Source organism: Triticum aestivum, chromosome 7A (genome assembly GCF_018294505.1).
Source record: "Triticum aestivum cultivar Chinese Spring chromosome 7A, IWGSC CS RefSeq v2.1, whole genome shotgun sequence".
Taxonomy (NCBI): Eukaryota; Viridiplantae; Streptophyta; class Magnoliopsida; order Poales; family Poaceae; genus Triticum; species Triticum aestivum.
Genome location: NC_057812.1, coordinates 338,038,356 through 338,110,444, shown reverse-complemented (window position 1 = coordinate 338,110,444; position 72,089 = coordinate 338,038,356). Strand labels below are relative to the sequence as shown.

The 72,089-nt window shown below is 46.2% G+C and overlaps 1 pseudogene; it reads left to right on the top strand.

Annotated features, from left to right (window-relative positions):
- The first annotated feature begins 17,373 nt into the window (after positions 1–17,373).
- On the top strand, positions 17,374–31,337 carry LOC123153328 (uncharacterized; annotated as a pseudogene).
- Positions 31,338–72,089: the final 40,752 nt, after the last annotated feature.

The following is a 72,089-nucleotide window of genomic DNA, read 5'->3' as shown; positions in this document are numbered from 1 at the left end:
ATCCGTCAATTTATAAGTTGTTCTTACCTTTTCCATCAACTTCGTGCAACGCACGGGCATCTTGCTAGAAACACTAGAACATGTCGGACCGCGTGTGACCAAAATGATGATGCGCCAACCAAGCTACTACGTACCCTACTTATCTGGCGGAAATAGCCCCGCCCTAGCGTTTCCAAATGTTATTTCTATCTACGGATCATGCCAAGGAGAAGAACCAAAATGTTACAATTTATACATGTTTCTCTACTCCTACTCCTATAAAAGACTCAGTTGGTGATGGTGGTGTGTCTGCCATCCGTCGTTTCTGACCATTAGATCTGCATCTAACGGCTATGAGGTAAGTTGTGGCATTTTTGCAACAATAGCCCACTTCTCTGCTCCAATTTGCAGAAAACCCCTTATTATCATGAAAGCAACCACATCCCTCCCTCACCTCATCAAAACAACCTGAGAAATATATTTTGAGTGAAAAGTACTCCCTCCGTTCCTAAATATTTGTCTTTCTAGATATTTCAATAAGTGCCTACATACGGAGCAAAATGAGTGAATCTACACTTCTAAATATGTCTATATAATCCGTATGTGATAGTCCATTTGAAATCTCTAAAAAGATAAATATTTAGGAACAGAGGGAGTAATATATTAGGAGTATATCAAAACAAGAGTGATTTGTTTCAAGTTTGTGAACAAGTACTACTATTCTACTACTTTGGATCCGTCGCAACGCACAGGCACATTGCTAGTAAAAGGAAAAGGCCTGCCGCATTCGCGTCGCACTCCCCCCACACATGCCCGAGAATCGGGAGTACTCCACGGCCCGTCCGGCACGACACTTAGCTTAGGGAAGGCGTGTTGCCTAGCATTTTCACTTTCATGTGGGACCGCCATTGAGCAAATCGACTATTGGCAAACCGCACTCCGCCCACCGCCGGGTTGGAAAACATAAATGAGGGGAAGATCTAGCTGTAGCATGGAAGCCAAGAAATTTGGTGTCAGATGGGGCTCGTTGATAGAGTAGGAGCATTCCGTACTACTCTACTCCTACTAGTACCAAGTTTGTAGTACTATACAACTAGTACTACCACTATACAACTAGTAGGTACATGCACAACACATCATCGTAGGAACAAAAAATGGGAAGATCTTGTTTTGGGTGATTTATCTTTTTTTCAGTCAATGTAGTACTCCCTCCGTTCCATAATGTAGTGTCTATAGATTTTTTGAGGAGTCAAACTTAACAAACTTTGACCAAGTTTGTAGAGAAAAATATTTATATTTACAATACCAAAAAATATATAATGTGAAACTACATCTTATGATGAATCTAGTGATATATGTTTCGCACACTAGATGTAAATATTTTTCTCCACAAACTTGATCAAAGTTTGTGAGGTTTGACTTTTGAAAAAACCTATAGGCACTACATTATGGAACAGAGGGAGTATGAATAATATGATGTGGGGGGCACCCATGAAGCTTATGTGGCTTGGTTGCATGGCTACGAAAGGTTAGAGAAAATTAAATAGATAATGTGGTTAGAGTGCACTCCACTAAACATATATACTTTGGATCCATTGCAATGGGCCGGCACATCTATATCTATACCTCCTATATATTGTGTGAATAACTTTGAAAGTTGGTTGTTGGATGAAGCCAATCCGACGGTACAAAGATGGCAAATCCGAGCACTACTGGTCGTTGGATATCATCTACATTCCACCATATTCTGCCACATGTAGAATCTAGAAGACTCCATGGTTGAACTTCATTCATGACTAACTTTGCCACAACTAAGCTTAGGGAAAGTGTGTCTGCCACAAAAAATGTGGCTAACAAAATGGCCACCACAAGTGTGGCAAGATTTGGCAAGAAGTTGAGTCTATGACATGTGGACCATGTAGCTAGAAAAGTGTGGCAAGCCACAAGTGTAGCAATGGACCAAACACATGCCTGGTGTGTTTGGTAGGGTGTATGAAGGGTGCATGATCCCAAGAGTTCCCTTATCGACCCACTTTTGGGTGTTTGGTAGAGTGTATGGAGGGTGCATGAGTCAACACTAGATTAGCACAAATACACTAGAAGCATGCATGAAGAGAGCATACATGAAGAGGGGTGTTGAGTTGAGCATGCATGAAGAGGGAACAACTATGCTGAGACAAGAACGCAACCAAACACACTTGTGGCACACCTAAGCTTAGGCATGGCAACCTTAGGCTGCAAACAAAACTATAACTTTGAAAGTTGGTCGTTGGATGAAGCCAATCCGATGGTACAAAGATGGCAAATCCGAGCACTACTGGCCATTGGATATCATCTACATTCCACCAGATTTTGCCACATGTAGAATCTAGAAGACTCCACATGTAGAAGCATAATGCACAAACCACCAGAATCTCATGCGTGCAATGCACGTGTACCTTACTAGTAGTTGGTAGTAGTAAGAAACAAATTCCGGGTTTGGCACGAGCTCGTACTACGGGAGCACCACAAGGCGTGCCGCAGGAGTTACATTTCCCTCTCGGGGCCCACGGGACCGAACTCCAGTGGCTTAGTGCCCGGCCTATGAGTCAATGACATGCGGACCTTAAATGCAGCTGGCCCACATGTCATTCTCATGGTGGTGGTGTGGTTCGTGACTCACTTGTTCGAGATGAACCGGCCGGTGGTGGCGTGGCCGTGGCGAGGGTGCCATAGCTGGGCGTCGGGGCGTTACGAGCGTAGATGACCACACCGGCGGGTACTACCTATAGTACAGAAGTACTCCAGCTGAGGATTGATGCCCCGGATGAAATGTGTCACAACCGCTGGATGAAAATTCGATGGTGCGGGAGTACGGATCGGAGCACAGCAGCGGAGCAGGCAAACCGCGTCCAATCGGGTGTGGCTGTGGTAGAAAGTTGATGCTCGTCGTAGTTCAGCTAGCCCGCATGTCATGCACACAAAGGCAGAGGAGCGGTGGGGCCGAGAGGGATGAGGCGCACGTCAGGGGATGAGGATCCCCTGACATGAACAATCCTACCATTCTATCACTGACATGTGGGTCCCGCGAGTGTGGGTCCCACCAGTCAGTGAAGGAAAGGCGGGGTAAGGCAGTGATAGCCACGTCAGAGGATCCATGTCCATGTCGGGGGACATCGTGCTTACAGGTAGGGTTGGAGCGGCATCATGGGAATCGCATGTGGGTGTGGCAGTGGTAGAAACAAGAAACGTGATGGTCGTCGTGGTTCAACTTCCATGGACAAGCTGTCATGTCCGCTGACACATGTATATCAAAACTAGAGTGTTTATATTTCAAGCACATGAACAAGTATTATTCTACTACTTTGGATCCATTGCAATGCACGGGCCAGCACATTGGTAGTAGTAGTGTCTATCTCTATGTCTAGAGGCCTTCCCTCGTTCATACTTTTCTCTCACAAGATAAACTACTCATACAAATGCATCTTGATGTTCTGTGGTGACAAATCAGGGGACTTGTTTCGTATGGGACACATCCTATGATATACTCCCTCTCTCCCAGTTTATTTGTTTTGAATCTTTTCGTTTTATAAGTTTCAAATTCAAATTTAGAGGGGCAGTGGGGCCGAGAGGGGTGAGCCGCAAGTCGGGGGACGTGTGGTGTCATGGGTTCGTGCGGAGTCGTGGGAATCGCGTGTGGCTGTGGTAGAAACTTGATGCTCGCCGCATTTAAGGTGGCCCACATGTCATGCACACAAAGGAAGAGGGGTGTGATACGTCTCCAATGTATCTATAATTTTTGATTGTTCCATGCTATATTATATTCTGTTTTGGACATTATTGGGCTTTATTATTCACTTTTAGATTATTTTTGGGACTAACCTATTAACCAGAGGCCTAGCCCAGAATTGCTGTTTTTGCCTATTTCATAGTTTCGCAGAAAAAGAATATCAAACGGAGTCCGAACGGAATGAAACCTTTGGGAATGTGATTTTTGGAATGAACGTGATCCAGAGGACTTGGACCCAACGTCAATACATCAACCAGGAGGCCACGAGGTAGGGGCGCTGCCTGCCCCCTGGGCGCGTCCTCCACCCTCATGGGCCCCCTGTTGCTCCACCGATGTAATCCTTCCTCCTATATATACCTATGTACCCCCAAACTACCAGATACGGAGCCAAAACCCTAATTCCACCGCCATAACTTTCTGTATCCACGAGATCCCATCTTGGGGCCTTTTCCGGAGCTCTGTCGGAGGGGGCATCAATCACAGAGGGCTTCTACATCAACACCATAGCCCCTCCGATGAAGTGTGAGTAGTTTACCTCAGACCTTCAGGTCCATAGTTACTAGCTAGATGGCTTCTTCTCTCTTTTTGGATCTCAATACAAAGTTCTCCCCCTCTCTTGTGGAGATCTATTGGATGTAATCTTCTTTTGTGGTGTGTTTGTTGAGACTGATTGAATTGTGGGTTTATGATCAAGTTTATCTATGAACAATATTTGAATCTTCTCTGAATTCTTTTATGTATGATTGGTTATCTTTGCAAGTCTCTTCGAATTATCAGTTTGGTTTGTCCTACTAGATTGATCTTTCTTGCAATGGGAGAAGTGCTTAGCTTTGGGTTCAATCTTGCGGTGTCCTTTCCCAGTGACAGTAGGGGCAGCAAGGCACGTATTGTATTGTTGCCATCGAGGATAACAAGATGGGGTTTATATCATCTTGCATGAGTTTATCCCTCTACATCATGTCATCTTGCTTAAAGCGTTACTCTGTTCCTATGAACTTAATACTCTAGATGCATGCTGGATAGCGATCGATGTGTGGAGTAATAGTAGTAGATGGAGGCAGGAGTCGGTCTACTTGTCTCGGACGTGATGCCTATATACATGATCATACCTAGATATTCTCATAACTATGCTCAATTCTATGAATTGCTCAACAGTAATTTGTTTACCCACCGTGAATACTTATGCTATTGAGAGAAGCCACTAGTGAAACCTATGGCCCCCGGGTCTATTTTCCATCATATTAATCTTTCAACATTTAGTTATTTTTATTGTCTTTTATTTTACTTTGCATCTTTATCATAAAAAATATCAAAAAATTTATCTTATCATATCTATCGGATCTCACTCTCGTAAGTGACCGTGTAGGGATTGACAACCCCTTATCGCGTTGGTTGCCAGGATTTATTTGTTTGTGTAGGTGCGAGGGACTCGTGGGTGGCCTCCTACTGGATTGATAGCTTGGTTCTCAAAAACTGAGGGAAATACTTAAGCTACTTTGCTGCATCACCCTTTCCTCTTCAAGGGAAAACCAACGCAGTGCTCAAGAGGTAGCAAGAAGGATTTCTGGCGCCGTTGCCGGGGAGGTCTATGCAAAAGTCAACACACCAAGTACCCATCACAAACTCTTATCTCCCGCATTACATTATTTGCCATTTGCCTCTCGTTTTCCTCTCTCCCACTTCACCCTTGCCATTTTATTCGCCCTCTCTTTTCCGTTTGCCTCTTTTTGTCCGTCTCTCGTTTGCTCATGTGTTGGATTGCTTGCTTGTCACGATGGCTCAAGACAATACTAAATTGTCTGATTTTACCAATACCAACAACAATGATTTCCTTAGCACTCCGATTGCTCCTCTTACCGATACTGAATCTTGTGAAATCAATGCTGCTTTGTTGAATCTTGTCATGAAAGATCAATTCACTGGCCTTTCTAGTGAAGATGCCGCTACCCATCTAAATAACTTCGTTGATTTGTGATATGCAAAAGAAGAAAGATGTGGATAATGATATTGTTAAATTGAAACTATTTCCTTTTTCGCTTAGAGATCGTGCTAAAGCTTGGTTTTCGTCTATGCCTAAAAATAGTATTGATTCTTGGAATAAGTGCAAAGATGATTTTATCTCTAAGTACTTTCCTCCCTCTAAGATTATCTCTTTTAGAAACGATATTATGAATTTTAAGAAACTTGATCATGAACATTTTGCACAAGCTTGGGAGAGGATGAAACTAATGATACGTAATTGCCCTACGCATGATTTGAATTTGTGGATGATTATACAAAAAATTTATGCCGGATTGAATTTTGCTTCTGGAAATATTTTAGATTCGGCCGCGGGAGGCACTTTTATGGAAATCACTTTAGGAGAAGCTACTAAACTCCTAGATAATATTATGGTTAATTATTCTCAATGGCACACTGAAAGATCTGCTAATAAAAAAGTGCATGCGATAGAAGAAATTAATGTTTTGAGTGGAAAGATAGATGAACTTATGAAATTATTTGCTAATAAAAGTGTTTCTTCTGATCCTAATGATATGCCTTTGTCTACTTTGATTGAGAATAATAATGAGTCTATGGATGTGAATTTTGTTGGTAGGCATAATTTTGGTAACAACACGTATAGATGAAACTTTAATCCTAGGACGTATCCTAGTAATTCCTCTAATAATTATGGTAATTCCTACAACAATTCTTATGGAAATTTTAATAAGATGCCCTCTGATTTTGAAACTAATATTAAAGAATTTATTACTTCGCAAGAGAATTTCAATGCTTTGATTGAAGAAAAATTGCTTAAGATTGATGAGTTGGCTAGGAACATTGATAGAATTTCTCTTGATGTTGATTCTTTGAAACTTAGATCTATTCCACCTAAGCATGATATCAATGAGTCTCTCAAAGCCATGAGAATTTCCATTGATGAGTGCAAAGAAATAACCGCTAGGATGCATGCTAAGAAAGATTGCTTTATAAAAGCATGTTCTTCTAGTTTCCATGATAATAAAGATGTAGATTTAAAGTTATTGATGTGTCCCCTATTAAATCTTTGTTTTGAAATATGAATCTTGATAATGATGGGACTGAATATGATCCACCTTTACCTAGACGGCGTTCCAAAAATTCGGAGTCTTTAGATCTTGATGCTAAAATTGTTAAAAGTGGGATTGAAGAAGTCAAAACTTTAAATATTAATGAACCCACTATTTTGGATTTCAAGGAATTTAATTATGATAATTTCTCTTTGATAGATTGTATTTGCTTGTTGCAATCCGTGCTAAATTCTCCTCATGCTTATAGTCAAAATAAAGCTTTCACTAAACATATCGTTGATGCTTTGATGCAATCTTATGAAGAAAAACTTGAGTTGGAAGTTTCTATCCCTAGAAAACTTTATGATGAGTGGGAACCTACCATTGAAATTAAAATTAAAGATCGTGAATGCTATGCTTTGTGTGATTTGGGTGCTAGTGTTTCCACGATTCCAAAGACTTTGTGTCATTTGCTAGGTTTCCGTGACTTTGATGATTGCTCTTTGAACTTGCACCTTGCGGATTCCACTATTAAGAAACCTATGGGAAGAATTAATGATGTTCTTATTGTTACAAATAGGAATTATGTGCCCGTAGATTTTATTGTTCTTGACATAGATTGCAATCCTTCATGTCCAATTATTCTTGGTAGACCTTTCCTTAGAATGATTGGTGCAATTATTGTTATGAAGGAAGGGAATATTAGATTCCAATTTCCATTAAGGAAAGGCATGGAACACTTCCCTAGAAAGAAAATTAAATTAACTTATGAATCTATTATGAGAGCCACTTATGGATTGCCTACCAAAGATGGCAATACCTAGATCTATCCTTGCTTTTTATGCCTAGCTAGGGGCGTTAAACGATAGCGCTTGTTGGGAGGCAACCCAATTTTATTTTTATTCCTTGCTTTTTTGCTCCTGTTTATTAATAAATAATTTATCTAGACTCTGTTTTGGTTGTGTTTTTTGTGTTTATTTAGTGTTGTGCCAAGTAGAACCGTTGGGAAGTCTTGGGGAAAGTTTTTTTAATCTTGCTGTAAAAAACAGAAACTTTAGCGCTCACAAGAATTGCTGCCATTTTTATTTGGAAAGTGATATTTAGTTAATTATTTTTGCAGATGATTAATAGATAAATTCCTCACGTCCAGAAATTCATTTTAGAATTTGTGGGGTTCCAGATCTTGCGTTAGCTACATATTACTACAGACTGTTATGTTTTTGACAGATTCTGTTTTTTGTGTGTTGTTTGCTTATTTTAATGAATCTATGGCTAGTAAAATAGTTTATAAACCATAGAGAAGTTGGAATACCATAGGTTTAACACCAACATAAATAAAGAATGAGTTCATTACAGTACCTTCAAGTGGTGTTTTGTTTTCTTTCGCTAACGGAGCTCACGAGATTTTCTACTTTAAGTTTTGTGTTGTGAAGTGTTCAAGTTTTGGGTGACAGATTTGATGGTTTAAGGAAAAAGGAGTGGCAAGAGCCTAATCTTGGGGATGCCCATGGCACCCCAAGATAATATAAGTACACCTAAAAGCCAAATCTTGGGGATGCCCCGGAAGGCATCCCCTCCTTCGTCTACTTCCATCGGTAACTTTACTTGGAGCTATATTTTTATTCACCACATGATATGTGTTTTGCTTGGAGCATCTTGTATGATTTGAGTCTTTTCTTTTTAGTTTACCACAATCATCCTTGCTATACACACCTTTTGAGAGAGAGACACATGATTCGGAAATTATTAGAATACTCTATGTGCTTCACTTATATCTTTTGAGATATATAGTTTTTGCTCTAGTACTTCACTTATATCTTTTAGAGCATGGTGGTGGTTTTGTTTTGTAGAAACTATTATTCTCTCATGCTTCACTTATATTATTTTGATAGTCTTAAATAGCATGGTAATTTACTTAAATAATCTTAATATGCTAGGTATTCAAGACTAGTAAAAACTTTCTTATGAGTGTGTTGAATACAACGAGAAGTTTGATGCTTGATGATTGTTTTGAGACATGGAGGTAGTGATATCAAAGTTGTGCTAGTTGAGTAGTTGTGAATTTGAAAAATACTTGTGTTGAAGTTTGCAAGTCCCATAGCATGCATGTATGGTAAACGTTATGTAACAAATTTGAAACATGAGGCGTTCTTTGATTGTCCTCCTTATGAGTGGCGGTCGGGGACGAGCGATGGTCTTTTCGTACCAATCTACCCCCCTAGGAGCATGCGTGTAGTGCTTGATTTTTTATGACTTGTAGATTTTTGCAATAAGTATGTGAGTTCTTTATGACTAATGTTGAGTCCATGGATTATACGCACTCTCACCTTTCCATCATTGCTAGCCTCTTCGGCACCGTGCATTGCCCTTTCTCACATTGAGAGTTGGTGCAAACTTCGCCGGTGCATCCAAACCCCGTGATATGATACGCTCTTTCACACATAAACCTCCTTATATCTTCCTCAAAATAGATACCATACCTACCTATTATGGCATTCCCATAGCCATTCCGAGATATATTGCCATGCAACTTTCCACCGTTCCGTTTATCATGACACGTTCATCATTGTCATATTGCTTTGCATGATCATGTAGTTGACATAGTATTTGTGGGAAAGCCACCATTCATAATCCTTTCATGCATGTCACTCTTGGTTCATTTCATATCCCAGTACACCGCTGGAGGCATTCATATAGAGTCATACTTTGTTCTAGTATCGAGTTGTAAATAAATAGAAGTGTGATGATCATCATTTTCTAGAGCATTGTCCCAAGTGAGGAAAAAAAGGAGAAATGCTGTAAAAAAGAGAAGGCCCAAAAAAATGAGAGAAAAAGAGAGAAGGGAAATGTTACTATCCTTTTTACCACACTTGTGCTTCAAAGTAGCACCATAATCTTCATGATAGAGAGTCTTTTGTTTTGTCACTTCCATATACTAGTGGGAACTTTTCATTATAGAACTTGGCTTGTATATTCCAACAATGGGCTTCCTCAAATGCCCTAGGTCTTAATGAGCAAGCAAGTTGGATGCACACCCACTTAGTTTCTTTTGTTGAGCTTTCATATATTTATAGCTCTAGTGCATCCGTTGCATGGCAATCCCTACTCCTTGCATTAACATCAATTGATGGGCATCTCCATAGCTCATTGATTATCCTCGTTGATGTGAGACTTTCTCCCTTTTTGTCTTCTCCACATAACCCCCATCATTATATTCTATTCCACCCATAGTGCTATATCCATGGCTCACGCTCATGTATTGCGTGAAGGTTGAAAAAGTTTGAGATTACTAAAGTATGAAACAATTGCTTGGCTTGTCATCGGGGTTGTGCATGATGAGAGCATTCTTGTGTGACGAAAATGGAGCATGACTAAACTATAAGATTTTGTAGGGATGAACTTTCTTTGGCCATGTTATTTTGAGAGGACATAATTGCTTAGTTAGTATGCTTGAAGTATTATTTTTTTATGTCAATATTGAACTTTTATCTTGAATCTTTCGGATCTGAATATTCATACCACAATTAAGAAGAATTACATTGAAATTATGCCAAGTAGCATTCCACATCAAAAATTCTGTTTTTATCATTTACCTACTCGAGGACGAGCAGGAATTAAGCTTGGGGATGCTTGATACGTCTCCAACGTATCTATAATTTTTTATTGTTCCATGCTATATTATATTCTGTTTTGGACATTATTGGGCTTTATTATACACTTTTATATTATTTTTGGGACTAACCTATTAACCGGAGGCCTAGCCCAAAATTGTTGTTTTTTTGCCTATTTCAGAGTTTCGCAGAAAAAGAATATCAAACGGAGTCCAAATGAAATGAAACCTTCGGGAACGTGATTTTCGGAACGAACATGATCCAGAGGACTTGGACCCTATGTCAAGACATCAACCAGGAGGCCACAATGTTGGGGGGCGCGCCTACCCCCCTGGGCGCGCCCTCCACCCTCATGGGCCCCCTGTTGCTCCACCAACATAGTCCTTCATCCTATATATACCTACGTACCCCCAAACTACCAGATACGGAGCCAAAACCCTAATTCTACCGCCGTAACTTTCTGTATCCACGAGATCCCATCTTGGGGCCTTTTCCGGAGTTCCGCCGGAGGGGGCATCGATCACGGAGGGCTTCTACATCAACACCATAGCCCCTCCGATGAAGTGTGAGTAGTTTACCTCAGACCTTCGGGTCCATAGTTACTAGCTAGATGGCTTCTTCTCTCTTATTGGATCTCAATACAAAGTTCTCCCCCTCTCTTATGGAGATCTATTTGATGTAATCTTCTTTTGCGGTGTGTTTGTTGAGACCGATGAATTGTGGGTTTATGATCAAGTTTATCTATGAACAATATTTGAATCTTCTCTGATTTTTTTATGTATGATTGGTTATCTTTGCAAGTATCTTTGAATTATCAGTTTGGTTTGGCCTACTAGATTGATCTTTCTTGCAATGGGAGAAGTGCTTAGCTTTGGGTTCAATCTTGCGGTGTCCTTTCCCAGTGACAGTAGGGGCAGCAAGGCACGTATTGTATTGTTGCCATCGAGGATAACAAGATGGGGTTTATATCATATTGCATGAGTTTATCCCTCTACATCATGTCATCTTGCTTAAAGCGTTTTTTCTTTGAATGTTAAGACAGTAGGAAAGGCTCCTACTGCATGTATATATATAAATGAGCAAAAGAACAGTTACATGGTGATATTTACAATGGAGTGTGAGGGGGGGAGGGGCTACAACCAAAACACCACCCTAACTATGCTGAGGCAGACTTTGCAAGAAGGAAGAGACAACATGTCTCTTTTCACTAGGTAGTCTATATCTTATATTGCCAAAGTCTTCCTTGAATCTACTGAACCAAGAATAAATGGAGGGTGCCACATGTCTAAAATAATTATTATTGCGCTCCTTCCAAAGGCTCCAAGCGGCAGTGAGAAACACATCCATGATCATCTTGCACGGGTGTTGTATCTTTAGGTTCTCCAGCAACTGCAACCTATCCCCTTGTGCAGCCCAAGATATACATAGCAAGGTCCAACATTCCCTACTGAAGGTGCAATGAAAGAAGAGATGCTCCACCGTTTCTTTGATATGATGCCCGCAAAGTAAACAGTCAAAGTTGTTACCAATATTGTAGTGTCACCGCTTGAGCATATTCCTCGTGTTGAGCCGGTCCGAAAGTAAAAACCAGACAAAAACTTTGATTTTGGGTATGCATGTAGTCCTCCAGAGCCACTTGAAAGCCACGTGAGCCACCACGTCACGGAAAACAAACTGATAGTAGGCTGTGGTTTTGAATACGGTTGATCCCCAACAATAGGACCAAATGTCAACATGATCTTCCAAAGTCACTGTAGTCATATAATTTTCGAGGAGCTTAAGTTCGTCATGAGCTTGCAGCGAGAGTGGTAGATGAAAGGTTTCATGAAGGGCGCGGGCAGTCAAAAACCCTTGCACGGACACATCCTCATTAAGAACGTAGGAGAAAGCGTGTGGATATTGTTCTGCCAAGATGGACTGGTTCCAGTCATCTTTCCAGAATAGGGCAGAACCACCACATTTAATTTGGACCTGAGAAATGCCACGATAGACTGTCATAAGACTTGCTAGGTCACGCCACCAAAAAGAGCCACAACTATTCGAAGCATGTGGGATGGAGTCAACATAGTAGGTTTCCTAGATGAGCCGAACCCAGGGGACATCCATTCGGTTGTAAAATTTATGCAGGAATTTGAGCTAAAGCGTGTCATTTTGAATTTTAAGATCAAGGACACCCAAGCCCCCACACTTTTTGGGTCGACACACCATGTCCCAAGCAGCCAAAGAGGTATGTTTGTCACCATCAGTCGTGTGTTTGTTCCAGAGGCAGTGTCTGCGGATTTTATCGATCTGAGCAAGAATCTTTGGTGGCAATCGAAGAGTTCCCATGGGATAGATTGCCATCAAGGTGATGAGCGAGTTTACCAACGCTAACTTACCCGCGTAGGACATTAAGGACATCGCAACAGTGATTTTCCTTTCGGCTTTGTAGACGAACGACGTCAGATCGAGGACGGAGGGTCGGGTGGTGCCAAGGGGCAGACCGAGATAAGTAAAGGGCATGCTGGCCTGGGTGCATCCAAAAAGGTCGGCCATGTCATTGCACTTGCTTGATGGCGTATTAATTGACACAAGTGTGGATTTATGGAAGTTGATCTTCAAGCCAATAGAGGTGGCGTAATCTTCGAGGATTGATTTGATTCTAGCTGCTTGGTCCATGCAGGCCGGAAGGACAATAATTGTGTCGTTGGCGTACTGGATTACAGGGTATTTAGCGTCATCAGTAGGAGGGATGGGGTGTTTGATCAAGTCCTGCTGGAGCGCAACATTGATAGCACTTTGAAGTAGATCAGCAGCAAGGACGAATATTAGGGGAGACATCGGATCTCCTTGACGCACCCCACATTTGCATAGAAACTGTCGACCTGGCACCCCATTCAGTAACACAGAAGATTTGCCCGACGAAAAGATGCTCTCCATCCAAGCCAGCCATTTTGGCGGGAAGCCCATGCTCTTCAGAATTAGGAGCATGGCAGAGTGCTCGACCGTGTCAAACGCTTTCGCAAAATCAAGTTTGAGAAGAACAATCTCTCGTTTGGAGGCCTGACACTGATGAATATTTTCGAAAGCCCAGGCAAGGCAGTCATGGATCGATCTGCCACGAAGGAAACCATATTGGTTTCAGTGTACAATTCGGAGTATGATTTTTTGGAGTCTATTCGCCAAAATTTTAGTGATCAACTTCAAACAACAGTTGATAAGCGTGATCGGTCGGAAGTCATTAACACATTCAGGCGAATTAATCTTGGGGATCAGAGTGATCAAACCCGCATTAATACTTTCCAAATTAAGGCCACCTTGATGAAACTCATCACAAAGAAGATAAAAATCATTTTTAATGATTGGCCAACATGCTTTTAAGAAAGCTCCATTAAAGCTATCAGGGCCAGGGGCCCGATTGGGTGGCATTGCAGACACCACATCATCAATTTCTTTGTGAGTGAATGGAGCAATGAGACCCGAGAAATCCACATCCTCCTTCAACAAGGTTTCTAAGTTGAATTTCGTAGGCTGAGGATTTGCTTGGCCCATTCATTCTTTGAATGCTTCAAATAAAATGGACTCTTTCCCTGCATGGTCAGCGATTTCCATTCCAGCAGAGGTTTTGAGCGAGCTAATGCAGTTTCTTCTGAAGCGTTCGGTGGAAATGGTTTGGAAGAACTTGGAATTTTCGTCACCAAACTGAATCCATCTGACTATACACCTCTTTTTCCAGTAGTCTTTTTGATATTGCAGAAGCCGAAGCAAGTGATTTTTGAGAATGCGTCGAAAGTTTCTTTCTGGTGTGGTCAGAGTCCGACGATCCTCAATATTGTCAAGCTCCAAAAGAGCTTTATTGGTGTTTTCAATGGCTATTTTAAGGCGAGAGATTTTCTTGCTCCATTGTTTGAGAGCATGACGAACTGTCTTGAGCTTTTGCCTGATTTTTGCCACGCACTTATGGTTCTTATTGAATCTGATAGGTTTGTTCCAGGCATGTTCAACAACCTCCATAAACCCAGGATGAGCAAGCCAATATGTTTCGAACATGAAGAGTTTGCTTTTTGGGATTGAAGTTTGGATGACCACAGAACAAGGAGTATGGTCACAAACAGGTTTGCCTAAAGGATTCACCAGGGTGTTGGGAAATGTGGTAGTCCAATTCAACGTGGTGAAAAATCAATCGAGTTGCTCAAGGAGTGGCTGAAGCTGCATATTCGACCAAGTGTAGGCACGCCCCTTGATGGGTAATTCAGTTAGGTTTTGTTCCCGAATAAAGTCGTTGAAAGTGAACATGTCTTGGACATTTGCACCTGGTTTGTTGCGATTGTCGGGTGAGCGAATGTAATTGAAATCGCCTAGTAATAACCAATCATCAGCAGAGGGTATATTCAGATCAAAAAGCCAATTTGTGAACATGACACGATGCTCGCCCTGACAAGGGCCATATACGTTAACGAGCTTCCAACAGTGATTGATCTTGCTTAAAGCGTTACTCTGTTCTTATGAACTTAATACTCTAGATGCATGCTGGATAGTGGTCGATGTGTGGAGTAATAGTAGTAGATGCAGGCAGGAGTCGGTCTACTTGTCTCGGACGTGATGCCTATATACATGATCATACCTAGATATTCTCATAACTATGCTCAATTCTGTCAATTGCTCAACAGTAATTTTTTTACCCACCGTGAAAATACTTATGCTCTTGAGAGAAGCCACTAGTGAAACCTATGGCCCCCGGGTCTATTTTTCCATCATATTAATCTTTCAACACTTAGTTATTTTTATTGCCTTTTATTTACTTTGCATCTTTATCATAAAAATACCGAAAATATTATCTTATCATATCTATCAGATCTCACTCTCGTAAGTGACCGTGTAGGGATTGACAACCCCTTATCGCGTTGGTTGCGAGGATTTATTTGTTTGTGTAGGTGCAAGGGACTCGTGCGTGGCCTCCTACTAGATTGATACCTTGGTTCACAAAAGCTGAGGGAAATACTGACACTACTTTGCTTCATCACCCTTTCATCTTCAAGGGAAAACCAACGCAGTGCTCAATAGGAACCAGGGCGGTGCGGCCGAGAGGGGTGAGGCGCACGTCGTGGTGCCGTGGATTGGAATGGCGTCGTGGGAATCACGAGTGGCAGTGGATGAAACGTGATGGTCGCCGTAGTTGAACTTCCATGGACAAGCTGTCATGTCTATGGACACATGCATTGCATACCGATCACTGGAAGGAGTAGTAGAGAAAGCTAGGCGGATAAATAGTTCCTTATAGTCAAGCGGACCCACGCTACTACTTGTTCCAAAGACATGCACACCATCAAAATAGTCCATCTATATCAACATACATAGAGAGGGAATATTTTTTTACAAGAGAGGGAATAGTTCATCCATCCATAATGCCCTGCTGCTGGTGCAACATCTTCTTCTTCTTCTTCTTCTTCTTCTTCTTCTTCTTCTTCTTCTTCTCATTTTCTGTGGGAGACGGCTTCGCAACAAGCTCTCTGGACCTTGCAGCTATCTCGAAACTCACACGGGCATCGAGGGCAGCATATTTTATCCGCTCGTACGTCAAGGGATAATTCTCCCATCCAGACGACCTTAATGCTAGCGTCTCGTCACCCTTCTGAAGATTTGTTCCGAGCACAAATTTTGCTATGTCGAATAGGGATGGTGTCAGTTTATCACAATCTTCTACAGGAATTTTTATTCTGGTTTGTAGGTCAGCGATGCTTTTCAAATCAAGGTTGTACGGCTCCAACTTCTGTTTGTCCCCTGCAATGGCTACCCCATAGAAGTATATGTCCTCCCGAGACAAGAAATCGTGAAGCTCACCTGGTATGGAGGGCGCGTGTATGATTTGGTACACCAAAACATCATCTTCGAGGCACAGATGAAGGACAACGGTGCGTTGGATCTTCCCAGTGGCACGCTCCGTGTACTCTGTGTCGAGACTGATGACATTCATCTCCACCTTTTGGAGGGAGTTGGATACATTGTTGATCCACTTCCGAACAACCCTTGGGTTGTCGGTGACTATGGCAACTATGCTCAACGAGCCTTCGACGAGGACATGTTGGACGCTAAAAATCTGCATCTCGATTTCTTTCGCCATTTGGAACCGCTAGATCAGAGGGCTATGGTTTGGAGAATCAGAATTAGATGGCTAGTCTAACTGAAGAAGATGATTATTTATAGGGGCTTCGGAATTACTCCAGGAGGATGCGAAGAGGTTAAAACAATGTGAATGCAGTGTGGTTTGGATGCAAATGAAGATCAAAGAGTAGTGAAAAAGCCGATGAAAATCGGTTCCTGATGGAGAAGTAAATGGGAGAAGTTATGCGCATGCATGAGGAGAGATGTGGTGGTTTGACTGCTGCATGCAATGGATTGGACGGGCTCTTCGGTTGCCTTTTCTCTCTCCCACGTGCACAGAATGGCCCACTCATATGTTGCAGTTTATTAGCTGGAGTCTGGCTGTAGCTGCTCATGCGTACACTAATTAATGCTGTGAATGCGGGGCATGGAGGGAAATGGGCGCATGCAAAAGGGTATATACATAGACTAATTAGAGAAATACTAAAAAAAGTTATGCACAGACAAAAGAGGACTAGAGGGAGTACTACTCATGTTCCTACTACGGTTAAGGAATATGCGGTTATCCTCAAAAAAGAAAAGTCCTTCTTCGCGCTTCCACATGCACGAGAATTTGGTTCTACTCGCAATATGGATGATAGCTGGAGGATGAAGTGAATCCAGAGGCATGCTAGCACGGGAGTGTACTCATATTCCTACTACTCCTACTAGTATCTACTCCTAATGTCTGAGTTGGTAGTCTCCGTTCCGGGTTTATTTTCATCCCACTACTTTCGTCTGATTTTTTTCGTCGGCTTTTTTTGCCCACCTCCCATCATCCCGTGCAAAACGAAAAAAACACGCCACCATTTGTCTCTCGATTCACCATATCTTGATGCGGCCGCCCTATCTCCCTCGTCTAGCGATGCAGCGCCGCCCCAATCTCCCCGCTCTGCCGCTGCTTCCCCAATCTACCCACTCCGCCGCCGCGCTCCGCCTTCCACTATCACCCGCTCAGCCACCTCCACCCTCCTCTACATCGCCGGAGGAACAGGCACACCTGGCGTGCCGTCTCGATGCCGCGCTCGAGGTGTGGATGCTTTGCTTCCTGCTCGCTCTGCTTGCCGCCCCCTTTTTTTGTCATGGGCTTGATTAGACGTGCCCGTCTCAGGAAGGTGAGGAGGGAGTCCGTGCGGCAGGGCGCGGTGCTGGATGAGCTGTGGCGGCGACTCGAGCGCCGGCGGGCGCAAGCGGACGACCTCACCGTCGCCAGGCGGAGGGCCGCCGAGGGCGTCGGGTGCTGCAAGGAGCAGATGCAGGCGTAGATCGAGCGGGTGATGCCGCTCTCCAGGGACCTCGCCACCGGGAACAGACAAGTGCAGGTACCTGCCCGTTACGTCTTCTCCATGTGTGATTGTAATGCGTTGGGTCTTGGGGCTGGCTGAGTTTGGTTGTAACGCCCCGAGACCAATGTGCCAGGTGTCGTCCAGTTATTCGCTGTTGTTGCCTTGTCTTTGCTTGCGTGTCATGCATTGCATATCATGTCATCATGTGCATTTCATTTGCATACATGTTCGTCTCATGCATCAGAGCATTTTTCTCGTTGTCCGTTTTGCATTCCGGCGCTCCGTTCTCCTCCGGTGATCATTTCTACCTTCTTTCATGTGTGGGGGTCAAACATTTCTGGATTGGACCAAGACTTGCCAAGCGGCCTTGGTTTACTACCGGTAGACCGCCTGTCAAGTTTCGTACCATTTGGACTTCGTTTGATGCTCCAACAGTTAACCGAGGAACCGGAAAGGCCTCGTGTGTGTTGCAGCCCAACACCCTTTCAATTTGGCCCAAAACCCACCTAAACCCTCTCCATCATCTAGATCGTTCGATCACGATCGCGTGGCCGAAAACCGCACCTCATTTGGACTCTCCTAGCTCCCTCTACCTATAAATAGGTGGCTCCCTCCGAAAAATCTCGCAGTCCAAACCCTATTCCCGCTGCTCTCGCGCCGCCGGACATGTCCATCCAGTCGCCGGACACGTCCACTCCCGCCGCCACGTCGTTCCAACCAATCACAAGCCGCCACGTCATCGCCTCCACCTCCCTCGCCCACTCACATGGCGCCACCAGTCGCCGCCACTTCCCACCACCGGCCACCGCGCGTCCCCTGCCGGCCCTTCTCCGCATCGCCGGTCACCTGCTGACCTCCATCGCACCCGGATCCGGTGCCCAGCGGTCGGATCCATTCCTGCCGTCGATCACCGGCATCGCGCCGGTCGACCTCACCGCCGGCGTCCCGATCGGGATCGGGAGAGCCCCGATCTGCCCTCCTTCATTGACCGCGCCACCGCGTGGGCCGCGCCCCGAGTCCGGCCCAGTGCAGCCGCTCCCGCCGGCCTGCCTTCTCCTCTTCCCGTGGGCCGAGCCCAGTGGTGAGCAGCCCAGCTATCCTCCGTCCCATGCGATTTTTACTATTTGACGCTCACTGAATTTCTGCTAAGTCCTGAGATTCCAGGTTCATGTGCCTCTCTTCATCATGTTGTAACTGCATCACCGTTGCTCCGATTCATGCATATAGCATATCAAAATTTTCGTCTCAGAGAGTATATCATTTCATCTCATTGCATCATTTTCATTTAAGTTCATCTTGATGCCCGAAATGCTGTTAGAAGAGTGCTATTTGAGTTAATTGTCAGAATTGCTGCTCCATTTAGATATTTGTCATTATTGCCATGATTATTGTGTGCATGATATGCCCCTGAGCTCTACATATGTTTTGTTAAGGGTTTTGCCATCTTTCCAAAGGTCCAACCCATGTATTTTTGTGATGTGTGTGGTGACTAGCACAAGCTTGCAAAGTGAGGCATTTGGTAATGCTGATTTCAGGGACTTAGCATTTCCACTAAGTCCTTGAGTTGTTTATCTCATATGGCCATATGTTCATGTTGTTTCCTAGTGATCCGTGCCTCTTTTGAGGATGATCAGTAAGGTTGTTTTGTTAATCTTGTAGTGCTCTATCCATCCATGTCCTTGTTTGCAATTATGGAGCACCCTATCGTGAGTCAATCGAGCTCTACTTTTGCTATTTCGTGAATCTGGGCAGATTGTCTACTTGTTAGCAATTTTGTCGTGGATGTTTTAGTTGATCCGTGCATGCCATGTTATTGTTCTTTCCATGTATAGCTTGTATAATGTGTATTCTTGATGGGTGTATGCTTAGATTGTCATCCTTGCTCTGTAGTGAGTGCATCGAGCTCGTTAACATGCCTACTTGATATCTGTTTTCAGCATGCTCCAGTTTTAACCAAGTCTGAGAACTGATTATGTTTTTGCCATGTTCACATGCTTGCAATTGTATATTCTGATCCCTTTTGGCTCAAGGTCACTAAGGGACTTTTGTTAAGCTCTTTGAGTAGCTCCATGCCATGCTTGAGTTTTCCATGATCAGGTCCTGTAGCATATAGTTTTCATGCTCCAAAGAGTGCTATCTGATCTGAAATTCCAGACAAGTGTTAATTGCACTAAGTCTGAAATCTGTTTACCAAATGCATTTTTGCCATGCTTGTTTGAGCCTGTTAATGGATGAATAGGCCGTAGATCAGTGTTCATCTTTCGTTAAGCATTATGAATGGATCCCTGCCATGTATTTTGTTGCCATGTTTGAGTGCTGTAGCATGTTTAACTTGTTGCATTTAGATGGCTACTTGCTATATATCGCAGACCGGTGCCATATTTGCATTGCTTGCCATTTCCAAACCGTAGCTCCGATTCCGGCGTTCTTTATATCGTTTTCAAGCGATTTCATATCATCTTTCCAGTGGCACACTTGGTTTTCCAAGTTGAGGCCAGGTTCATGCATTCCTTGTCCAATCATGGATATGCATCGCATACCGCATCCCGCATATCATACCATGTTCATGTGTTGGTTGTTTACTATGTTGTGTGCTTCTTTTCGGTGTTTCCTTCTTCGGGTTGGTTCCGGCAACATCGCGTTTTTGAGGACCTGTTCGTCTACATCCGTTTGTCTTCTTCATGGACTCGTTCTTCTTCTTTGCGGGATTTCAGGCAAGATGATCATACCCTCGAAATCACTTCTATCTTTGCTTGCTTAGTTGCTCGCTCTTTTGCTATGCCTATGCTGCGATACCTACCACTTGCTTATCATGCCTCCCATATTGTTGAACCAAGCCTCTAACCCACCTTGTCCTAGCAAACCGTTGTTTGGCTATGTTACCGCTTTGGTCAGCCCCTCTTATAGCGTTGTTAGTTGCAGGTGAAGATTGAAGTTTGTTCCTTGTTGGAACATGGAGATGTTGTTCCTTGTTGGAACATGTTTACTTGTTGGGATATCACATATATCTTATTTAATTAATGCATCTATATACTTGGTAAAGGGTGGAAGGCTCGGCCTTATGCCTGGTGTTTTGTTCCACTCTTGCCGCCCTAGTTTCCGTCATATCGGTGTTATGTTCCCGGATTTTGCGTTCCTTACGCGGTTGGGTTATAATGGGAACCCCTTGACAGTTTGCTTTGAATAAAACTCCTCCAGCAAGGCCCAACCTTGGTTTTACCTTTTGCCACCTAGCCTTTTTCCCTTGGGAGTCGCGCATCCCGAGGGTCATCTTTATTTTAACCCCCCCCGGGCCAGTGCTTGTCTAAGTGTTGGTCCAAACTAGAGCCCCTTGCAGCGCCACCTCGGGGAAACTCGAGGGCTGGTTTTAGTTGTACGGATTGCTTATCCGGTGTTGCCCTGAGAACGAGATATGTGCAGCTCCTATCGGGATGTCGGCGCATCGGGTGGTCTTGCTGGACTTGTTTTACCATTGTCGAGGATGTCTTGAAGAACCGGGATACCGAGTCTGATCGGAATGTCTCGGGAGGAGGTCTATTCCTTCGTTGACCGTGAGAGCTTGTCATGGGCTAAGTTGGGACACCCCTGCAGGGATTTGAACTTTCGAAAGCCGTGCCCGCGGTTATGGGCAGATGGGAATTTGTTAATGTCCGGTTGTAGAAAACCTGAAGTTGACCTTAATTAAAATACATCAACTGCGTGTGTAACCGTGATGGTCTCTTTCCGGCGGAGTCCGGGAAGTGAATACGGTGTTGGAGTTATGCTTGACGTAGGTTGTTTTAGGATCACTTCTTGATCATACTTTTATCGATCGTGCTTTGCCTTCTCTTCTCGCTCTCATTTGCGTATGTTAGCCACCATATATGCTAGTCGCTTGCTGCAGCTCCACCTCATACCTTTACCTTACCCATAAGCTTAAATAGTCTTGATCGCGAGGGTGCGAGATTGCTGAGTCCCCGTGGCTCACAGATACTTCCAAAACCAGTTGCAGGTGCCGATGAGTCCGTGCAGATGACGCAACCAAGCTCAGGAGGAGCTCGATGAAGATCTTGTCCTTTGTGTTGTTTCGTTCTAGTTGATCAGTAGTGGAGCCCAGTTGGGGTCGATCGGGGACCTTGTCGCATTTGGGGTTCTTCTTTTATTTTGGTTCCGTAGTCGGACCTTGATTGTATTTGGATGATGTAATGCTTTATTCATGTAATTGTGTGAAGTGGCGATTGTAAGCCAACTATGTATCTCTTTCCCTTATGTATTACATGGGTTGTTGCGAAGATTACCTCACTTGCGACATTGCTTTCAATGCGGTTATGCCTCTAAGTCGTGCTTCGACACGTGGGAGATATAGCCGCATCGAGGGCGTTACAAGTTGGTATCAGAGCCTTCCCCGACCTTAGGAGCCCCATTGCTTGATCGTTTTTAGCAGCCGAGTTGTGTCTAGAAAAATGTTTTGAGTCATTTAGGAATTATATATCGGAGAGTTTAGGAATTCTTTTTACTCCTCAGTCTCCTCATCGCTCTGGTAAGGCATCCTGACGTAGAGTTTTGACTCTTCTCTTCTCAAATTTCACTAAAAATTTTTTAGGATCACGCGGGTATCTTGGAATCGTTCCGATGGTTTTATGACGAGAACATTGTCTTGGTGCCTCCTGTCAGGGGTTTTGTGGAAGTGTCCCGGGGAGTTGAGCTCTGAGGTGTTGTCGTCACAATTTTATCGTTGCAGTTCTGGAATACCTGAGTTTAGTACGCCGACATCGAAAATCTCTTTTATGCAGTTCGTTGGTGAGATAACCTCGACGCCACCCAGTACTGGGGCGGGAGTTTGGGAGTATTTTCATAACTCGTATAACGGATGCTTTTCGAAGGTTGAGGTAGATGATTTCCAAAGGTTTCTTGGTTATGTGTTGAAGGATGGATACAGCTGGATGTAGGATTTGCTAGTTTTGGGTGAGATATTATGCTTCCCCTGTATCCCCAACACCTGATTGCATAACTGGAAAGGTTCGGGAGTTTCATTGGTGGGAATTCAAGTAGCTCTTAGGATATCTTTTCGATAGATGTATGATATGAAATTGGGGTTCGACGTCTAGTGGTCCGCCTATTCACGGTTGGTTTATAGTGGTCTCGTTGTGTCTTAAAGAGTCCTTGGCTATGCCGACTCGGGGACGCTTCGTATGTCATGTGCACTGCCTTGTACATGATGGTGCTATACGATCGAGCCTGTGTAGGCCCCACCACGAATACTTTGGACGAAATCTCTATGATATATTTGTTCTAGCTTATTCTGCAAGCCAATCCTTTGTTTTGTTTTGAGTTGTGGTATTCGAGTTGCTTCAATGTCTAAGTGTTGATTCCATACCTTTCCCAAATGGTGTTCTCATATTCCTATGTGAATACTAATCCTTCTCGATCATCGAGTTTGTCATTTCAATTTCTTTTCACCGACGTGTTTCTCTTCAAGTGGATACGATCATTTCAACAACCGCGAGATCAAGTATTAGTTCTTCTCAACGGTGCTCATTTCATTCGTCCCAAGCTGCCTTTATTTTCCCGCCCACCCACCCTTCTTCTTTGAGGACTCGAATTTCTTAATCAAGTATCCATTTTACTGATGTGAAGTCTCTCCATTCTTTTCAATCAATATCTTTATCCGGTGATTCTCAAGAAGATTCTAACGGAGCTTCAAGTTCGTCACTCTTCACTCCTTCCCTTCTCCGGTGGATTCAAATCAAGCTTTTGGTGTTTGATCATATTCTTTTCCTTATTTCACATGTCTTCTCTTGCGGGTGCACCTCTCAATCATTAACCTTTTGTTATTCATTTGTTCCGGAGTGCTAAAGATATCTCAAAGATTCGTGTTTCCACTCTGCATTCATTCAAGATCTTTCGAGGTTGTTATCTCATTCAAGCCATTTAAATTCAACTGGTGCATTCTCTCTTTTAAATCATTCAACAGTGTTTCTTTTGAGTGGGCCCTAACCCACAGGTCTTTTCCCAGGATCTTACCTGACTCTTCTTATTCTCCCGGAGTTAGTCTCAAATTCATTTCATAGTTTGACGTAAGAATGAATTGACATCAGTCAAATGTATTTCTCCAAGATCTGTCAAATTATTTCATCGTTGGTTCAACCTTTATAATTTTCATTCGGAGTGCCTCAACAATTCATGGTGGTGTTCCTCATCGTCATTCTCTGCAGTTGGAGACCGAAGAAGAGTTTCTTTTAAATATTGCCCCATTCTCTGCCATCCTCTCATAATTGTTTTCATTTGTGAGATTTTCACCCATCCGGAGTAATTCAGGAGTCTTTTCAGTTTGATTCTCCGAAGTCCATCATTTCAGGATTATTCATTCTCAGCTTTCAGCTATCATTCTCCAAATTTTACTAGTGATTCGTTCAAGTGATCTTTAATTGGCTCGTGATCTCTTCGTTCTCATGTATCTAAATCCGCTCAAGCATCTTCATTCATTTTATATTTCTTCCCGGTGTTTCTTTATGTTTTATTCGTTCTTTTTCAATTCTTACGGTGGTTCGTTCAAGAGTTTTCTTCCTTCGTGTATCATATCCCTTCATGTATCATATCTATGCATTCGTGCTTTTCAAATTCTACCCGTGGTTCCTTGAAGACCTTCTCAAGTTTGCGCTATATCTCTCTTAATCTTTTTACGAGGATAAGTAGTATGCCAAATCCGTTGCTTGTCAGCAATTAAATTGTTGAAGGATACGCATAACATAATTCTTATTCTTGTTCCATCCAAGTGATTAATCCCTTTTCCGGAGTGGTTCATCATATCATACTCTCAGTTTGAGATGCCTTGTCTTCTCTTTCTCGGAGTTCCAAGCTCTAATTATCATGGAGATCCATCTAAATCATTGCAAGGGTTCACCTTGTGTTTTCAATTCCTTTTTTCTTGTTATTCTTTTCTTACTGGAGTTTCTTCATGGAGGCTATACATGATGGTTCATCAAGGATTTATTCCCTTCTTGAAGCGTTCATCAAGATTCTTTTCTAAGGAGCTCAAGTTTTCTTCATCTTGCAATCCGGAGTGCAATTCTTTCATGCACATCTTTTGAGGTGTGGTTATGTCATTCTTGATAACTTCCCTTCGTGCTTCGTGTTTCACAAGTTATCATGATGAGGTATTTTAAATCCACCAATCTCGTCATTGGAGTTATCTTGGATTACATTTCACCTAAAGCCTTCCCTGAGGATTGTTGCTATCCATGGTGCTTATAAATGACCCAAGTTCTTCATTTATCCCTTTTTCCGGTGCGATATACTTTCTCGTCAATTTGTTCATATCAATCCAATTCTTTTTCCGTGAGTGGCAGGTTGTCACCTCATAATTTCAGATTTATTCCATAAGACCATATCAAGCTTATTCTTTTAGTTGTTGGTTTTCCAACAACTCCGTTCTAGTATTTGTTGTAAGTGTGCTCTCTCAAGATCGTGTTCCCCTTCATTCATTCCATTCCATTCCATTCTTACTTTTGTTCCGGAGGCTTTGTGATGTTGCTCTCTTCAACCCATCTCCTTGTTTTGTCAGGACCGTGTTCTTTTCTTGTTTTATCCTTTTTACCAGAGTATTGTGTCCTTTTGCTCAAGCTCTTTCATTTTATCAAGTTTTTCATCTCTTTTAAACCGGAGTGCTTTCTGAGACCTTTCTTACCCCTTGTTCCATTCATTCAATACTTCTGGAGGATGTATGTTGTGATTTCATCAAGTATCCTCTCATCTTATCAAGTTCTTATTCAATTTTTGTTATTTTCAACCGGAGTGCTGCCCGAAGTTGTTCTTCCTTGTTCTTTTCCCTAACGGAGTGCTTTCAACTTTATTCATCTTCGTTGTATTCTTTCTTTCAAATTTGCGCAACCTCTCGAGGTTCTTTGGTGTCACTCGTTTGTCAAAGGAGCAACTTAGTTTTACCTCTTCTTTCTTTCTCTTCCGTTGTCCCTCCGGTGCCATTCTAGATCTCGGGACGAGATCCTCTCGTAGTGGTGGAGTGTTGTAACGCCCCGAGACCGAGGTGCCAGGTGTCGTCCAGTTATTCGTTGTTGTTGCCTTGTCTTTGCTTGCGTGTCATGCATTGCATATCATGTCATCATGTGCATTTCATTTGCATACATGTTCGTCTCATGCATCCGATCATTTTTCCCGTTGTCTGTTTTGCATTCCGGCGCTCCGTTCTCCTCCGGTGGTCATTTCTACCTTCTTTTCATGTGTGGGGGTTAAACATTTCCGGATTGGACTGAGACTTGCCAAGCGGCCTTGGTTTACTACCGGTAGACCGCCTGTCAAGTTTCGTACCATTTGGACTTCGTTTGATGCTCCAACGGTTAACTGAGGAACTGAAAAGGCCTCGTCTGTGTTTCAGCCCAACACCCTTTCAATTTGGCCCAAAACCCACCAAAACCCTCTCCATCATCTAGAGCGTTCGATCACGATCGCATGGCCGAAAACCGCACCTCATTTGGACTCTCCTAGCTCCCTCTACCTATAAATAGGTGGCTCCCTCCGAAAAATCTCACAGTCCAAACCCTAGCCCCGCTCCTCTCGCGCTGCCGGACATGTCCATCCATTCGCCGGACACGTCCACTCCCACCGCCACGTCGTTCCAACCAATCACAAGCCGCCACGTCATCGCCTCCACCGCCCTCGCCCACTCACATGGCGCCACCTGTCGCCGCCACTTCCCACCACCGCCATGGCCCGCGGAGCCCATCGCGGGCCCGCGCGAGCCCGGATCCGCCCGCCGCCGCGTGTACGCATCGTTGACCGCGCCCGCTCACCGGACTTCGCCGGTCGGGTCGCCGGAGCGCCCAGCCACCACATCATCGTCCCGGATCCCGCACCGTGCCTCGCCACCGACCTCGCCGCGTCGCGTCCTCACGCCTGCGCCGCCACCGCCGCATGCATCGCCTCCGCCCCGCCTTGCTCGCCCGCCGTCCAAGTTCGCCGCCAGCAAACTACTCCGCCGTCTCCGCCGCCTTGTGCTGCCCTCCAGTCACCGCGCGTCCCCTACCGGCCCTTCTCCGCATCGCCGGTCACCTACTGACCTCCACCGCACCCGGATCCGGTGCCCAGCGGTCGGATCCGTTCCTGCCGTCGATCACCGGCGTCGCGCCGGTCGACCTCGCCGCCGGCGTCCCGATCGGGATCGGGAGAGCCCCGATCTGCCCTCCTCCGTTGACCGCGCCACCGCGTGGGCCGCGCCCCGAGTCCGGCCCAGTGCAGCCGCTCCCGCCGGCCTGCCTTCTCCTCTTCCCGTGGGCCAAGCCCAGTGGTGAGCAGCCCAGCTATCCTCCGTCCCATGCGATTTTTACTATTTGACGCTCACTGAATTTCTGCTAAGTCCTGAGATTCCAGGTTCATGTGCCTCTCTTCATCATGTCGTAACTGCATCACCGTTGCTCCGATTCATGCATATATCATATCAAAATGTTCGTCTCACAGAGTATATCATTTCATCTCATTGCATCATTTTCATTTAAGTTCATCTTAATGCCCGAAATGCTGTTAGAAGAGTGCTATTTGAGTTAATTGTCAGAACTGCTGCTCCATTTAGATATTTGTCATTATTGCCATGATTATTGTGTGCATGATATGCCCCTGAGCTCTACATATGTTTTGTTAAGGGTTTTTCCATCTTTCCAGAGGTACAACCCATGTATTTTTGTGATGTGTGTGGTGACTAGCACAAGCTTGCAAAGTGAGGCATTTGGTAATGCTGATTTCAGGGACTTAGCATTTCCACTAAGTCCTTGAGATGTTTATCTCATATGGCCATATGTTCATGTTGTTTCCTAGTGATCCGTGCCTCTTTTGAGGATGATCAGTAAGGTTGTTTTGTTAATCTTGTAGTGCTCTATCCATCCATGTCCTTGTTTGCAATTATGGTGAACCCTAGCTTGAGTCAATCGAGCTCTACTTTTGCTATTTCGTGAATCTGGGCAGATTGTCTACTTGTTAGCAATTTTTACGAGGATGTTTTAGTTGATCCGTGCATGCCATGTTATTGTTCTTGCCATGTATAGCTTGTATAATGTGTATTCTTGATGGGTGTATGCTTATATTGTCATGCCTTGCTCTGTAGTGAGTGCATTGAGCTCGTTAACATGCCTACTTGATATTTGTTTTCAGCATGCTCCAGTTTTCACTAATTCTGAGAACTGATTATGTTTTTGCCATGTTCACATGCTTGCAATTGTATATTCTGATCCCTTTTGGCTCAAGGTCACTAAGGGACTTTTGTTAAGCTCTTTGAGTAGCTCCATACCATGCTTGAGTTTTCCATGATCAGGTCCTGTAGCATATAGTTTTCATGCTCCAAAGAGTGCTATCTGATCTGAAATTCCAGACAAGTGTTAATTTCACTAAGTCTGAAATCTGTTTACCAAATGCATTTTTGCCATGCTTGTTTGAACCTGTTAATGGATGAATTGGCTGTAGCTTAGTGTTCATCTTTTGTTAAGCATTATGAATGGATCCCTGCCATGTATTTTGTTGCCATGTTTGAGTGCTGTAGCATGTTTAACTTGTTTCATTTAGATGGCTACTTGCTGTATATCGCAGACCGGTGCCATATTTGCATTGCTTGCCATTTCCAAACCGTAGCACCAATTCCGGCGTTCTTTATATTGTTTTCAAGCGATTTCATCTCATCTTTCCAGTGGCACACTTGGTTTTCCAAGTTGAGGCCAGGTTCATGCATTCCTTGTCCAATCATGCATATCATACCATGTTCATGTGTTGGTTGTTTACTATGTTGTGTGCTTCTTTCCGGTGTTTGCTTCTTCAGGTTGGTTCCGGTAACGTCGCGTTTGTGAGGACCCATTCGTCTACGTCCGTTTGTCTTCTTCATGAACTCGTTCTTCTTCTTTGCGGGATTTCAGGCAAGATGATCATACCCTCGAAATCACTTCTATCTTTGCTTGCTTAGTTGCTCGCTCTTTTGCTATGCCTATGCTGCGATACCGACCACTTGCTTATCATGCCTCCCATATTGTTGAACCAAGCCTCTAACCCACCTTGTCCTAGCAAACCGTTGTTTGGCTGTGTTACCGCTTTGCTCAGCCCCTCTTATAGCGTTGTTAGTTGCAGGTGAAGATTGAAGTTTGTTCCTTGTTGGAACATGGAGATGTTGTTCCTTGTTGGAACATGTTTACTTGTTGGGATATCACTATATATCTTATTTAATTAATGCATCTATATACTTGGTAAAGGGTGGAAGGCTCGGCCTTATGCCTGGTGTTTTGTTCCACTCTTGCCGCCCTAGTTTCCGTCATATCGGTGTTATGTTCCCGGATTTTTGCGTTCCTTACGCGGTTGGGTTATAATGGGAACCCCTTGACAGTTCGCTTTGAATAAAACTCCTCCAGCAAGGCCCAACCTTGGTTTTACCATTTGACACCTAGCCTTTTTTCCCTTGAGAGTCGCGCATCCCGAGGGTCATCTTTATTTTAACCCCCCAGGGCCAGTGCTTGTCTAAGCGTTGGTCCAAACTAGAGCCACCTCGGGGAAACTCAAGGGCTGGTTTTAGTTGTACGGATTGCTTAGTCGGTGTTGCCCTGAGAACGAGATATGTGCAGCTCCTATCGGGATGCCGGCGCATCGGGTGGTCTTGCTGGACTTGTTTTACCATTGTCGAGGATGTCTTTTAGAACCGGGAAACCGAGTCTGATCGGAATGTCTCGGGAGGAGGTCTATTCCTTCGTTGACCGTGAGAGCTTGTCATGGGCTAAGTTGGGACACCCTTGCAGGGATTTGAACTTTTGAAAGTCGTGCCCGCGGTTATGGGCAGATGGGAATTTATTAATGTCCGATTGTAGAAAACCTGAAGTTGACCTTAATTAAAATACATCAACTGCGTGTGTAACCGTGATGGTCTCTTTCCGGCGGAGTCCGGGAAGTGAACACGGTGTTGGAGTTATGCTTGACGTTGGTTGTTTTAGGATCACTTCTAGATCATACTTTTATCGACTGTGCTTTGCCTTCTCTTCTCGCTCTCATTTGCGTATGTTAGCCACCATATATGCTAGTCGCTTGCTACAGCTCGACCTCATACCTTTTACCTTACCCATAAGCTTAAATAGTCTTGATCGCGAGGGTGCGAGATTGCTGAGTCCCCGTGGCTCACAGATACTTCCAAAACCAGTTTGCAGGTGCCGATGAGACCGTGCAGATGATGCAACCAAGCTCAGGAGGAGATCGATGAAGATCTTGTCCTTTGTGTTATTTCGTTCTAGTTGATCAGTAGTGGAGCCCAATTGAGGTCGATCGGGGACCTTTTCGCCTTTGGGGTTCTTCTTTTATTTTGGTTTCATAGTCGGGCCTTGATTGTTTTTGGTTGACGTAATGCTTTATTCATGTAATTGTGTGAAGTGGCAATTGTAAGCCAACTATGTATCTTTTCCCCTATTGTATTACATGGATTGTTTGCGAAGATTACCTCACTTGCGACATTGCTTTCAATGCGGTTATGCCTCTAAGTCGTGCTTCGACACGTGGGAGATATAGCCGCATCGAGGGCGTTACATTGGTCCGATACCATCCATCTCATGGTTGATCGCAGGAAGCCAAAGAGTTAAAATCCGCGGAGAAGGCACTACTTGGGGGTCTGCAGAGGCTGCTGAGGATGAGGCAGCAGTCCATGGTAGCCCAGGTCGCTGTCTGTACCCTATGAGGGTCTTCCGTGAGCTGCCGGTTGCAGAGAACCACCATTCCCGTACCAATGGTGAGAATTCAGTACTCATGTGCCTCCCCTGAGCAACAATGCTTGATAGGATGTGCATGATTTTAGCGTGCGTGTATGCCCCATAGGCCCATATAAGCAATAACAATCATGTAGTCACATGATTATTTTTGCTCTGTTTTTATACAAGAACTAATCGAAAACACAATCAATCCTTGTATGACTTTCTGTAGCCATTTATGATAATATAACACCGCATTTTCAGGAGAGCGTCAAACACCTTCGCAAGAGAATGGGACACTTCCGCAAGAGAATGGAAATGGAACGCATTTTCTCGGTGTTATCAAATCTCCACATGTTGGTCCTTTGACATTTTTCGGTTGGCAAATTGGAAAGCCCAGGACAAAGCAGCGCACTTACAGTCACAAGGAGCTTCAAAGATCAGCAGTTGTGCTTGGATATGCAGCGCATGTAAGTTTGTCTTCCCCGTGCTCGCTCTTGTACAACAAAATATTAAGACAATACATTTGATGTAGCACACATATCCCAACCTTGCTAGGCCAATTGTCATGCTTCAAGAAGAAAATACAAAAATTATTCCTTGTGCTGCCGATTTTTTTATATATATGGTTTTGAATACATCTGGTAAAGATAAAAAAAGAAGAGCATTGTGTTTTTCATGCATTAGTGGAATACAGTATACATTGTGGCCCTTCCAGATTTAGTGTTTTTCATGGTTTCAAGCCTAATATCAACTAGGCTGGCTGGCGGCTGGGTCACACGGCAACGGCGGTGCGCGTGTGGCGTCCTCCCTGGTGGGGCGAGCAGGAAGGAGGAGGTGCACGGGAGGCGTAGGCGCTGTGGCGAGATGAGCTTTGGATGCCCGAGATCGGGCTGCAGCGGGCCCTGGCGCTGCTGGTGGCTTGGGGGGAGCTGACTTCGACGTCAACTTCTACATCACACAACATTCTGTATCAGAGAAGGTTCGTGATGCAAATGCCTACTCGTTTACCCTGTTTTATCAGTTTTAGCTCACCGTATTTGTTGTATTAGCACATATTTGTTTGTGATGCCAATGCCTTCTCCTTTCCTTTGTTATATGCATTTCCTCTAATGTTGGTAAACTTTAGATTGAGTAGACCTTGTCAGCCTATCCACTGAATTGCTAACTGAAAATATCAGGACCCTGTAATTTGACAAGCAAAGTAGTAATGTGAATTGATGTGTTGTTTTGTTCTTGTAGTTGGGGACAACCTTGAGCCCGTGACAGTGAGACAGACACGACCTTGACTTGGCCATGTCCGCCTCTCTAGACAGATGATAATGCTTCACTACTGAGTTATGTAAGAAACTGTGAGACGAACGCCACCTGCGTCATCACCTCAGCCATGTCCACCTCTGTGTACTGAATATCATGTCTCAAATATCCAAAAAGCTTATTTAAATATTGATAGTTAATAGTTTTTCTATAGTGCTTCTCTACTAATCAAAGAAGTAAATAGTTTTTCTATTTCATTCTTTTTTCCAATTGAATGCACTCGGTTTTCTTTTGGAATAGTTATTATCAAACATATAGTTCTTTCTATACTCATGTGTTATTTTTCAGTTGAACACAATGGACTACCTATAGATTTTCATGGTTTTTGCAAACTACTGAGCTTTGTTGTTTTATTCCTACATATTCAGGAATTTTGTTGTGAAGCTAAAGCGGGTGTTAAGACAAAGTCCACTGTGTAGATTGAAAACGATTAGAGACATGATTCACCTGATATTCAGGGGTAGTCAAAACCATGGTGAAGTATTACTGTGTAAGTTTCACTGTCTTGTGTTACTTCTCTCAACTTTACTATTTGGCAAAGAGTCATTCTTTCGTACATTCATAATCACTACCAAGTTTTATGTTTTATTGAGTAGTCTTAAACTATTAATTATTGTGTACCATAGACCGCTGCTATTCTAGATTGTTAGATACTAGAATTTATCGATATATGTGATGGAGAGACCAGTAGTGTTGTTCATCTTCCGGTGTTGGTATAATTGCTAACATTTATTCATTTCAAAGATTGGTGCAGTATAACAAATCTCATGTTGTCAAAGCTTTGTTCCAATATCTATTAACATATTTCTTTTCAAAGAGGATCGTTGTTAGAAGTATGATGAGATTCGGATCCCCTAAAAGCATGGCGAAGACAAGATCAAGTTCCATCACTTTGCATTGAAGGGACTGCCACCTGCCTCAAGAACAAGAAAGGAGAGGACGGTGGGCCTCATGCCTGAAATGATGAGATAGGGAGAGAAGGCGAGCCTCAAGCCTGAGACGACGAGGAGCAGGGAGAGGAAGGCGGGCATCATGCTTTCCACATCCTACATGGGAACATGAACATGAGGAAAGAAATCAGGTTGGTGATGGGGCGTGAGCGTGCGGCACTGGGTGTAGAACAATTCAACGGCCATGACCATGTGAGCTGCAAGGTAAGATCAGCTTCTTCAACTATGTGAAGGACAAGTTTGTTTTGGACCTTGGCTTGGTGCTTGCCGCATTTAAGTTGCCCATCAGGATGGTCGTGTCCTTGGGTGCATGGCCTTCGACCACCACCAGATGCCCACGGGAAACTCACTCAAAAGAATTCTTCATTATACATTAAATCATGATCTAGTCTTGTTAATTTATACTTTGTGAAAGTGCGATCAGGTATCTGTGGGGTGCTTTTAGAAAAAGCAGAAGTGGTCATTCTAGAGCTAGCACAATTTAGTTGAAAGGCATGGGATCGGTGGCATGAACATCTTGGGCTGATCTTGTGTGCCATTTGTGCAGGATTCAGAACAGGAGTGGGAGGGTGAGTAGTGATGGAAGAAGTGAGGAAATTGAAAGGAACAACTTCTTGTTGTTGTTGATGCTACTGATCCAACCCAATACATTTTGCATTTCAGCGTGTGTATAGCATGGGAACATATATGTTATCTCTAGGGGGCAAAGCATTGTGGATTTTTCATCATTGTGGTATTTTGGAGGCTGGCTGGATGTGATGTCCAGACAGGTAATTTTGAGCCAAAATCAGCCTTAAAGGTTGGTCTTAGATTTTGCTCATGCTTCAACTATTTTGAGTATAGCGTTTGCATTATTTCTAAGAAGTTTTGTGCCTCATAGCTTATGTATATAAGCATATATGTACTGTTAGATTGTAATGTTGATAAAATGAGAGGAAGTTACAAAACTTAGCATAACATCTATTTACTACACAATGTGCAAGTTTAACAGTTATTAATTGTGTGTCTACAACTGTTCTGTTTTTCACTATTGTTGGTTGAAATCTGCTTCAACAATGCGAGTTCTTTATTCTTAAGATGTTCTTTTGTTCCCTCGATTGAATGCGTCTTCCTAAGAAGGTCTGCATGTTGGTATTACTTTGTTTGTTGACATCTTCTTCTCTGTCTACAGACCATGCTCACTATTAAAGGGGAGCAACCTGGCCTGTTGCAACTCATGTGAATTCATGCGGATGATATGGTCTCTTACATTTTTTCACTAATCAAAAGTTCACACAGGTAGTAACCATCTATGTGTATGGTAGTTGTAATGTCTGTTAGTAGTTTTTTGTGAATTAATTTATTATAATTAGGAAGTAATAATAGTTTATTGCTTGTACACTTGCCTCTCTTTTTTTGTAGAAGGTGCCTTTGCCTTTTTGTGCAACTGTTGTTCATTGATATTATGTAGCTTTCCTTTGCATACGCTAGCAACTACATATACATGTGGCCACATATGATAAGTTGGCACTGAACTTTCAAATACAGGCGACAAATTCTTGACAGAGTGGATTGTAACATTGTGCAGAAGAGATAAGAGAGAAGAGAGAGACATGTAGAGCTACAGAGAGCTAGAGAGGGAAGAGAGATTGTTGTTTGATTTTTTATATTGTGGTGAGAGAGAGGAACTGTAGTTTCATTGTAGTATTGAAGGGAGAGAGTTTAACCTAATGTAATCGACAAAAAAATTACAAAGCCTGTGTGAGGGGGAGCTATGTTGGAAGGGGGGTTGTGAGAAGAGATGGGAGATGAGATGTAGAGACACTTTGTTGTTGGCTGTCTTTGTGGGGAGAGAAGGAATCGGCTATGCGGTGCAAGTGAGAGTGTCTGCTTTCTTTTTCCTTCAATAAGAGGAGAAAGGAGCAGCTATTATGCGGTGACATAAATGTTACATACCCTAAAAGACATTTTTAGAGGAAATACTATCCAAGTGATGTATAACTATCCTACAATCTATATCTTATTAAAATAGGGATTTGATTGACATTGTACGATGCAAACGAAGCTAAAGACAACATTCCTCACATTTTATGAAAATATATGAAACCCATCAAAGTAGATATAAGTTTGTAGCAAATAATTAGTTGGATCATTGCTCTCTATATACACAACTTTCTATTAGATTTTTTATCAACTTACATCACAAGCGATGTGGATTAAAAAAATCTTATGGGCTAACATTTTATTGCACACGACATTTGACATGCATTATGTCCATATGTGTAACCACCAAAAAATGTATCCATAAGCCCATGGCAACGAACGGGCTTTTTACTAGTAGTAGTAGTAGTAGTAGTAGTACAACTGTGGTACACTTGATGGTCAAAATACTATTATTTATTCGGTCCTCACTGTGAAGTGACAAGACCCTACACCAGAGGTGACGCCAGTCCAGGCGGCATGTCTGGGTTACCAAAGTCAGCCTCACCTTGTGCACTGTGCAGTCACTGTCACCGCCGTTGTATGGCATGCCTCGCCTCGTCTCCCTCTCCCCTAGCACCACTCCATCTCCATATCCATCTCGCCGGAGATCCTGAGGTCACTCTTCATTATCTCACTATGCCCCCACATACCCTCGCCTCACTCACCTCCCCCAGTACCACTATTCCTCGCTAGCCGCTCCAGCACCGACAGCCTTCTCCCCCATAAATCAAGCCCCCAAAACCCCACACTACAGGAATCAGCTATTTTGCTGTCTGCCACGGCGGACGGCAAAGGCATGAACGGCGGACGGCAAAGGCCTTTGCCGTCAGCTGCGGACGGCAAAAGGCTCCGGCAAAGTAGGCTACGGTAAACAGCTACTTTGCCGTCTGCTTCCTAGCGGCTGACGGCAAAGGCCCTTTGCCGGCGGCGGCGGACGGCAAAGAGAGCGGACGGTAATAATTGCGTTGTCAGTCCGTTAAGTGGCTAACGGCAGGCCTTTGCCGTCCGCCGCTGACGGCAAAATTTCTTGTGTCTTTGCCGTCCGCCGTATGATGTCATCTACACGTCACTACATGGCAGGTTCTTTGCCGTCCGCCACTGATGGCAAAGTCTTTGCCGTCTGCCACTGTAGGCAAACTGACCAAATGGGTCAGCTCCCAGGAAGCACAGCTGGATGCCACGTGTCTTCTTTGCCGTCCGCGGCAGACGGCAAAGAGCCCGTTGCCGTCGGTGGCAGACGGCAAAGAGCCTGCATATTGGCTCTTTTATCTGTTTTTTATTAAATCCAACAATTTTCATCACAAATATATATGACATATACAGATATATTTCAAAAGGCCATTACAGAGCAAACATATAAGATATCCAACACATAACTTCATCATCCAACCATATATATTACATGCATAGTTCCATCATACATAACAAGTTCAACATAGAGGCATCCAACCATATATATTACAATAGTTTCATCCAACGATACATGCATAGTTCAACGATACAAAAGAAACAGAGAAAGGGATAAGGAGCACTCCATCTATGCAAGCTTTCGTCAAGTGAATGAAATCTGCAAAATGAAAAATAAGAAAGTTAGAAGAAGAAGAGTAGAACAAGAAGAAGAGTAGAACAAGAAGAAGACTAGAACAAGAAGAGTAGAACAAGAAGAAGACTAGAACAAGAAGAGTATGTCATTTATGAGCTAACTTACGTGAAATGGATCATATATGAGCTAACTAAGTTGAAATGGGTCGTTTATGAGCTAGCTAAGGTGAAATGGGTCATTTATGAGGTAACTTAGTTGAAATGGGTCGTTTATGAGCTAACTAAGGTCAAATGGATCGTTTTTGAGGTAACTAAGGTGAAATGGATCATTTTTTAGCTAACTTAGGTGAAATGGATCATTTATGAGCTAACTTAGTTGAAATGGATCGTTTTGAGCTAACTTAGGTGAAATGGATCATTCATGAGCTAATTTAGTTGAAATGGATCTTTTTGAGCTAACTTAGGTGAAATGGATCATTTAAGAGCTAATTTAGGTGAAATGGATCGTTTTTTAGCTAACTTGGTGAAATGGATCGTTTATGAGCTAAATTAGTTGAAATGGATCGTTTATGAGATAACCTAGGTAAGATGGGTCATTTTGGAGTTAACCTAGGTGAAATGGGTCATTTTAAAGCTAACGTAGGTAAACTGGATCATTTAGGAGCTAATCTAGGTAAAATGGGTCATTTTTTAGCTAACTTGGATGAACTGGATCATTTATAAGCTAACCTAGGTAAAATGGGTCATTTTAGAGCTAACTTAGGTAAAATGGATCGTCTATGAGCTAACTAAGCTAATTATGCAATTTTTGACATAAGTAAGCTAAGTACAGATCGTTTTAGAGCTAACTTAGGTAAAATGGATGGTTTTGGAGGTCAGTAAGCTTATTAAGTCATTTTGGAGGAGAAGAAGCTAAGTCTAGGTCATTATGGCAAGCATTGGAGGAAATAAAGCTAAGTCTAGGTCTTTATGCATGTGTTAAGCAAAACACTAGATAAACTTACCAAGATCTAGGAGGTGTAGGAGCGGGGTGGCTCGTGTCGGTAGATGGAGAAGGATCGTGCGATGCTTGTCTGGAGTTACGCTGCACCAAAGATCATTTCCAATGGCTTGTTAGCATGATGACACTCAAATGTTAAGACTAGCAAGTAATGTCCATTCAAATAAAACTCACCGTGGTCCCAGGAGCAATCACTGGCATCGGCGGAGCGGTCTGACCTGTCTTCTCACACACAGACTGCACATTTGGTTTTGACGACTCAGTCATACTAGTTAGTAATGAGACAAACACTACATGAATGTTTTGGCTAATCTGCAGAAGAAACTTACCACAAGGAGCTCGTGCATGGCCCTTGCCTGCATGTCATATCGTGCCCTCTCCTCCTCCATCATCTTTGTCGTCCTCTCCTCCAACTCCCGCTGCCTCTCCGCCACCTCCGCCAGAAGTTTCTCCATTCTATCTCTCTCACTTTGTATAGCAGCCTGCAACACCACTCACATGACCATTTGTAATCATTGATGGAAGCGCACACAATGTAATTAATGGAGAAAGATAACTGAGTACGTATCACTAACCTTGATGGCGAGTTGCACTGGCCGTTCACGAGGCCTTATCTCAGGAGCGGAGCTCGACTGGCGCGCCTTGATCTCCGGGAGAGTGCTAGGACAACGGATAAGTCCATCTCCAATGGCTATGGAGCCATGGGACCTCCCGCCACCAGATATCATCACCAGCTCTGGATCAATGGGACCCTGGCTCGGGTTAAAGTCCTCCCCTTTCCTCGCCTTCCCCTCATCTCTATATCTCACGAGCTTGTTGTGGGAGGAGATTTTGGTGAAGTTGTTTGCATCATCGAGGTCAGACTGAGAGAAAACCTTGACTTTCTTGAAAGAGGCAGTGTGGGCCATGGCATACAGGTCGTACACCTCTGGCACCTTATCCGCCTTATTGTAGCATGCCTGAAAGAGAGAAACAATGAAAATTAGTAATTAAAGGGCTCAAGCTAGCATGATGAATGAATTGCATGAATCATGAAGCAAACCACATACCCAGTTGCGCCCGAACTGATATAAGTTGGAGCTGCCTTGATGGTGTGGCACACCTTCCATTTGGGTACGTTTGTCCTTGGCCTCGTTGTGGAGGGCTAGCCATTGTTTTGAGCACCACTCATCGACCAACACCTCCCAACAATCCATCCGATCCTCACACCATCTCGGAGGCGCCTAAGTTAGCAAATAGAAACTAGAGCGCTACGGCTAAGAATTACTAAATGAAGGAACTTAAGTAGAGAAGGCCTTAAGAATTACCTTCATGTACTGCTCCTTACTCAGGAACTTATCACGGCACGCCGGCTTGGTCTTCTTGATACCACGCAAGGCATAGTAGTCTCGAACAGCCTGCATCCGAGCCTCGTGCCGTAAGTTCTGGAGTAGGCGCTTGCAGACGTTCTCGATAACATGTGCCGCGTCCTCCTCGTATCCCTCCTCACACCTGTAGAATGTCTGCAATCAAATGAGACAATATTGATTAGTACAATTAATAACTAGCTTGTTGAAGATTTTTAAATGTGTAAAGGAGAAATTACCCAGAACTTTCTGATCACCATGTCTGCCCTCGTGTCGCACACGACACCGTCGATAATCTCATCCGGCGGGGCCGGGGCAGTCACGTAGTGCTCCCAGCTCAATCCAAGCTCTGTAAGCCGACCCTCACCAGGCAACGTGACAAACCCCGGGAAGTTTTGTCGGCAAAGAACTCCAAGGACGGAGTTGGGCCGGCGGACACTATGATGGTGGTCCCAACCCCTGCAGCATGACAAGGCCAACGCATTAGTTATTTGAAGAAACGTGAATGCAGAAGGTACAAAAATATTAAATGCACTTACGTACATCTCCCCATCAGGGAAAATCAACCACCTCTGCTCGCGGGTCACCGGCACGGATGGGAGCCGTGTAGCACCACGCTGGTAGACGTTGCCCCCCTCCTCCCCCTCCTCATCAGTCGGCTCCCCGCCATCATCAGCATGGCCACTCGGCTCCCCTCCATGCTCAGGCTGACCCGGCCAGGTACCCTATCCAGACGTGTGCTCCTCCGGGCTCTCGTGGGCCCAAGTCTCGTGGGCCAAAGGCCCGTCGCCCCGAGGCTCGTGGGCCGAAGACTCGTGGACCGGAGGCTTGTGGACCGGAGTCCGTGCAGCCTCCTCCTCAGACGAGTCCAAGAGATGAAACCGGGATAGCCACCTCCTTGCTTTGCGAGAAGCTCATACTCTTCGACGGAATCCTTTTGGATCTCCGCTCCATACGAGAATATGGCGACGTATCGACTGTATGACATATCCAGGAATAAGAGTAGTTCAAAGGAAATAGAAGTTGCGAAACAATGTACCGAGAACTTACTCGATGTACGGCCGAACTTCTATCAGGTTGTTGAAGATATACAATGAAATGGTCATCCATTCTTCGTTATCCAAAGATACTGGATGTGAAACACTAGCTGGTGCGAGATTCCCTTTGAATAGGCTGAGGTTGGATCCACCCTTTTTAGGCTCGTCAGCATTGTACCGAGGCTTCGGATTATGCAAATGACGATTTTTGGCTTCGTAGTGCGCTGTTACGAAGTTTGCCGCCTCCTCTGTGATGAATGCCTCAGCCATCGATGCTTCAATTCTACGTTTATTTTTACATTTTTCTAGAAGCGTCTTCTGCATCCTCTCAGTTGGGTAGCACCAACGATTTTGCACGGGCCCCCCAATCTTGCCTCGGTCGGGAGATGCAAAATCAAATGTTGCATTCGATTAAAGAAGCCCGGTGGAAAGATCTTCTCTAACTTGCAGATCAACTCCGGCACCAACTCTTCCATTTCTTCTAGCACGCCAGGCAATAGTTCTTTCGCACAAAGAACACGGAAGAAATAGCTGAGTTCTGCCAGTACTAGCCATTCATCCTCAGGGATGAAGCCACGTAACATCACCGGCATTACCCGCTCAATCCATATGTGCCAATCATGACTCTTGAGACCAAATATCTTCAGTTTATCAAGATTCGCTCCCCTCTTTAGATTCACTGCATACCCATCGGGGAACATCAACTGCTGTTGCACCCACAAGAGAATTTCCCTCATAGCTGGCCTTCCAAGATTGAACCATGCCTTTGGCTTCGTCCAGTTCTGCTTTCCTTTCGGTTCTTTCATGTTTTGTAATGGCCTATCACATAGCGCCTCCAGATCGACTCTAGCCTTAGTATTATCCTTTGACTTCCCATCTATGCCGAACAATGTACCAAAAAGTGCCTCGGCAATATTCTTCTCAGTGTGCATCACATCGATGTTGTGTGGGCAAAGGAGGTCTTTGAAGTAAGGCAGATCCCATAAGCATGTTTTGTGAGTCCACGCGTGCTTAGTATTATACCCCTTGAAGTACCCTGGACGTTGTGGATCTGGCTCGAGAGCGTTTAACTGATCTAGGGTCTGTTGGCCTGTCAATGCAGGTGGTGCAGAGTTTTTGACAACTCTACCCCTGATGAAGTTCTTCTTGTCTTTCCTGAACTTATGGCGAGGATCTAGGAACTGTCTATGCATGTCGAAGCAAGAAAACTTGCGACCGGCCTGAAGCCAACGAAACTCAAGAGCTCCCTTGCATGTGGGGCACGGGAACCTTCCATGCACACACCAGCCAACGAATAGCGCATACGCTGGCAAGTCATGCGTCGAGTACATGTACCAGACACGCATTATGAAGTTCCGTTTGCTAAAGGCGTCCTATGTCTTGAACCCATTATCCCAGGCTTCTTGCAATTCGTCCTTAAGCGGCTGCATGTACACATTCATATTTTTGCCCGGATAGTTGGGTCCTGGAATTATCAACGTCAGGAAAATGTTCTTTCTTTGCATAATCTGTCCGGGGGGGGGAGATTGAGTGGAAAGACAAATACGGGCCAACAACTGTATTGGGCTGCCCATACCAAACACACTGAACCCATCCGTGCTGATGCCGACTTGAGGATGCCTCGGATCTGCCGCTTTGTCAGCATGTAATTCATCAAACTTTTTCCACGCAACACCATCCGATGTGTGTACCATCATCAGATTCCCATCTGCATCTAGTTCGGTTCTTTTGCCTATTTTGTGCCATGTCATCTGTCTGGCCGTCTCTTCGACCATGAAAAGACGTTGAAGTCTTGGTACGATTGGCATATACCGAAGAACACTAACGGGGATTTTGGTCTGTGTCTTCTCACCCATACCGTTGTCTACCACAATATACCTGGAAGACTTGCAAATGGGACAATAGTTCAAGTCCGCATAGTCAAGCCTAAATAAGGCACATCCTTTCTCACAGGCATGTATCTTCTCATAGGGCATCTTCAGTGCACGGAGGATTTTGTCCGACTGGTACAGGTTTGCAGGCATTACATGGCCTTTGGGTAGAAAGCGTCCAAATACTGTCATAATTGCGTCATATCATTCTCTGCCCAAGTTGAACTAAGCCTTCAGAGCCATTACTTGTGAGATGGCATCCAACTGACAAAGCTCAGTGTGCTCGTGGAGCGGACGTTTCGAAGACTCCAACATTTCATTGAAGGCCTTTGCAGATTCCTCCATCTCCTCGTCCGAATCCCAAGCATCATCATAGCCTTGCACCATGTTTTCCATCCCGGTACCATGCTCGTCGGTGCGACGACGATCCACCTCAGCTCGGTCACGTTGGGAAGACTCACCATGAAATGTCCACACCATATAATCGGGTGTAAAACCACTCTTCTACAGGTGTTTGCCCATTTCAGCCTCTGTCTTCTTTTCCCAATTGCCGCACCGGAAACAGGGGCACCAGGTTTTCTTTTGGCCATTTGCAAATGCGGCTTGCACAAACCCCTTAGTTTTTGTGAACCATTCAGCGTTCCATTTGTTCTGACCAGTGTGACCGGTATACATCCAAGCACGGTTACTCATCTTGACTTTCAGAGCTACTGGACACACAACAATTATATATGTAATTCACCATGTATATATTCATTAGTTGATCTACTTTGTCAATTTTATTAAGTCCATGCAACCTACACTCTAATAGGTAATGATAGGTCCTAATCCCACCCGTGTATGTGTAGATTGGGTTCATTTTCCCATGCTATGCTCCGGATCCGACGCAAAATTTCGGCAGCACCTCCCCGCTATTCTCCTGATACACGTCTCTGCAATAAACAGAGAGGATGTGTACCCGGAGAACAACAGGGGAGGCACTGACGAAATACATGCGTCGGATCCGGAGCAAAGCATATGAGAAAACGAACCCAATCTACACATACTCGGGCTGTCCATGGATAGCGTTGGACAATTCGAAAGAATCAAGGTTATAAATATGCAAATGCATGCATATTTATAACTATGACGCTTTCGAACGGGAGACACATATTGGTTACGCATACTGATGATTCAAGACACATATATAGCTAGCTATCAAGTTTCATCGGAATAGATCAAATAATTAATGGGGGAGGAGGACTTGTCATTTGTGCTCACCCACGAACGAAGGGGCAGAGCTCGTCAAACGCACGGCGAGGTCGTCGAACACCAAACCTCGCAGCGATGAAACAACTGCACATTTAAAACTACACGATCAACACAATTATATATGATGTTTTTCATAACAAAATCAAAAAATATATGACCTAACTAATAATTCACAAATATATGACCCCGTCGGCCTCTAGAAGGCCAAAGAACACCTTTTTGGGAGGTGTCGGTGGTCGGGGTGTCCTATCGGTGTCGGGGTGCCGTGTCGGGGTCGGGGTGCTGTTTCGGGGTCGGGGGGTCGGGTTGTCGTGTCGATGTCGGGGTAGTGCCGTGTCGGTGTCGGGGTGTTGTTTCGGGGTCGGGGTGTGGTGTCGGGGTCAGGGTGTCGGGTCAGGCTCGGGGGGTTGGGGTGTCGGGGTCGGGGTGTCGGGGTCGGGGTCGGGCTCGGGGTGTCGGGGTCGGGGTCTCGGGGTCGGGGCGTCGTGTCGGGTGCCGGGTCGGGGTCTTTTTTCCTTTTCTTCTTCTTCCTCTTCTTCCTTTTCTTCCTTTTCTTCCTTTTTTTCCTTCTTCTTCTTCTTGTTCTTCTTCTTCTTCTTCCTCCTTTCCTTTTTCCTCTTCTTCTTCTCCTCCTCTCCTGTTTTTTTCTTCTTCTTCTTCCTCTTCTTCTTTTTTCTTCTCCTCCTCATCTTCTTCTTCTCCTCCTCTCATGTTTTTTTCTTCTTCTTCTTCCTCTTCTTCTTTTTTCTTCTCCTCCTCCTCTTCTTCTTCCTCCTTTCCTTTTTCCTCTTCTTCTTCTCCTCCTCTCCTGTTTTTTTCTTCTTCTTCTTTTTCTTTCCTAAAACTGAACTAAACCTAAAACTAAACCTAAATCTAATCTAAACATAAACCTAAAACTCAAAAAACAGAAAAAAAAGGAAAAAACTAAATCTAAACCTAAAACTAAACTAAGACTAAACCTAAACCTAAAACTAAACCTAAAACTGAAACTAAATCTAAACTAAACATAAACCTAAAACTAAAAAAACAGAAAAAAAGGAAAAACAGAGGAGAGGTAGAGCTCACCTAGGCCGGTGGAGGAGGGGGGCGGGGTGGCTTGGGGCGGCGGCGCCGGGCCCAGGGCAGTGGGGCGCGGGGGGGGCGGGGGGACGGGGCGCGGCGGCGCTGAGACGGGGGGGCGATGAAGGAGGGGGGCGGGGCGGCGGCAGTGGCGACGAGGCGGGGGGCCGGTGGAGGAGGGGGGGCAGGGCGGCGGCGCCGGGCCCGGGGCGGTGGGGCGCAGGGGGGGCGCGGTGCGGCGGCGGCGAGTGGTGGTGGCGGCGGCGCGCGTATGGGAGCAGGGGAGAGAAACAGAGAGAGAGGGCGCGGGGTGGGTGGTGCGCGCCGTTAGATATGTTAAATCTTTGCCATCCGCCCCCCTTTGTCGTCCGCTTATTTGCTCTTTGCTGTCTGCTAGCAGACGGCACAGAGGGGGGCCCGTTAAGTTTTTTTTAAGCAGCTCGTCAGTGGGGCCCCGCCCTCTTTGCCGTCTGCTAGCCGATGGCAAAGAATCTTTGCCGTCAGCTAGCGGACGGCAAAGAACTGGCTGATGGAAAAGGCTTTCTTTGCCATCCGCCAGTTCTTTGCCGTCTGCTTTCGTGTAGCTGATGGCAAAGAGCTTCTTTGCCGTTTGCTAGCAGACGGCAAAGAGCTGGCAGATGGCAAAGTAGCTGATTCCAGTAGTGCCACCTTCCAAACTACATCATGGCCGAACGCGAACCGTGTAGGATCCATATGAGCTGTGATTGGAGCAATCTCCCCAGTCACGTCCTCGACCTCTGCTGTTCGTGTATGGGTATGTTGAGCGCCATGCGGCTGGCTGCATGCTCGAGGGGCATGCACACGGCCATCATCAAAGCGAGGCCAAAGCTTTTCAAGACACCCTGCTTGCTGCTATCTGGTCTTGCGAGATTGGCTCACCATGATACGGAGGCGTACATGATGCCCCTCGACTTCAATCCAATCTCCATTAGCTGAAACTTCTTTGCAGGTATGTAGTGGGTCACCGTACATCATTTCCCTCGACTTCGATCCAATCACCATCGCTCGAAACTTCTTGGCAGGTATGTACTGGGTCGGCATGAACTCCCACTGGATGGCTGCCTTTAGAGAAGACGGTAAAAAGTTGGTGCTCATGAACTTCCAGACCTCCCATGAGATTATCCTTCCTCCGTTGGATTATATAGAGTTTTACCATCGCGGTCCTAGTCATCTAGATTACCACGTCAGTTGGACGGACCTTGTTTTGCAGAAGATTGTAATCTTTCAAGTGCCCACACAACATGCGAATCACGCAGACTTCAAGCTAATTGCCTTGTTCGACCATGGACTCGCCTATCTTTACGCCGGTGCCTTCTTTAGTTGGAGACAACTCAGCTCGTAGTGGATCATCGTCAAAGCTGATACACACTTCTGTGATGCTATTGAACACAATGGCATGATCTACGCGATCGACAAAGCAGATGTCACCACGTATTGCTGGGACGACACGTGTAAGTTGTTTCTGTCTCCTATTAATGATGACGCCATGACATTGTTTGAACTTTTTGTGATTATTGGCATATCCCTGTTTGAGCAGAATTTGAGTAGAACTATGTCAATGTATTAGAGATGCCGGAAATCAGCTATATTTGGAATGAGTTAATTCATGCGAGCCAATTTGTACCCCTGAATAATCAAATGGTTAGGAATATATGGATATTCTCCTTATTTTACAGTAATCTATATACTACTACTAAATATGAGTGTGTATCAATGGCCATGTTGGTTTCCTCATTTTCATGATGTAGAAACATTCACCACACTGTTGGTTTCATCTAACCTTACATTAGGGAAGTAAATGTGCATATGGAGAACTCTATATTTGGAAGTAGTGAAATCCTGTAATGCTTACCATGTGTACATACCTATATTCGCCCTTCAGCAATCAATGGCTAGAATAATATCCTCAAAAAAATTGCCCACAAAACATGAGTATATAACAATGCATGATCTGTTAGTTACCTCGAAGAATTTGTTTGTGAAGATAGAACATGATTCCATAACATGCATAACATGGTAGTTTCATGTGAAGAATCGATTGCGAGATAACATGAGTATAACCATGCATGGCACTTCTATATTTTCAAACCCAATATACATTTCCCTGTATTTTCCTCCCAGTTCCAACAAGGACATATCAATGTTGTTTCTTGCATTATCCTACTCATACTCTGAACAATGCTGATCTTACATTAACAATGTCGGTCCTTTTTTATATGATGCAGTGTCCCTACAGTTACTGCCCTTTATAATTACACCACCTTTGCCTAAAACAGGGAAGCACAACTATTTCCTCGCTCGACCAGACGACGGCAAAAGACTAATGATCATTCGGACACATGAGCCAGAAAAGTTATATTGCAAAAACCCCACTGTATAAAAGCACCGTGAAATACGTGAGTATCGGGATAGTGGTTGTTACGTCTATGAGCAGGATACCAGCTTGTTGGGGCCTTCTGCATTTTTTAATTGGAGGCGGGTAAACAGCCTTGGTTCACACTCTCTGTTTTTTGGAGTCAATTATCCGATTAACCAGGAGATCACCGTTGGCAAGGACCTTGATGGCAGAGAGGCTCTGTTTGCTATGGAAAACTGTGTCTACACGGCGAGCCCTAGGAGTTCAGGAGCAAACTCCCCTGATTGTCAATGATACAGCCTGCAGGCAAAAGAAGGTGAGAATTACAAAGGCATCCGGATTAACTTTGATCCTTGGATGTCTCAATTACGACAGGCAGTGATGTGGTTCAAGCCTTCAGGTTGATAGGTAATTGGGCTGTTGCATCGGAAGGGTGGAGTACTGGTGTCTCCGGATCATTGGTCGCTAAAGCGGGGCTGCAAATTATGATGGTGTTGGATCATCTCTTCGAATGACTTTGTTGTCTTTGCTGCTTGTTCTGGATGGATAGTTCTTCTTTGTTATGCATGTTCCTTGTGTTTTGGTCATCCTCGTCTATGTCACTCTTACTATGTAATAGTTGCCTCTGTTTAGAATGCCATTCTCGTCTGGATCACGGGAGTTTGAGCGCTGCAGATGGGTGCGTTTTGGTGGTGTAGCAAGACTTCTTATGAACTATCATGTCTTGTTGTTTATGTCAGTAGTAGTCACTAGTCAGTGTTTGAATGTTGTATATATCGTTGTTTAGAACTGTTTATTGTCTCGAACTACTGGTGGGCTAAATGAGGGCATCGCCATTCTCCAGTGTTCAGAGTGTATCTCCTTTTTTCAAGTTATATAATTTGAGCTCAGTCTCTTTTCGATGATGTACACTTGTTTGGGCCAGCGAGGTGTGGTTGAATATGGGCCGAGTAGTAACGCAATGCCAAACAGGTCAATTATGACTCTCAGGGCGGGCTCTCAAAAGATCCTCAAAAAAGGCCGGGCTCTCCAAAAAGAAAGAATAAGGACTCTTAGGCCGACATGTGGGCGCCACTGGTGTTTTCGTGCGCTTGCGTGCCGAGGGCATATTGGCGCGTATTCGAAATTCAAGCTACCTTTTCATCCCCAATCTCCCGCCCCTCCCCCACCTCTGGAATCTCAATTCCTACTCCAGTTCCCCCAAATCCCCCTTCCTGCACTCCCTGTACTCAAGCTCACTATCATGTCGCCGGCCAATGTGGATCTCCGAGCCGGAGATCCTGAGGTCTGTCCTGCCTTCGGTCGCTACGTGTTGTCGCTCAACAGTGGCATGGCGGCGCTTGACGACCAGTTTACTGGCAAAGTGCTGATGGTAACCATCTATGGCCACCAGCCTCCCGTCTCGTCGGACGACCTTGTCAAAGCTCTTGGCATTGCGCAAGGCATCCAAATAAGTGACTTGCTCATCGAAGTCCGACCGCCACCGGCTTATTTCTTCGTTAGGTTCCGGACAACTTTCGACTGCAGTCGTGTGTTCGAATCTTCCCGGCGTTTGTTCTGCGATGGTGCGCTGGTGAGCTTTGATCGATGGCACCCAGGATGGGGCTCGGTGCCCTCTGAGCTTGTGTTTTTAACAAAGCTTACCTCCCATGGCATGCCTCGATGTGCTTGGAACAGCGAGTCCATGAATGAGCTTATCAACGACCTTGGAGGTGAGCTCGTAAGTATGTTTGTTCCTCCAAACACCTGGGCTCTGACGGTTATGGCATCGATGAAGAAGCCGTCCACCATACCGAAGGTGATTGGTGTTGAGATACTAGTGCAGGAACTGGGGTTGTACTATTCGTCGCCACCAAGGCCGCCGCGGACCACGTTAGGGATGTACCTATATCAAGTGTTCGTGCATGTCGAAGGAGTGGTCAATCCATCAATCAAAGTCCTGCCGCCGCCACTGGTGCCAGGGTCCGTCGACGAGGTCCATTACAAGAGTCAACATCAGACTTTCCCCTTGTTGCTCAGAACGATGGATGGCACATGGCCTACTCCATCGCGCGGCGGAGGCAACTGCTTCTTTGGGAGAAGAGGCATGGCTGGCTGCCTGGATGTGCTCTAATTTGAGGTAACAACTGAATCTTGTCAGGTACTAGTTAAATCCGAGCTATGGGTGTGAAGCACTGATGTGCCAGTACATTTGATAGTGACCTATTCTAATTTTGTACCTGAACTTTTTTAGAAAGGGCTGTACATCAACTTAATGTGCTAGCCGAACTTATTGTGTTGTTTGTCTGTTTTCTTTGCACAGCATTCAAGGGATGAACCATTATGTACGAGTTCGTTTGTTTCAACATAGCCCTACCCGTAGTGATCCACTGCTTCCATCCTGATTGTGCCGCCTGCGTGAAATTTTTGTATGCAAGTTCAGTGTGCTATGATGTTCTATATGATTGTGTCAACTATATAAGTTTTTACTGAGCATCGACCGATGGGTCTCTCTCTTTCTCCCACACACACACACACACACACAAGTGGGACGTGTTGAATTATTTCATTGCTCGTGACAGCTTTTAATTAGGCTCCACTGTAATCTAACTTTTTTCTTAAGTTAATAATTGAGCTCGGTGACTTCAAAAAGTTGTATAGAAGCCTTGTTTGGGCCTTTCCAACGTCGCTGAATGTGGGCTGAGTAGCCATGTTAGGTTGTACTGTACTACACAGGCCTGTTTTTCAACATCAACAATGCAACTGGGCCGGTAGTTGTACACAATATCCGGGTCAACTTGTTATTCTCCGCCCCGCTGGGCTGCAAACTTTCCTAGAAGGTATGCATTAGGCTTAACAAGAAAATTAACTTTAAGAAATAATAAATGGGATGTAATTATAATAACTAGGCAGTAACTATAAAAAATGCACCAAACGCGTAATTAGTTTAAAAAATATATTATTTTTGGAATTTGGAAATTTTAATTTCATTACTTTTTGCGCGCGCAATATTTCGTTGGATTTTAACGTAATACAACTTTATTTTGAAATTATATTTAATCTAACTAGAAATTTCGGATCCCATAAAAACGTGGGAATTTTTTTAATTCTGTTTTGTGCGGTTGGTTGAAATTATTAATCGTTGTCCTAGTTAGAAAATGGGCTATACTTTTAACAAACTGTAAATGGGCTGTAGTAAATTCCATTAGAATTAAAAAATGCGTTGTACATTCTTACAAATCGCAAATGGGCTATATGTTCTCTGCCACACACTTGTGGGCCTTCTAAGTTGACGCGTCCCCTAAAAAAACTAAGTTGACCATATTCAAGGCTTTGTCAACAACACACAGTTCTGGCAACTATGGCCATTGGATGTCCATCCACCGGATGTCGTGCTTCTTCTTCAATCTTGAATATTCTTGCTTCAGCCGCCCAAAAAATGATTCCTCCCCCTGACATCTGGGCGCACCGTTTCAGAGGCTGACCTATGGGCCTACTAAGTTGAGAGTACCAAGGGATTTGTCAACTTAGTCAATATAAACGATTCTAGCTCTAGTCATCGTACGATGTCCATCCAACGGCCGTAGTGCTTCTTCAACCTCTGGTCTTCTTGCTCCAACCGCCCAAAGCAGCGCCGGTCGTGCTGCGTGCTCCTGCCTCCCATGGCCGGCTGTGATGCCGCGGAGGCCTCACCGCCCCTACTACTCCCACCGCTGGCCATGCCATCCATCTACTCACCCACACCCCCTGTTATTCTGCAGCGACGGCAGCCTCACACCATAGCCGAACCACTGAACCCTCATACTCCTCTCTGCGCGGGCTTCCACTGTCGCGTCTTCCCCGGCTCCGCATCGTCCCCTTCCTAGGCCTCGCCGTCGTCCACTGCCCTGGTGCTCTCGGCACGGCATGGTCAACGTGGTCAAGGAACGGCTTCCATCGGACGTGGACTGTACGTGGAGAGGCTGACAACTGGGTCCACGGCTGCAGCAAGGAAGTGCCTCCTTATTACGTGGAAAATAATGATTCCTCCACCTGATAGCAGGGACCCATCGGATGGGCCACCGTATTTCATGAGAAAAACATTTCCCCCTGACTGCTGGGACCCACCGGATGGCCACCGTATTGCATGAAAAAAACGTTCCCCCCACTGTCAGCTCGGACCCACCGGAAGAGCCTCCTCATTACGCACAAAAAAATGAATACTCCCCCTGCTGGTCGGGATTGGCCTGGGTGGGAAACTCACTTGTGGGCCTACTAAGTTGACGGGAATGGAGTGCTTTGTCAACTTAGTCAATATGAACGATTCTAACTCCAGTGATCGTACGATGTCCATCCAACAGTTGTAGTGCTTCTTCAACCTCTGGTCTTCTTGCTCCAGCCGCCCAAAGCAGCGCCGGTCGTGCCGCATGCTCCTGCCTCCTGTGGCCGACTGTGCTGCCACGGAGGCCTCACCACCCCCTACTATTCCCACCGCTGGCCAGGCCCTGCGGCGACGACAGCCTCACACCACAGCCGAACCACTGAACCCTCATACTCCTCTCTACGTGGGCTTCCACTACCGCGTCTTCCCCGGCTCCGCGTCGTCCCCTTCCTAGGCCTCGCCGTCGTCCACCGCCCTGGTTCTCTCGGAGCGGCATGGTCAATGTGGTCAAGGAACGGCTTCCATCAGATGGGGACTATACATGGAGAGGCTGACAGTTGGGTCCACGGCCGTAGCAAGGAAGTGCCTCCTTATTACGAGCAAAATAATTATTCCTCCACCTGACAGCGGGAACCCACCGGATGGGCCACCGTATTTCGCGAAAAAACATTTCCCCCTGACTACTGGGACCCACCAGGTACATCTTCGCACGCAAGGAAGTGCCTGACAGTCGGGACCCACCTGGTCGAAGTGTACATAGCGTTGTCATTCTGGTCGAGTGTGTACATACATACTGGTCGATGTAGAGGCACGCACGTGTCATAGTAGAGGCACGCACATAGCATGTACACATATGTACAACGGCCAGTGTGCAAGAAAGAAAATACGGCCATGTACGTACATACGGGCAGGGTCTCGAACGCCTACTCATGCATACGTACGGTCAGGGCTCGTGTACATGGCTGGGTCAGAATGGAGAAACTGCGTCATTATCATGTTCATGGGGAGCCAACTGGCTGGGTCGGAACGGAATGCGTCGTTGTGTTCATCCGGAGGGCTTGGACAGAACAGCCGATGGAAACGAGGCCTGGCGTACCACAGAACAGAGGAAACAGCCTTGTGTTCGACTGTCCACGTTCGAAACGGGATCCTGTTCATCAGGAGGGGTCTCGCGTATCGCAAAACGGAGGAAATGGACCTCCTACGGTCGAAACGGGGGTCCTGTTGATCAGGTGGGGTGTGGCGTACCGCAAAACGGAGGAAACAGACTTGTGTTGGAGCGCTACGGTCGAAACGGGGGTCCTGTTCATCGGAAGGGGTGTGGCGTACCGCAAAACGGGACTCCACGAGATACTGTTCGTCTCCACCGTCGACCCCCTCTAGCCTCCACGGGCTAATGTTCATCCACCGTCGACCTCCTCCAGCCTGCACCTACGACTGTTCATCCACGGGCTCCTGTTCATCCAGCCTCCACCGCACGCTACTCCACCGGCTACTGTTCAACCATCCCTCTCCACGGGCTCCTGTTCAACCACCCCTCGACGGGCTACTGTTCATCTAGCCCTCCACTGTCTACTGTTCATCCTGCCCTCCTCGGGATGGTCTTGTTCATCCAGCCCTCCACGGGGCCCTATTCATCCAGCCCCAACCGGCTCGATCGATCGGGGTCCTGTTCATCCAGAGGGAACACCACGGGGTCCTGTTCATCCACCCCCACCAGGAACTGTTCATCCAAACCCCCCAGCAACGCTCACTGTTCATCCAGAGGCAGCATCGATCAGCTTCAGTTAGCAGCAGTAGTGAAGGAATCGCTCGGTCGGGTTCAGTTAACAACCATCGATCGATCGCTCGGGTTTAGTAACGCATAGCCTACAGTGCAATCGCTCGGGAGTTTAGTTAGAGCCTGATGCCTCGCTTGAGTTCAGTTAGAGCCCAACGGTTCGCACCCACGCGCGTGCATGTACGAGAGAAACACGCATCGCTCGGCCCCGACCACCCACCATAAACGGGAACACCCTGATATTTTCCTCGCGCTCGCTTCTACCACGGTTTTTTCGTCATGGATGGCCCAAAGAATGTCATGCAGCCACATCTCTGGCCCGCCCAGGACGAAAAGCCCATTCTCTGTCATGATTTTTTGTCATAGAAGTAGGACCCCACCATATCTATGATGATACCTTTTTTTCACAATTATTGTCATAGAAGTGTCATAAGTATGACAGAAAAAAATTCGACCCAAAATTTCATGGATGTGTCTTTTTTTGTAGTGAAAAGGAACCCATAGTAAACGAAAAGATAGATCTAGATTCCACAAGAATTGATAAACTTGAAGATATTATTACAAACTTAGGGTCTGCCTTTTCTTACGTGAAAAATACCCCAAATCCTCCTACTACTAAAGTTGCCAAGTTTATGCATGTGCCTAAAAATAAAGGTGAATCTTCTAGTAAGGAAAATGCGGATCTCAAATCAATAAGTGTTCACCCGAACTTTTTCGCTATCATTAAGGAACCTTTTGCTACAAATGAATTTCTTGATTTCTGGCCTAGGAGTTTGATCATTAATAAAAATAAGGAAACTCCTAAGGGTTATAAGTGTTCCATTGAAGAAATACCAACCAAAGATGACAATACCTAGATCTCTTCTTGCTTTTATGCCTAGCTAGGGGCGTTAAACGATAGCGCTTGTTGGGAGGCAACCCAATTATTTTTTGTTTCTTGCTTTTTGTTTCTGTTTAGTAATAAATAATTCATCTAAATTCTGTTAGATGTGGTTTTATGTCTTGAATTAGTGTTTGTTCAAAGTAGAACCTTTGGGAAGACTTGGAGAAAGTCTTTGCGTTCTTGCTGTAAAAAACAGAAACTTTAGCGCTCACGAGATTACCTGAACTTTTTAACTGGATAGTGCTATTAGGTTGATTCTTTTTGAATATGATTAATAGACAAATTCCTCACGTCCAACAATTTATTTCAGAATTTTTGGGGTTACATAAGTTTACGTTTGATACAGATTGCTACAGACTGTTATGTTTTTGACAGATTCTGTTTTTCGTGTGTTGTTTGCTCATTTTGATGAATCTATGGCTAGTATCGGGGGGTATGAACCATAGAGAAGTTGGAATACAGTAGGTTTAACACCAATATAAATAAATAATGAGTTCATTACAGTACCTTGAAGTGGTGATTTGTTTTCTTATACTAACGGAGCTCATGAGATTTTCTGTTGAGTTTTGTGTTGTGAAGTTTTCAAGTTTTGGGTAAAGATTTGATGGATTTTGGAATAAGGAGTGGCAAGAGCCAAAGCTTGGGGATGCCCATGGAACCCCAAGGTAAAATTCAAGGACAACCAAAAGCCTATGCTTGGGGATGCCCAAGAAGGCATCCCCTCTTTCATCTTCGTCCATCGGTAACTTTACTTGAGGCCATATTTTTATTCACCACATGATATGTGTTTTGCTTGGAGTGTCTTGTATGATTTGAGTCTTTTCTTATTAGTTTACCACAATCATCCTTGATGTACACACCTTTTGGAAAGACACACATGAATCAGAAATTATTAGAATACTCTTTGTGCTTCACTTTTTTCTTTTGAGCTAGATAATTTTGCTCTAGTGCTTCACTTATATATTTTTAGAGCATGGTGGTGGTTTTTATTTTATAGAAATTATTGATCTCTCATGCTTCACTTATATCATTTTGCGAGTCCTTTATAATAGCATGGTAATTTGCTTTGTGAAAGTGCTAGTTATCGACTAGAGGGGGTGAATAGGCGATTTTTATGGAAGTCTTTAAAACACGGGGGCTTTGAAGACAAACATAAAAAATGAACCTATTGATATGCAGCGGAAGGTAGACTACACTAGACAAGCTATAGTCAAGTAAGCAATGAAGCGAAAGCACGAAGACTATCCGCAGCTAGGTAGTATGGATCGGGACAAAAGTTAGTATGAAGCCAAACAACAACAGTCTTCACACAATGAAGTCAATCAAATCAAGCAAGGAGGCAATGACTTCACGAAGAGAATCTGAAAGTAAAGAGAGGTAAAGGATAGAACCAGTTTCTTGGTGAGGACAAGAATTTGTTGGACCAGTTCCAGTTGCTGTGACAACTGTATGTCTGGTTAGGAGGCTGAGATTCAACTCAGAAGACTGCGTCTTCACCTTATTCCCCTTGAGATAAGGACACACAGTCCTCGCCCAATCACTCTAGTAAGTCTTCAAGGTAGAATTCCAAACCTTCATAGACTTTGTTCACCAGCAATCCACAATGACTCTTGGATGCTCAGAACGCGACGCCTAACCGGCTGGAGGATTCACAGTCCTCAAGTGTAACAAGTCTTCAGATCACGCAGACAGAAAGACATCAGTGATGCCTAACACTCTTTGGCTCTGGGTGTTTAGGACTTTGTCCTTGCAAGGATTTCTCTCTCAAATGCTTCAGAGGTGGGTTGCTCTCAAACGACAAAAGCCATGCACTAACTCTGAGCATCCACAAATTTATGGTGTAGGGGGTGGGCTATTTATAGCCAGGAGGCAACCCGACCTGATTTGTCTGAAATGACCCTGGGTCACTAAGGAACTGACACGTGTCCAATGATCAGATTTCAAACACACACGGCAGTTTGACTTGGGCTACAAGTAAAGCTGACTCATCCAGCTCTGGATAAGATTTGCTCTCATTGTCTTCACTTGAAGACATAGGATTTGGTTGAGCATCACTCTAGTCATTCTGACTTTGTTCACTTGGACCCCACTTAAAAGTGCGATGGTTCCATTGACTCAACAAATAAGAAAAGGAAACTATGAAACAACTATGTCTTCGTACTCCATAGTCTTCATACAATGTCTTCTCATGTCATAGTCTTCGTTGTGAATATCTTCACAAACCACCATTGTCTTCAATGTCTTCACACATTTTTGGGGGTCATCTCTGGTAGGTAAACCGAATCAGTGAGGGACTACTACCTGTGTTATCCTGCAATTCTCACAAACACATTAGTCCCTCAACCAAGTTTGTCGTTAATACTCCAAAACCAACTAGGGGTGGCACTAGATGCACTTACAATCTCCCCCTTTTTGGTGATTTATGACAAACTGGTTGAAGTTTTCAACGGGGATAAAAGTATGTGAAAGTTTAAGGATTTAAGACATTGTCCTCATAAGTAGAAAAAATGATCCCCTTGAAGATGTGCATATGCGTAGTTTTCTTTTGAAAGCAAATGCACATGGCAGGTTTTACTTTGTGGAGATCCTTTTCAACTTATGAAGACAATTCATCATGCATATAAAGATGTAGAAAAGATAATGACATGCATAATGAAAAATGGACGTCTGCGGAATGACTTCATGCGGAATTTATCATCGCATCACAAAGTAGCAGGAAACAAAGCAGACGACTATCAAGTTTAAGTGTTATAACCCAAAGAACCAAATGTATCAAAAACGAGAGTTGTAACCACTTGGCAAAAAAATATAGCAACCACCCATATGGACCCGCTTGAATACTAGCAACTCATATGCTTCTCTCCCTTTTGTCAGTAATGACCAAAAAGGATTGAAGACATAGAACATCTACTCCTTCCCATCATGAGTAGATGAAGGTGCAGGGTCGACGTTGGTGTGTGGTGGTGCAGAGGGGCCTGGTGCAGTGTCGAGACACGGCGAAGCCATCATTGGTGAAGTGGCATCGTCTTCTTCATCGATGACTATCGCAACAACAGTTGCAGTCAAAGATGAATACTCAGAATCTTCAATGGGAGGAGTCCGACACCAGCTTGCATTCTGTGGAGGCTTGGAATCAAATTTGAAGCCCTCCATGAAGTTGTCTTCGCGAAGATCGTCTTCGGAGCATAGCAGTGTGAGACTCTTCCAAGACCGTCGACAGGCTTCATGGGCAAAAAATGAGTTCTTGGTGGCAAGATTGCGAATGTGATTGACATCCAGCAAGACGCTCTGCATCTGACGCTGTAGCCATTCATGGTGTTTATCCTGTTTCTGATGTAAGGACACAAGAAGCTCTCGGTCATTGAGTATACGAGATCGGTTCCGAGGCCTTTGAGCAAAGGTGCTTTCAGTGGCTTCAATTTGAGCACGACGAGGTGCATGCATATTTCCAGCTAGAGGATAGACACGAGTAGCAGCAAGGACTCCCTCAATTGGTTGCGTGAAGCTCTGGCGATCAACGCTATGAAGATAAAGTGGCTCGTTGGAAGGCTCAAGGTAGATGGCTTCGACACACATATCAACCTCAGGCAAGAAGACAAGATGGTAGCACGCTGAGGGCTGATAGTCGATAGATGAATGATGTTTGATCAGACGCATCACCCATGGAGCATAAAACTTCAAGCCAAATAGATCAATTGCAGATGCAACAAGTTTCCTGATGAAGAAGTCGTGAGCATTGAAGCAAATTCCATTGAGAATATAGAACACCAAAGTCTTCATGGTGCCTTCAAGTTTGGCTGCAGGTGAATGTCCCTTTACTGGCCATAGAGTTCGCCTCACAATGTGATAAATTCTACGGGGCAGATACTCGAGGTCCTCGACAAAGTATTCCTTGGGATTATCTGCATCTTGGGGCAATGGCTTCATCATGCTGAGCATCTGACTCATGTTTGGCTTAGGTTTCCAAAATATACTCTCCAGAGAATTCCTGTGTAGCTGACAACCAGGTTCATAGAACTCGCCTGGAGTGGTTAGGGAAGTAAGCCCGATAATATCTTGAGCTTTGGCTTCATGAGTCACATCGCCTGTCATCCACTCAAGGACCCAAGTCTTCGGATCCCTGTTGTAGCCACAAATGTGAAGAGTGGCATAGATCTGCAGCAGAAGCTCTTTGTTCCAATGCTCTTCGTTAGTGACGAACTGCAGAAGGCCAACATCTCTGAAACAGTCTAGAGCTTCTTCCAAGTAGGGCAGTCTAGCAATGGCTTCACAATTCAGACGCATGTGAGGAAAGATTCTCCCTTGATTGTACAATACACATCAATAATAACTGCGTTGATGATAGCTCCAGAAGCGATCGGATGGGATCTTTGGCTTCGAGTAAGGGTTCTTGGCACTGTTAAAGAATGTGTTGTGTGCCCTGAAGCTATTTACACTAAACGAGCCTGGCGATGTTGCAGCACTGGGAAACCTTGGCAGTCTGGGTTTTGTCTTCTGGACCCGAGGCCTATGCTCCACATGGTATTCATATTGTGGTCCGAGAGCAGTGAGAGGGACCAGAACAGGCCATCGAACAGTGACAAGTTGGCCGCGATCAAATGCATGTTCAATACTGTGAGGCCTTGGGAGTGGAACAGTAGCTTTGGCATTGATTGTGGCTTCAAGTAGCACACAAGCTTCAGGAGCAACATTAGCTTCAGGCGCCACAGTGTCTTCAGCCATGACAACGTCATTGGCTTCAATAGTGTTGTTTGTGGCCGCCTCAATGTTTTCAACCTCCGCTTCAGTAGTAGGAGGGTCGGGCATAGACATGTTCTCCTCGAGAACAACTTCTTGAGTGACAGGGGGTGTGGCAACTCTCTCTTTTCTTCCCGTGGTTCTTGATTGTCATCGGCTGATGCGGCCGGAATGTCTTCAGCAGTTTTTGCTTCGAACTCAGAGACATTCGCAGTAGGAGTGGCTTCAGGAAACACTTCACGTGCGACTAAGCTTTGTTGCACTCCTCCTTCTGGAATGCTCGACATGGTGACTTGAGTCCTAGGCCCTTTGCGAAGCCTGCGGAATGCGGGCGACGCCTGTGGGGATGGAGTGGTCTGCACCATGTAGTCGTCGTCAAGCACCGGATTGGTGACTTGAGGGGTTAGAGTTCTGGGAGTTTCATCTTGAATGGGGGTGTCTTTTGGGGGGTGATCAGCCCATGAATCATCCTGAGTGATTGGCGTCAAAGGACGACCAATGCTGATGAGTTCGTTGTTCGTGAGAACAGGCGATGATACTGGTTGGTGCTCGATTTGAGGAAGGACTTCATCATCGGCTACATTGTCTTCACGACCAATGTCTTCAGCTGTGGTGGGGTCACCAACTGGTACTTCTTCATCTTCAGGAGATCTGTGGTAGCAGGCTCGTGAATCACGAGACGACGCTCTTGGCTCGTGGAGGCAGGACGGGCAACAAAAATTGGCTCGACCACAAGAGGCTCAGAGGCCGCAGCACGCTCTTTCTTTGAAGTGTTTTTCAGTTTCTTCTATGACGGAGCATCATCAGAATCATGCTTATGCTTGTGCTTCCTGGCATCAGCTTCAGCTGCCCTTGTCTTCTTGAGTTCTGAAGCTGTTGTGGGGACCTTAGGCTTCGAGCCTGTCATGCTGGCAGGGAAGACAATGCGAGGTTCTTCCTACCTTGGTGTTTCAGTTCGGACCGCAGCAGACTTCTTCTTCTGTTTGGCAGCCATTCTGGGGTCGATACCAGGGCGCCCTAGTGCCTTACGCTTCTCTGCCTCATTGTGTTCTTGAACACATTTCTCTGTGAAGTATTTCATCCGCCCTCTTGAACCTTTTGCTTCTTCACGTTTCTTGTGAAACTGTTCCTTGAGTTCATGCAACATCTTCTTGAAGCTTTGAACATCATCCACGCTGAGTTTTGCCATGTGCTTCTTGAATTGTGCCTTCTCAAAATCAATTTTGTTCTTCAGCTCGACAATCTTCTGAACCAAGGCCAACTCATTAGCAATGGCTCCGTGGAAGGTGACGCTGATGTCAACTGGCAGTTGAAGATCATCAATGCTGAGACTCGGGTCAGAAAACCATTCGTTGATGAAGTGGTTCATAATATCCACATCAAAGAGGGGCAGATCGTTGAAGATCTCCGCCTCTTGCTTGCTCTTGATCAGCAGCTCAAGGACATGATCACCAAGATCTTCGTCGCTTGACAGATTAATGGTTTCGTCTTTGTTCCGTAGAACAGCAGCTGGAGTGAGTTCATGCCCAGAAATTTTCTTGGGCTTCTTGGTTTTCTTTGTCTTCTCGGCCTTCTTGGAGACACGAGACAGATCCTCAGAATGCACACTTGGTTCAGGAGGTGCAGTGGCCAATGGCTTCATGTGTGAAGCTTTGAGTGCAGCAGAGGGCTTCGAAGCTTTTGACTTCTTTGGCTTCTGCGATTTAGGTGGAGCTGGCGCTTCATCAGAATCTGCGTCATCAGTTGTGTGATCCACCGTAGCCCCCTGTACAGCAATATGAGTGATGAGGCCTTAGAGGTTGTAGAAGGGGCCGATTTCATTGGGATTGGTATTGCGGGTACCATCAGCCCTTGGAGCAGGTGGACCAGGGTTGAAATTGAGTCCAAGGTCCTTCTTGTTCTTCTTTGCTAACTCTTTTGCAAACTTATAGTTGCGCTTGAAGAGATTGTCATCACGACACCACAACAAAGATGATGGGTCGGCGTTTTCGGGCTGTGGCCCTTGGAGCATGCACGGATAGAAACCTTGAGCAAATGGCTTTGGGCTTGGACTTGGGATGCATATTTCTGTATGGAATATCTCCCCAGGGGCCCTTGATGGCATTCTTTTCAGCATATTCAGCAGTCACAAATCTGTACATGAACCATTGCTCTGCCCAATATATTCGAATCCATTGGATTCGGGTCTTGCGCTCGCCATAGGTTTCTTCAGGATCTGTCTTGTATTGCTCAAACAGATTTGGAGGCAGATCCTTGGCTGTATCTCCACGGCACTGCCTGCCACCCTTCCTTACAGACTTGTCCATGGCCACTGGATTCAGACTGAACGGCTTCAAGACTGTAACTGGCTTCCTCTTGCTGGTCAAACAGGATCTGGCTTCGGGAGAGTTGATGTGACGCTGCAAAAACTCTGCAAATGAATACAGACTATGAGAACCTAGGGATTCTCCCACGGACATGTACCTATGACAGCATTAAGGTGCGAGGGAAGGGGAAGAGGTCATATGCATTCTCTGAAGATTTTGAAGATAAATCAGTTTGAAGACATTGACCTCATAGTGCGAAGACATTCACTTATTTGAAGAGAGTCGGTTCCAAATTTGTACGAATCCATGAGGAATCTAACTAGTTGTGAAGCATAAGTGAATATAGTTGGCATGATATGGGATGAAGACATGGACCGATCCATATATGAAAGTGAAGAAACTACTTTTGGATGAAGTGAATCGATTTAACGGATCAAAAAGGCAGTAAAAAGAAGTTTTAATTACCGCTTGACGAACTGCTAGACAAGATGGAGAGAGAGGCCGAGCAGTTCAATCTCTCGTGCCCTAACTTAGCAACGGAAGACACCTACGGCAGCGGCGGAGAGGACGAGGTCCGCGGCCGGCGTGAGGACGGCGTGGAAGATGTTGCGGCAGCTAAGCGCTTCATCTCCGGCATCGATGCAAGCTAGCGGAGGCGCTAGGGTTTTGGTGCGAGGAGAAGAGGTGGAAGAAGAGATAATGACCGCGGTGAGGTGTGTATTTATAAGGACGGAGATGACACAACGTTATTACGCAGGTGCCCCTGGTGGTTCACATCTGAAGGACATGTGGCACGCATGCAACTCATTGAAAAAATTTCCATGTTCCCACGCACGCCAGGATTGTCGGGTGGTCGTTCCGGCTTCTCCGGTATTTAGGCAAAAAGGATATGGCATTAAAACAGATTTAAACGTTTGTGTCTTTGTCTTCATCTGACAAGGACTCAGAGAAGACAAATGACAGGTTTCAATAGAATGCATATGATTTGGATTGATAGACTCTGAGGTAGAAGCATAGAGGGGGTTAGGGTCTGATCACATTCACTTAGATTAAAAGATTCAAGCAAGAAGACATATCTATAAGTGAATGTTGTAGAGGACAGAACACAAATATATGTATATATCAGTATGAGACTAAATCAACATTGTGAGGGTAAACTCGAAAACAAATCAATGTTGAAGATAAACCAAATGCGAAGACTATGCAATTGTGACGCTAATAAAAACACTTCAAATAAGAATTTGGTGGTGGCGTTACCCACCATATAGGAAGTATTAGGCCCAAACACGGCGCACAATTACCGTGGCACTCTGAAGTCAAATTCCACATTAATGTATTCACACTTAGAGTGTATGCCTTCATTGATTGAAGATATACGTTACTTCGTATGTTGCACATCTAAGTCATCAACATGCATAAGCGTTAGGATGTGTGTCCAATCACAGGACATTTGAGGATTCTAGGATATTTAGCTCACACCACAACTTGCAAAACCTTTTCTCATCCAAGGGATTTGTGAAGATATCTGCCAATTGCTCTTCCGTGTTGACGTGAATGATATCAATATCTTCCTTCATGACATGATCTCTGAGAAAGTGATGATGGATCTGAATGTGTTTTTGTCTTCGAATGCTGAACTGGGTTGTTGGCAATCTTGATGGCGCTTTCGTTCTTGCAGTAGAGTGGCACTTGCTTCAGATGGATGCCATAGTCCCTGAGAGTTTGCTTCATCCATAGAAGTTGAGCACAGCAAGATCCAGCAACAATGCATTCAGATTCAGCAGTGGAGAGAGACACATAGTTCTGCTTCTTTGAAGACCAATAGACAAGAGATCGTCCAAGAAAGTGACATGTGCCTGATGTAGACTTGCAATCAACCTTGTCACCAGCATAATCAGCATCTGAGAATCCAACTACATCAAACTCTGAGCCCTTTGGATACAATAATCCTAGTGTTGGGATGTAAGCCAAATATCAAAGAATTCGCTTCACAGCTAGGTGATGCGAATCCTTTGGTGCCGCTTGGAATCGGGCACACATGCAAACGCTAAGCATTATATCTGTCCTAGATGCACACAAGTAGAGTAAAGAACCAATCATGGAGCGGTATACCTTTTGATCGAACTCTTTACCATTGTCAAAGGGACCCAGATGACTTTTGGTTGGCATTTGCGTCGTGTATCCTTTGCAGTCTTGCATTCCAAACTTCTTCAGGTAATCTTTGAGGTATTTCTCTTGAGATATGAAGATGTTGTTGCTCTGCTGATGGATTTGAAGACCAAGGAAGAACTTTAGCTCACCCGTCATGGACATCTGATATTGCTCTTGCATCATGTGCCCAAACTCATCACTGTATCTTTTGTCAGTGTAACCGAAGATAATGTCATCCACATAGATCTAGCACACAAATAGTTCTCCATCGTATGTCTTCATACAGAGAGTGGGATCCAGGGAACCAGGTTTGAAGCCTTTGCCCTTCAAGAAGTCTTTGAGTGTGTCATACCAAGCACAAGCGGCTTGTTTGAGGCCATATAGTGCCTCGTTGAGCTTGTATACCATTCATGATGTTTTGGATCTTCAAAGCCAGGTGGTTGTGCACCATACACTTCTTCTTCAATCTTGCCAATGAGAAAGGCACTCTTCACATCCATTTGGTACAGGAGGATATTGTGATGGTTGGCATAGGCTAGCACTATGTGAATGGCTTCAAGCCTAGCCACCGGAGCAAATGTTTCATCGAAGTCAATCCCTTCAACTTGAGTGTATACTTGAGCAACGAGACGAGCCTTGTTTCTGACAACTTGACCATGCTCATCTTGTTTGTTGCGATAGATCCATTTTCTGCCTATGATATTGTGCTTGCGAGGATCAGGATGCTTGACCAGTTCCCATACATTGTCCAGCTTGAACTGCTGAAGCTCTTCTTGCATAGCTTGAATCAATTCAGGTTCCATGAAGGCTTCAACAACTTTCTTGGGTTCAGATATAGAGACAAATACAAAGTGCCCACAAAAATTTGCTCGATGTGTTGCTCTTGAACGAGTGAGTGGACTAGGTGCATTGATGCTATCAATTATCTTCTCAATCTATACTTCAGTTTCAACACGAGGATGGACTGGATGAAGATTTTGCCCTTGCTGATCATTGTCTTCGTCTTCAACATTGGCTTCAGGCTAAGCAGTGTCTTCAGGTTGACTTGGCACAAAAATGATAAGTTCTTCTTCATCCTGTGCCTCTGAAGGTATGATTTCTCCAGTACCCATAAGCTTGATGGATTCACATGGAGAGACTTCATCTAGCATACTTGGCAGGTGCTCTCTTTGCGAGCCGTTAGTTTCATCGAACCGCACATACACAGTTTCAACCACTTTATAGTGAAACAGGTTGAAGACTCTGTAGGAGTGTGAATCCTTTCCGTAACCAAGCATAAAACCTTCATGTGCTTTCGGTGCAAATTTTGAAGTGTGATGCGGATCCTTGATCCAGCACCTAGCACCAAATACTCTGAAGTAGCTTATGTTTGGCTTCTTACTAGTTAGTAGCTCATATGATATCTTCTTTAGAAGCTTGTGAAGATAAACACGGTTGATGATGTGGCATGCAGTATCAATAGCTTCAGGCCAGAACTTCTTTGGAGTCTTGTATTCATCAAGCATTGTCCGAGCCATCTCAATGAGTGTTCTGTTCTTGTGGTCCACGATGCCATTCTGCTGAGGTGTGTATGGAGCTGAGAACTCATGAGTGATGCCCAATGTATCAAGATAAGTTTCGAGGCATGTGTTCTTGAACTCTGTTCCATTGTCACTTCTGATGTGCTTGATCTTGATGCCATAGTTCATCATGGCACGATTGGCAAATCATCTAAAGACATCCTGCACTTCAGTCTTGTAGAGAATTATATGCACCCAAGTATATCTTGAGTAATCATCAACAATGACGAAGCCATATAGGCAAGCAGTGGTAGTGAGAGTAGAGTAGTGAGTAGGGCCAAATAAGTCCATGTGAAGCAACTCGCATGCAGTATCAATAGCTTCAAGCCATAACTTCTTTGGAGTCTTGTATTCATCAAGCATTGTCCGAGTCATCTCAATGAGTGTTCTGTTCTGGCGCTCCATGATGCCATTCTGCTAAGGTGTGTATGGAGCTGAGAACTCATGAGTGATGCCCAATGTATCAAGATAAGTTTCGAGGCCTGTGTTCTATAACCCTGTTCCATTGTCACTTCTGATGTGCTTGATCTTGATGCCATAGTTTGTCATGGCACGATTGGCAAATCATCTAAAGACATCCTGCACTTCAGTCTTGTAGAGAATTATATGCACCCAAGTATATCTTGAGTAATCATCAACAGTGACGAAGCCATATAGGCAAGCAGTGGTAGTGAGAGTATAGTGGTGAGTAGGGCCAAATAAGTCCATGTGAAGCAGCTCGAAGGGTTGAGAAGTCGTCATTATCGTCTTTGATGGATATTTGGCCCTTGTCATCTTTCCAGCTTCGCAGGCACCACACAGATGATCCTTCTTGAACTTGACGCCCTTGATGCCTACGACGTGTTTCTTCTTCGCGAGAGTGTATAAGTTCCTCATGCCAGCATGCCCTAGCCTCCGATGCCAGAGCCAGTACTCTGAAGCTTTTGCTAGAAGACACATGGCCAATTGTGGTCCTGCTGAGAAATCAACCATGTACAGATCATCTTTTGGTACCCTTCAAATACTAGAGATTTGTCAGATTCCATAAGCACAAGGCAACGATATTTTCCAATATTACTACCATATTCAGATCACAAAGCATTCAGACAGACATTAAGTTAAAACAAAGGGATTCAACAAGCATCACTTTATCCATGTGCTGATCCTTTGAGATTGAAACTCTACCTAGACCCAATACCTTTCTTTTACCAGTGTCAGCAAATGTGATGTGACTCTTTTCAGATGGACGTAAGGTTGAGTCCATGAGAAGACTTCGATCACCAGTCATGTGGTTAGTGCATCCACAGTCCATAATCCATTCAAAAGCCTTTGGTATCGCACCCTATAGTGCAGTTAGGGGGATAGGCTTCTGTCGGATCACGGTTCCGGCAAAACCCTCAAAGTTCGAACACTGGGGTGCGCGCGAATATCTCCCCCCTACCGATCCACGTCCTAACTTAGCTAAGGTCTTACGAACTAACTCGACGAACTCGCAACACAAACGACACAAGATTTATACTGGTTCGGGCCACTGTTGTGGTGTAATACCCCACTCCAGTGTGGTGGTGGTGGATTGCCTCTCGGGCTGAGGATGAACAGTACAAGGGGAAGAACAGCCTCCTGAGGAGAGGTGTTCTTGTGCTTGGTGGATGTGATTGTGGGGATGAACTAGTTCTAGTCTAAGATGAGGTCGCCCTCTAGCTATGGTGGTGGCTAGTCCTATTTATAGTGGCCTTGGTCCTCTTCCCAAATATTGAGCGGGAAGGGATCCAACAATGGCCAATTTGAAGGGGGGCAACTAGTACAAGCTATCCTAACAAAAGCAGTCTTCGTGTGCCAAAGGCTCTGGTGCTGACACCATCTTGGGCTCCATGGTGACCTCTGTCTTGCCGTTCTTCTGGTCTTGGTCTCGTTGCACCAATATGGAAACCTTTGCTTGATGCCTCGGTACTCCGCGCCTGCTCCCTTAGCACCAAAGAGGAAACAGGGACACTGTGCGCGCTGGCGCCCGCCTGGCCTTGGTCGTCATGGCTCATGTCAGTGGAACCTCTCGAGGTTTGCCTGTCCTTGAACTCTCCGCCCCTCGCGAGCCAGCCTAATGAGGCCGCTCCTGAGAAGGTCTTGTGTTGTCCGCCTCGTGAGGCTTGGCCCCTCGCGAGGGTCTCGAGTCTTTGCTGGTGAAGATGGGCCATACGGGCTCACTCGCAGAGCCACGCCATGGGCCGCAGGCAGGCAAGTCTGGGGACCCCCATTCCTAGAACGCCGACAATAGCCCCCGGGCCCAAGGCGCGCTCGGGCTTGGCTTCGAGGTGAAGCCAAAGGCCAAGTGCGGAGCACCGTTGGCCCCAATATCCTGTGACCTTGGTCGACGCGTGGCGGTTGATTGGACGCGGGCGCCTCCGCTTCCCCACGCTGCCTTGATACCCGCTTGGCTAGACGGCCACCACGGTCTACACGGTTATTCTTCCATCGCCTACGTCATTCACCTCCAATTCCTCTGCTTCCCCCCGGACTCCGCTCCTCTTTCCAATCTGATCTTAGCTCTGCTCACTCCATCGCCATGGCCCCGATGCAAAAAGATAAGGGGGAGAAGCCCCTGTCTTCGTCTAGTGCGCCCCCGGCCGCCGAGCCCGCAGTTGGCTGTCCGCTGGTACTCAACGATGAGGCTATGGGCAAGGTGTGTCCCATGCTCGCCTCTAGCTTCAACGAGTGGGGAAAATGGTGGCTTGGCCTGCATCTCGCGCTCGCATTGACCGGGCGGCAACTGAGGTCCCCTTCTTCATCGACGCCCTTTGGGCCGGCTTGGTCCCTCCTTTCTCCGCCTTCTTCAATGATGTGCTTCCGCATTATCAGATCCACATGCTGCACCTTGATCCTCTATCAGTGACCCTCCTCACCGTCTTCGCCTTTGTTTGCGAGGCCATGGTAGGAATTGTTCCTTCTATGGCCCTTTTCCGCCACTTCTTCTCGCTGCATTTGATTGACCCCCGCCAGAGCTCAGGGTGCCTGAGCTTTCAGGTCGGCAACGACCGGCGACGGGATCGACTTCGAACTTCCACCACCCACGAGCGAGCTACGGGCACGGTGGGTGTTTGTTGATGCCGGAGTACTCAGCCCCCTTCTCTCATCTTCGTCAGGGCCCTCCATTCCTAACTCCAGTTGGTGCCACTGGAGGCTCGTCGATCCGCGCCTTGTCCCCGTCTACCTCAGGTCGAGGTGGTTCAAAGACCTTGGCGTGACTGCGCCTATGGTGTTGAAGGAGTTCGTCCGACGCCGAATCGCTCCGCTTCAGCGCCACTCCCGGCCGATGTGGGCCTTGCTTAACAGCCAGGACCACATGAGGCTTCAGAAGTCTGGGCTCCCCCTTGAGGCGCAGCGAACGATGCTCGAGGTCCTGACGGGCGTCCCGTTGCCGGACGACTTGCCGAGAAGGAGTTGCCTTTTATACCGCTGCTTGAACAAGATGACATTCATGGAGCAGATGCCCTCCTTCGATGAGTGAGGGCTGCGCCCAGTTGGCCTCGTGGGGCCTCGTGAGAACCCCATCATCGTGGTCCCTCTCCTTGACGCTGGCGTCGAGCTCGCCCCAAGTGTGGATGCAGGGGACGAGCACCGCTGGGGGCCAATAGTGTAGGAGCCGAGATGCTGATGCCACCCAGGTCCTCCGAGGCGTCGGCCTCGGGGACTCATGACCCTTGCCCTGGGGTGGCGGTTGAAGGGGCGATGCAGCTCGCGTCTCCCGAGGCCGGGGCTCCTGAGGCCTCGGCAAGTCACTGTGAGGCAGAGTCGGATAGCTCCCCTCAGCTTGGCGCTTCTGAGGCTGCCCCCGCGAGCACTTCTCCAGCTACGCCTTGTGTCAGCCGCCATGTACATCGCTTCGCCGGCTTTGCGTGGACTTCGAAGAACTCCACAAGAGGAAGGGGTCCCCGAGCTGCAGCAGCGGCACCTTCGGGCCGTTAAAACGGAGGAAGTACATCACCGTTGATGAGGAAGTACCTCATCTTGGTGATCTTATACGTGTTGCTTTCCTTCTTGAAGATTGTCTCCTCAGGACCCCTTCTGCCGAGGCCGTGAAATCTCCTGAGAAGCAGCTTTCTCTCGTCGTGCTTAACCTGCAAAACTCGAGAGCCGCAAGCTCGTGTGCTGCCCACGGCGTGGGGTTAACCATGGGAGTCGGCCCGTCGTCAAGGTGTCTTGAGCTCTTGCCTTCGTCGTCCCTTCTTCGCGGCCTTGCTTGGAGCAGAGAGAGCGTACCAAGGGCTCCTCCCCTGGTCATGGCCGGCGACTGGTTGGCCTCGATACTTGGGTCCTCTTCTAGCAGCTGGCCTTCACTCGTTCGGGCCCCTTGCAAGGCCCGACCAGCAAATGGGCGGGCACCAGCCCCCTGCTGGAAGGGGGTGAGTCGCTTCTGGCACCATCCGCGGTCCCCGTGGAGGGGGACGGAGTTAGCAGGATGCTTGAGTCGGCGTGAGAAGGGAGCGTCGTCTGCTGCAAGCTCTTTCGGGAGGCAATGTGCGCGATGAACCGGTTTGGTGAGGAACTCAAGGATGTGGACGCGTGCCTCGTGGCCGAGGGCCTTCGGCTGGTGGAGGCGCAGCGTAAGCTAAAGGTGGCCATCAACCTCGGGCGCCACCAGCGCGAGCTTGATAATGCGAAGGCCAAGGCATCCATCGTGACCTTGCATGAAGCCTGCTCCTGAGACTTGGAAGAAGCTCGGGAAGCTAACCGCCGCCGCGAGGCCATGGAGGAACGCTCGCGGGAGCTCCAAGCCTGGAACGCCTCCTTGGAGTAGCAGGTGGAGGCGCATAAAGCCATCATGGCATCAATGAGAGGGACGCCCGTCGAAGAGGAAGAGGTCCGGAGGCGCGAGGAAGCATTGGCGCTGGAAGCCGTGGAGCACAGCCTCGAACTTGAGCGGCTGGAGACGAGGGAGTGTCAAGTTGCCCAAGCGGATGATGCCGTTGGCGCGCACGAGGCCAGGGCCCAGGAGGAGGTCGATCGTCGGCTGGCCGAGGCTCGCACGGGTCTTGAGGATAAGTTCGACCTGAAGTTGAAGCTCCTAGAGGCTGATGCTGTAGGTAGGACCGCTGCCCTCAAGTCTAGGTTGGTCGAGGTGGAGCGGTGCGAGGAGGCCGCCACAGCCGCCCTGGCCTCAGCACAGGCTGAGCTGGCCTCCGCCTGCGCTGAGTTGATCCCTCTTCGGTGGCGGGTTGCCGACGCCGAGTCTGTTGCGGAGCAGAACAGGGAAGAAGTCCTTCAACGGCGGACGTTGGAGCGCGTGCACGCTCCCATGCTCCAGGACCTCAGGAACAGGGCCAACTCCGCCCTTTGCCATATCTGTGATGAGAATGCTCCTCATCCCCATGCTGACGACTATGCCAGCCACCTCCGCTTCTTTGCAGACGTGGTGACATGCCTGCAGAACCGTTTCGAGAGGGCTCGCCAGCTTGTTGAAGAGAGCAGTCACAGCCTGCTCGGGCCTGCCTTCTCCCGTGTCTTCAGCCTTCTCCAGAATGCTGACCTCAACTTCGATTTCGACGCTGCCATTGCCCCCGTACCTGAATCCATTCAGGGTGAACTAGCACGGTGGGTTGAAGACAACGTGGATGCGCTGGTCAGGGCCTCCACTTCTGACGATGATGGGGTGGTTGTCGGTGTCAAAACCGGCGGATCTCGGGTAGGGGGTCCCGAACTGTGCGTCTAGGCGGATGGTAACAGGAGGCAGGGGACACGATGTTTTACCCAGGTTCGGGCCCTCTTGATGGAGGTAAAACCCTACGTCCTGCTTGATTAATATTGATGATATGGGTAGTACAAGAGTAGATCTACCATGAGATCAAGGAGGCTAAACCCTAGAAGCTAGCCTATGGTATGATTGTTGTTCATCCTACGGACTAAAACCCTCCGATTTATATAGACACCGGAGAGGTCTAGGGTTACACAGAGTCGGTTACAATGGTAGGAGATCTACATATATGTATCGCCAAGCTTTCCTTCCACGCCAAGGAAAGTCCCTTCCAGACACGGGACGAAGTCTTCAATCTTGTATCTTCATAGTCCAGGAGTCCGGCCAAAGGTATAGTCCGGCTATCTGGACACCCCCTAATCCAGGACTCCCTCAGTGGTAGTCACGGCGGGCGAAGGCGATGTGGTCGATGATGGCGATGGCGGCACTGAGGGAGGTGATGATAACGCCAATGATGATGGCAGTGATGCCAGCGACACGTCCAAGGGCGATCCTAGGGGCGCGGCGAGCGACCTGTTCGATTGATTCCGCGCTTCTCACCTGTTTTCCCTGCACGTGGAAGCTCGAGCGCGGCCCTAGAGGTTGTAACAACATTTTGGGAGGGGGAGCCCCTCATGTAAGCATACTACTACCTCTATCCCTTTATGTTGAATTGAATATGTGTCTTCACGAACTAACGTATGCTGGGGCAAGGTTGCTATTGCAGCTTACCTTAGCCTGGATGAGACAAAGACCGGCTCAAGAGATTGTGAGTTTCTGGGAAGGTCCTGAGGAATTCGTCGACACGCCCGAGGGGGCCGCGAGATAAGCGAGCGCCTGCCGCGGCGCGACACGTGCGTGGCTCATGTGCTTCATGCCCAGCCCCTCTCATGAGGTGCCCGCGAGAAGGGAGCAATAGGGGCGAACTCTGAAATAAGGCAAGAACTAGACTGCGAGAAATAGCTCGAACGAGAAAAAGGCATCCCCCCGCGCACATCAAACGAAAATTCAACTTCAACTTAAATTCAAATCCAGAAGGCAGGGTTATAGGGAAGAGATCCAAAGAAAATGGCCGCTTCTGGCGCCTAGTCTAGTCTTCAACGTCTTCTCACCAGCGCGAAGCTAAGTGCTGCCACTGGGCGTGGGAGGGAGCCCCCGAGGCCCGAGGGTGGCACTCCTGAGACTCCGGGGCGTGTACAGCCCCACTCATTCTCACGTGAGAGTGTCATGGGCGGTGATGTTCACAGGCGTGAGCCTTACTTCATATCGCCTGACGAGGGCCCCGCCATGCGCCACCCCCTACCACCGTCGGGAGGACCGGAGACCAGGACGGCCCAACGAGGGTAGAGGGGATGCCAGCGGCGCCCTCGGCGACCACGGGTCCTCTGCCGGGGGAAGGGTCGCTCGCGCCACCTCAGCAGAGGACCCACCTCCGGGCGTTGCCTTGCTCCGTGCGATGCGGGGAGGGGCCTTGCTCCTGGCCCCTCCCACGCAGCCCCCAGTGAGCCTCTTCTAGCGAGACGGATACCACCACGCCGGAACCATCGCCTGGTGATGTGACATGGTTCACTTGCGATTCATGGTTTGCGTAAGCCCGCCCCTGGGAGATTAGTGGTACCCTGTAGCTGTTGTCGATGGCGCGGTTGGCAGGGCGGCTCCTGGAAGGCCTCAGCTCGTAGCGCCTCTTCTTCCCAACCTGGCTCAAGGAACGAGCTGGGGTCATCTTCTGGCGCATACTCCTGGTTCATCATGCGCGGCACATAGGCCTCCGGGGCCCTTGCTCCAAAGGCCTTGCCGTAGTGCCCCATGCTCCATGTCGCCTGGCTCAAGACGTCGTCCTGAGGATGGTGGGGTAGCGGCTCACCAGGGCCGTGTGCGGTGACGCTCGTGCCCGCACCCATCCGAGGTGGTGCGGGTGCGAGGGGGCGCCCTCCGCCGTGGACCGTGCTGATGTCGACGATGCTCCCGGGTGCACTTGGGGTACGTGGGCCCGGCGAGGCCCGTTGTGGGATCCTGCCGCTGCCTAGGGCATGAGTTGGTAGCAGAAGGGCGGTGCTCCCGTGGCCTCCGCGTCCAGTAGCTCGGCGACGCGTTCCAGCATGCATCCCGTCCGCTCTAAATCAGTCGGCACCGCAGCATCTCCCGTGCTACCATGAGCACGACCCGCATGTTCGCCTGCTCCCTCCTAGTGTGCGGCGCCGTCGCCACAGCATGACTTGCAGCCCTTGCAGCAGCTCGCGTCTATCGGGAAGTAAGAGCAGAGGGTGAGTGACCGCGCCGCCCACGCCCCACGGTGTTTGGTGGTGCGCGTGCCACCTGAGGCATGGGGTTGTGGTCTTCCTGGGCTGGTAGTGTCGTCCGGGCTGGCCAGGCTGCCTAGATGTCGGCGTTGGTCCTCGAGTCACCTAACATCGGAGCCGCGGGGCACCAGGGATCAACGAGCGGATCGGCTAATGGGAGGAGATCCCCGGCGCACCCCTACCTGGCGCGCCAAATGTCAGATCACGGGTTCCGGCAAAACCCTCAAGGTTCGAATACTAGGGTGTGTGCGAAGATCTCCCCCTACCGATCCACGTCCTAACTCAGCTAAGGTCTTATGAACTAACTCGACGAACTCGCAACACAAAGGACAAAAGATGTATACTGGTTCGGGC